General features: G+C 32.0%; 1 protein-coding gene across 1 annotated transcript; it reads left to right on the forward strand.

Moving 5' to 3' along the window:
- The first annotated feature begins 9,796 nt into the window (after positions 1-9,796).
- LOC111700427 (equilibrative nucleoside transporter 4) lies at positions 9,797-57,744 on the forward strand. Its single transcript, XM_023471324.1, has 19 exons — positions 9,797-9,888; positions 11,352-11,438; positions 18,083-18,173; positions 18,998-19,113; positions 23,486-23,523; positions 23,797-23,889; positions 25,235-25,318; positions 27,809-27,942; positions 29,913-29,978; positions 32,310-32,382; positions 36,619-36,676; positions 38,049-38,143; positions 38,757-38,858; positions 44,048-44,133; positions 45,976-46,099; positions 55,602-55,654; positions 55,870-55,960; positions 56,677-56,704; positions 57,609-57,744. The coding sequence occupies exons 1-19, from the start codon at positions 9,869-9,871 to the stop codon at positions 57,676-57,678; spliced, it is 1,509 nt and encodes a 502-aa protein (XP_023327092.1). The 5' UTR covers positions 9,797-9,868; the 3' UTR covers positions 57,679-57,744.
- Positions 57,745-72,089: the final 14,345 nt, after the last annotated feature.

Consider the following 72,089-nt stretch of genomic DNA (forward strand, 5'->3'; position numbering starts at 1 on the left):
TAAACTTAGTTTTAACAAGCACTCATCAATCCGGATATAAGAGAAATTAATATTTAGGAATTTATGGACTTGCAATTGCAGGAAATTTGGTTTTTGCTATTTTCTTTTTTTCCAGGACAGGAATTATGGCTTTTATTTAATATGGATAAACCTCTGCAGTCTGAAGTGGTCCAGGTTCCTGACCTTCTCTCCGAGTATAAAAGGATGTAAAAAAGGGAAGATAGTGGCATGGGCAAGCTACCAACAGGTTCAGCTCGATCTTATGAAAATCTTTCTTTACCCTTATATTTTTGCAGAAAGTCCCAGCTCCATGATCAGTCCTGCACCGAGGTTGTTCCATCAGCCCGCTCTTTTTCCAGTCAGTTATATTTTTGACAACAAATAAATTAAATCATTGAAGAGCTTTTTTTGAAACATCCTGTATTTAGAGAAAGATATATTTCTATCTTGTATAAATGAAATCAATGATGGGAAGACTATTTCTGGTTCATTAGCACTAGAGAATTTTGAAGCCAAATTTTAAAAGTTTCTTTAATAATTCAATGGCTTACTTTAGTTTTCTTTTAAACATTTTTTCGAATGGTTGACATTTATTACATTAAAGATCTAAAACGTTAAAACTAACATTTTAAGCAAAACTTTTGAGAAAACAATAACTCCGTAGTAATATTCTTAACTAAAGAGAATGTTGTTGACTTTTAAAGTCACTATAATAAAACAAAGAGATCTAAAATGGATATTTCTAACATTTATTTAAAAAAACAAAATTGTTTTGAAATATTTGCATAAGACAAGGTTAAAATTGGTTGGTTTAGAAATTAACAAAGGAATTAATGATGAATATTTGTGGGCACTTCATGAGAGTTTTGTAGAGCTTCATATTGGTGGAGCAGATCTACAGGAACTGGAACAACAGGTTTCCGCTCACCCCAGGCTTTGGATAAGGAGGGGGAGAGATTGCGGTTTTATCATGCTGGATTTGAGTGATTATGTTGTCTCTGGAATGCATGATAAATTTGGAACTCTTGGAACATAATTGAGCTGGATGTAAGCATCGCCTGTTGCTAGCTGAGTATCTGTATCATCATCATGAAGGAGTCAAGTAGCTCCCTGTGTCGGAGCTGCTACTAGCTCAACTCTCCTACTCTGACCGAGGGGCCGGGAGGTGTAGAGGGGTGGGGGAGGGACGAAAGAGCGAGGGTGACATGTGGGCGGAAAAGGATTCACACGTCTTAAGATCAACAACGGCATAGAGAGTCAGTAAAATCGTCTTCCTTATATTTCGAATTTGTGTTAACAAATGTGTAATGAATAATGATCAAGATTTGTAAAGAAATTAAAATGCTCAAACAATTTTCTTAACTATGTATATTCATCTTTTATGCTATGCTTATAAGTAATACTATACTACATTTTGTACTACAAAATACTGTTGCTTATTTTAGTATTTTTTAATGATATGAATATAACATTACATGTTGTGACATGTAGTGACGTAATATGTATATTGCAGTTTAAAATACTAAATTTGTAATATAAAATTTAAACGTGAGATGGTATGCAGTATTGTAAAGAAATCTTTTAGGACTCATTTGAGATCTATCAAACCTGTTGACCCTGCATATTTGTTCAGCAGGCGCCAAAATTCAATCTTTAAAATCCTCATAAATCGTCTATTTTGGAGGGATGATTTTGAGAATCACTTTTTTAAAAATCATTCAATGACGACCACAAAAATGTAACACAAATTTGACAGTAAACTAATTAGTCCTACACTAAAAGCTTGTTAGTAAAAACTAACATATGAAAAACATATATTTGAAAAGACTAAAATCAAATAATTTTGTAAAAATAGAATCTTGGAAATTCTTTTTGTCAGTGTGTCATAAATGTAAAGAATTGACATTTGTGGAAGACAGAAGAAAAATAGAATTAACTGAGGGAAAAAAAAATTAATCCAAAATCTGTTGCACTTACTCAGAACCCCTCCTACCTGTAGTGTAGTAGGTTCTGTTGCACTTACTCGGAACCCCTCCTACCTGTAGTGTAGTAGGTTCTGTTGCACTTACTCTGAACCCCTCCTACCTGTAGTAGGTTGATTATATTTGTGGCGGAACCCCTCCTACCTGTAGTAGGATGATTATATTTGTGGCGGAACCCCTCCTACCTGTAGTAGGTTGATTATATTTGAGGCGGAACCCCTCCTAACTGTAGTAGGTTGATTATAGTTGTGGCGGAACCCCTCCTTCCTGTAGTAGGTTGATTATATTTGAGGCGCAACCCCTCCTACCTGTAGTAGGTTGATTATATTTGAGGCGGAACCCCTCCTACCTGTAGTAGGTTGATTATATTTGTGGCGGAACCCCTCCTACCTGTAGTAGGTTGATTATATTTGAGGCGGAACCCCTCCTTCCTGTAGTAGGTTGATTATATTTGTGACGGAACCCCTCCTTCCTGTAGTAAGTTGATTATATTTGTGGCGGAACCCCTCCTCTAGTAGGCAGATTATATTTGTGGCAGAACCCCTCCTTCATGTAGTAGGTTGATTATATTTGTGGCGGAACCCCTCCTACCTGTAGTAGGTTGATTATATTTGTGACGGAACCCCTCCTTCCTGTAGTAGGTTGATTATATTTGTGGCGGAACCCCTCCTACCTGTAGTAGGTTGATTATATTTGTGACGGAACCCCTCCTACCTGTAGTAGGTTGATTATATTTGTGACGGAACCCCTCCTACCTGTAGTAGGTTGATTATAGTTGTGGCGGAACCCCTCCTTCCTGTAGTAGGTTGATTATATTCGTGGAATAATAAATTTTACACATAACATTGTTTACATTGTAAAATGTGTATACATGTGAACAAATTGTACTGAAGGAATTTATTGAATAAAATGTTATCAACAAAACCGAGCATTTTTGTGGATCAGCAATATGTCGTCGGTCTTGGTAAAAAGATAAAATGGTTGTAAAATGGTTTTTATTCGCAATCTTGAGCATTTTATTAATATTGCCTGCAGTATAAATTACAGTAAAACATTTTTCATTCAAAATGATTTATTTCATTGTTTGAAGGGAATACACTAGAAATTAATGTGTAGAATATAAGTATTTAAAAAAGAAATTTTAATATAATAACTAAATAAAAATAATAATTACTAGTCCATTTCTTCATTTCCTTCATTTCTCAACTTTGACGAAAATTTTCTTGAAACATTAATTCCGCGAAGTGTCTAATTCTCCGTAAGGAAACGCGGGAACCAAGTTTTCCGACTATGTGTACACTGTACAAAGTTTCCTCTCCGTTGGTTTGGTTAAAACCTCCGTTAGTTTACTCCCAACCATCAGATAGTGTGGATATATTCACATTCTTATTTACTTTTCCTTCATTAAGAACAAATTGAGAATCGACGATAATTGATCCATTTTAAAATAGTGACTTTTAACGTAGAAAAAAATTCTTTGCAACTAGAAATAAAGAAATTTAAAATAACGAAACACTAACATAACTTTGTGGCTAAAAATTAAAAAGGATTTTTAAACAATGATATAAACAGTGCAGAGCGTTTATTGAGTTAAATTGGTTGAAAAGCATTCTGGAAAAAATTTTTCTCTTATTTTTTTTCAACCGCTGATAATTTGATATTTCTTAATACCTTCTTTGCTTTTTTTAAGCGGTGGAAAAAACACATTTTAAAAACTTCTACATATATAGTAAATTTAAAAATAAACATATTTTAAGCAGCTTTGATGTTTATTAAATCACTGTTCAGTTTAAATTCATTATTTAAATCTTTCTCTCTGCTTAAAACCATTTTTACTGAATCTGTATAATTGTATATGTAGTAAGCAGGGGCGGATACAGGGGGGGGACATTCGCCACCCCCTGACAGATTCAGGGAGGGGCGTAGCCCCCCCCCTGAATTTGGAAATTTGTTGTTCCTATTTTCAGAATAGCTTCTCAATAGCATGCTTAAGGGAAAGAAACCGTAGAGTGCAAAACAGGAAAAATATCTGTCTTAATAAACTATAATGTGTGAAAAGTTAAAAATCTAGTTTTTTAGTCTTTAATCATTAATTTTGACTTTTTTTGAGTCTTTTCAGTCAAAAAAAATTTAGCTTGCAGCGCGATTTTTTGTTCCTAATTATGATTTTTTTGTTCCTAAAAAATCTTGCCCCCCCCCCTCACTTATGTATCCGCCCCTGGTGGTAAGTAATGATATGTATTTATATTTTGTTTAAAAAGGATCAACCGAACTTCAATACGGCTGAACGATCAGGCACAAATGTGTTGTGGGAACTGACATGGCCCCAAGCAAGGTTATGACCGGTCAAGATTAAAAAAATATGATTAATAAAAACTTTAAATTGCCAAGAACGTTTGTTGTGGTTTTTTTATGTAAGAAACTAAACAAACTAGCATTGAAAACCTGAAATCATTACATTAGTGAAATAAATTCAACTTCAAAATAGATATATTTTAAAACTTTTTCTGGATTCCCTGTTCAAATAAATTTTTATTTCAAATGCTGCATAGTCGGTTCTTAACTGACCCCTTTTTTTTGACCCAGTTTGTTTGTTTTTGCTCATATTGCTTTCACCAATGTAAACAAAACTAGTAAACAAACTTGTTTATAAACAAAAAAGAGCAAACAATAAAATCACAGAGTGGGTGCTGTTATTTGGTTCATATTGAAGAGATTACTGTACTGCTAAGGGACCCTCCATATATAGAGCGGCATGTACGATTCTCAACGTGCTGAATTTCGTTAATTTACTCCTTATCTCATGATAAACTTGTATATCACTCTTCACTAAAACCCGCCAGTTCTTCGGACAGAGCATTGAGAATCTCTGCAGTTCAGACGGAAAGCTTATATTTGAGGATACGTGTTGAGGTCCTGGTTACTAGTCAGTGAGAATTTAATCAATTTATAGCTGGAAAAATAAGGATATTTTGTTCATCACTTGACATATATTAAAAGAATACCGTTGTGAATCGGACATGCTATTCGTTGATTTTATAGTATTTAAAATATCGTCTGCAGTCCCTTTTTACATATTTCTAAATATTTTAATATCTCTAGTCAAAGTGGTTTCTTCAATATAACCATTTTAACAGTATATTTTTATGTTTGAACTTTTTAAAATTTTGAACTTTACTTCCGTCAATATAGAGTTTGCAGATGCCAACCTTTAAAGGTCAAATGTGCTTTCTACAAATCCAAGCCGAAATTATATTTATATTATATGGATTTAATTTAGTACAAATTTACAAATTTAGTCTTATATATCTTGGAAATAAGATTAATTATGAAATTTAATTTTATCGAAAAAATGATCTGAATGATAAAAAAACAAGAAATCTCTTTTTTTCACAATCTGAAGCTTTGGTTTTGTGGAGTTTTAGTTTTTGTCTCATTTATCAGCCTTGGGCCGCTAGAATTGGAAACTGTCAATTCTTTCTTTCCTCTTGATTGTTAAAGTCCTTTCTTCGGGGGTTTTTATATTACACGTGCTGTAGCTTGTATTCGTAGCGCTTGGCGGAACCCCGAAAAATGTCAGATGTTCAAAGGTTGCAAGCGTTTAAGCGGAGATCGTGGGAAATTTTGCCAATTATATCTTTAAAACCAAAGCAAAAACAAGTGCTTGAAAGTTTTATGTCTAAAAAAGTAAGTTAGTGAGCTAATATAAATTGCCAATGCATTGCAACAATTTAATGTCGATCCTGTCTTAAATAATGATGCAACTTTTCATAATTCTCTGGATCTAGGAACCAACTTGAACTATACGCAGGCTAGTTGAACTACTTCTCTTCAAATTGAACCGTCGTGCCATACAAGTGGTTCAGCTACCTCTATAATAGTTTTTCCCAGGCATTCACTCCTGTATGCCGAGTCCATTAGCTCCTGATCCAATCAGGGTTCAGTCATGTGTTTGATGTCTATTCTGAACCAATAGAAATATCTCATTATCCAATCGGAGTTATGAATCCAACAATCGGCGCTATCAGTTAATGGAAATATTTACTTCTACTGAAACTACGGTGCATTTTCCCAAGATCAGACTAGAGGGCCAAGCACTGTGGCTAGGGCAGACTTGGGAAGTTGCCGCCTGGGAAATTGCCCATTTGGGAAGTCGCCACTTGGGAAAATACTCATGGGAAGTTGCCAATTAGGAAAATACTCTAAGGAAGTTGTCTCTCGGGAAAATACCTTTCGGAAAGTACTTCACATCCTATTATGTAGTAAAATTACTTCTTGCTATTCATTGAATCTGGTTTTCAGGAGAAGATTTTCGTTTTTGTTTAAGCATAATAGTGAATAGGTTCAGCCATACATACATCCTTAATGATGAATATAAGCTACGCAGGAATATGTAAAAATATATTTATCTAGAACTTCTTTTCATAATTTCTTTCTTTTATTCATTTATCATTATTACTCTGTACTCTGCACATTACAAAAGCCTTACTTTCTCAAACCTGTATAGTTTATATACGAGTAATAGTAAAAATCAATACATAGCTGACTATAAAATCAACGAACCTCTTAAAGCATATTCTGGTTTTTTTTGTGGGTGGGTAGGGGACGGGGGGGGGGGGTTGTAATTGTGAGCCTTTAAAGTTTTGAGCTATTTTTTTTAAAACGTCCCACATGCTTTATACAACAGTTCAGTGCATTTCGAAATAAACTTCTATAAGTTACCTTCCTAAAAGTGTATATATATATGCGAGTTTTAAGTTGGCACTTTTAAAATAAATTTATGTTAAGTAACTGAAAAGCGGCAAGGGGGTGGTTACCAGTTCCCCCCCCCCCACCACCCCGCAGCAAATCATAAATGGATAACAAATCTAGGATTTTTCTTATCATGAAACTGTTTTTCCTTGATTTGCGAATAAAATATAAGTTAACTTTTAAAAGAAAAATTGAATTTTTTGTTTTACTTTTCTACCTCTGATAAGCTACAATTTTTCAAATTCAAGTTCGAACTAAACAAAATATGTTTTAGGTAAATTCAATAATTAAGCGTATGTACAGACAAATTTTTAAATATCAATTATACCCTCCCTCCGAGTTTTGATTTTGAAGTGTTTTTTCTAATTACTATTTCTATTGTTTTGCTTTGCTTCCATCAATATTATCTTAAATTTATCTAATTATGGAAATCCATATTTTGTTATGAATGCAATTGAAGCCATACTAGAATATTTAATCACACTTAATACAAAAAAGGAGCTATTCAAAAAATACTGATCAATTTGTGACATGGAAATTGTAGAAACTTTGAAGAAATAATACAATATCTAAAAACGTTTACCCAGATTATAACACTTCACTTTTTGAAAAATGAATTAATAATTTAAGTTAACGTTCAATTTTGTTTCGAAATTCAGGAAAAAAGAGTTGTGACCTACCACGACACACAAGAGTGGCCTGCAGAGTGAATAATTATTTTTGGCCAAAAATGTTATCTTGTAGCCATGCTTACTTGGCTAGAAGTTGCTTTAGATTGCTTGGTTGCTTTAGATTAAATTCAAATTATATATTATTGATTTTTAAAATGCAATGAAGGGAAACCTATTTCGTGCACTGTCCCTTTAGAATTAAATTTTCTGAGATCAATATGATTAAAGCTGACAAAACAGTTAACAGTGTTATCTTCTGAGAAAGGGAAATTTTTTCTTCCAGGTCCTGTTTTTCTTATCCTGTTTTTCTTGTTCTGGATTTTCTTGTCCTGTTTTTTCTTTTTTGTTGCTGTCCAGCTGTGCTTTGTAATTTTTTTTCTTGATCTGTTCTATTAATTCTTCTTTTTGTTGTCCAGTCTTGTTTTTTACTGCTTTTTCTGTTCTATCATATTTTGTCATCTCCTGTTTTTTCTTATCCTGCCCGGTTCTATTTTATCCAGACTTATCCTGCCAGGTTCTATTTTATCCAGACTTATCCTGCCAGGTTCTATTTTATCCAGACTTATCCTGCCAGGTTCTATTTTATCCAGACTTATCCTGCCCGGTTCTATTTTATCCAGACTTATCCTGCCAGGTTCTATTTTATCTAGACTTATCCTGCCAGGTTCTATGTTATCCAGACTTAGCCAGACTTATCCTGCCAGGTTCTATTTTATCCAGACTTATCCTGCCAGGTTCTATTTTATCGATCCTTTCAAATGATATAATCCTATTCTGCTGTCCTCTCTTTGAAACCGTGAAATTTGAAAATGAAATGGATGAAAAGTGAAGTTTTCTAATTTTTTAGGATATATCCAAAACATATTATATATAAATATTTTTTTCAGTATATATTCAATTAAAAAATTTATCTGAACAATATGCTGACTTAAAGGGAGGGTTTGCGAAAAATGAGAGGGGGTGTAAGTTAATATCGAATTGAATTCGATATTGATCGCTACTAACTTTATTTATATATGTTGTGTTTATAAGGAGAAAATGGTAAAAACGTCTTATACCCTGCAAGAGCGTAGCGTCGATACAAATTCACGTATTATTCCGCTCAGATCGTAAATAATTAAATTAAATTAAAAACTACTCATTCTGCATTCAAACTTATAATTTTCAAATTCAATTTGATGCATTCATATATAATTGATATTTAATAGAACTTTTTATTTATATGATCCGAGTGTTATTTTTAGAATATTCATTCCTGAAATTTCGAGGATTTTTTACAGTAAAGACGACATTTTTACATTTTTGGGAATTTTCGAAAATCCAGAGCCAGCCGAGAAAACAAGTTTTACGCGAAATATTAATTGAAAAAATAAAATAGAAAAATATTATGAAATATCAATTATAGTAAACAAATGCATCAAATTGACTTCGACATTTGTAGGTTGTAATATCTGAATGATTAGTTTTCAATTGAATTATTTACGATCTGAGTGGAAAAATGTAACTCCGTGAATTCGTATGAGTTGTTTTTAATTATTTTCTCGATCCTTAGATATGCATCATCAGATAAAAGTAAAATTAGTAGTGATCTATATCGAATTCAATTCGACGTCAGCCTATATCCTTTTTCATTTTTCGCGAACACTCAATTTTTTCATTTAAATTTGTTGAGAAAGTTTTTAGACATGACTCCGTTCTTTGACTTGATAAATTGATAAGAACATTTTATGCAACCAAACAATGTTTTTTTGTTTTGTTTTATCAATTTAAATTTGACTTCGTCCTGATGTTGGCAATGTTGCATGTCGTATTATTAAAGGGATTTAGTCTGTATATCTTAGTTAATCTAAGTTTGGAATAACAAAGGGCTTTCCCATTAGGTTGCAAAGTTATAGGGATCAGAAGATGTGAGTTTGTGCAGGCAAAGACTCAATTCCTTTTCAGTCAGATATAAATCATACATGTTGAAGAGTCCTCTTTTAAAGAGCTTGATAATGTTTTTAATATATATTGGAGTAGCCATGAAGTCACAAAGTTGTACAAGAAATATTGCACAGTACAGTAGAGTAATGGCTGACATCCATAATATGTATTTTGAATGTTTTATAATTTCAAATGGATTAGTTTGAAATAGAAATATGTTAATGAATAAATGGTTGTAAAAAAGATAATTGTGTTTACACTGATAAACAAACTACATACAAACAAATATGAAAATTTGATTTAGGTATATTAGTGAATTCAGAAAAATCCATGATATGAATACAGTTTCAGATATATCAATGATATATTTACAGATATATAAAGGATAGATTATCAGATGTATCAATGATATATTTACAGATATATAAAAAATAGATTATCAGATGTATCAATGATATATTTACAGATATATAGATGATATATTTGAATAAAATGTTAAGTCCACGTAAAGGAGACGAGAGAGATCTGTGAAGGAGAAATATGGATGAAACGATATCAAGGTCAATCTAAAGTTATGACGTAATGTTTGTGTCGCTTTTATCAGTTGCATTATTATATCCTGAAATCAGTAAAAAAAACGTTTTTTCCAAAGGTTGCTAAGTAAAAAATTTTTTATCGTTCCTTTGTTTCTGTGAGTTACAAGGTTCCTCACAAATAATGAAATCTTGGTGACAACCTTGAAATCAAATTGAAATTTACAAGTTTCGGAAACCATTGAGTGTAAGAAAAAAGACTGAATAAAGAGTAGTCTCTGAATAAATTCTGTAGAGTAGTCTCTGAATAAATTCTGGAGAGTAGTCTCTAAATAAATTCTGGAGAGTAGTCTCTGAATAAATTCTGGAGGGTAGTCTCTGAATAAATTCTGGAGGGTAGCCTCTGAATAAATTCTGTAGAGAAGTCTTAGAGTAAATTCTGGAGAGTAGTCTCTGAATAAATTCTGAAGAGTAGTCTCTGAATAAATTCTGTAGAGTAGTCTCTATATAAATTCTGTAGAGTAGTCTCTATATAAATTCTGGAGAGTAGTCTCTGAATAAATTCTGTAGAGTAGTCTCTATATAAATTCTGGAGAGTAGTCTCTGAATAAATTTGGGAGAGTAGTCTCTGAATAAATTCTGTAGAGTAGTCTTTGAATAAATTCTGGAGAGTAGTCTCTGAATAAATTCTGTAGAGTAGTCTCTAAAGTCTAATTAATTGTGGGTATACATGTACCTGGTGGTATAATAACATTATATCGTTTATCTGGCTTAATCAATTAGTCTTAATCTTACACCAGGCTTTCCTATACTTTATTGAATTTATACTAGGATTCATTACAGGTTTCATATATACATATATATATTTTTTTTTTTTCGGTAACTTCTTTATAAAGATATATGTATCTATGTACAATATGTATCTATGTACACGAAGGTTTTAATGCAAGGAAAGTTAATTGCAGTTGCGTATAGTCCGCGTACATATTGAAACCAGTTCTCTCTGGGCGGAATTTGTAAACAAGAATAGATGCATCAGTGTTCGTTTAGTATCCGAGGAGGTTAAAAGTATTAAATTTTGATAATTTTGATAATTCACATAATAGTTTCCTATGACTAGAATATTTCATTGATTTTTTATGTGAAAGATGGATTCCATGTCAGGCTGTGACATCCGTCTTTTGTTTACATTACCGCCCAGAGACAGTACACTGCAGTACAAAAGATGCGTAAACCTCTAAAATAACTTTCCATGCATTATAACCTTGATGTACACTATGTATCTATGTACACTATGTATCTATGAACACTATATCTATGTATACTATATCTGTGTACACTATATCTATGTACACTATGTATCTATGAACACTATATCTATGTATACTACATCTGTGTACACTATATCTGTGTACACTATATCTATGTACACTATATCTGTGTACACTATATCTGTGTACACTTTATCTATGTACACTATGTATGTACAGGGGTGTAGTGAGTGGAGGAAGGGTGAAGGACAGGGGGGAATCAACATTCTCGAGAGATCATACAGTTGTCCCACCTGTACCTGACAGGTAACATATTCCACAGTTTTATGGGGATAACTGTAGTTGACCAGGTATGACTAGTTTAACTCTTGCTTGTTGTCATTGGTCGAAACAAACTTCATTATTATTCCGTGTACTGTCTCTATTGGGTTTTTACATCTAGCAACATTTTGTGATTTTAAATTTTAAAGAAATAGTTTAAACTGTAGCCAACATGCACGGTAATTTCTAGAGATGGGCACGTTCAATTTTTTTATTTCGTTCATTCATGGTTCGTGAACAACCCATTTCGTTCGTTTTTTTCAATCGTTCCAAAAAATTTATTTCGTTTCTTTCTCTACAGTATCGTTAATTTTTCATCTATAATTCGGTCGTTTTCTCACTGAACGATTGATCAGTAAAATCATTTCTTTAGTAGAATCATTTGTTAAATAAAATCGTTCGTTCAAGTAAAAAAGACTGTTTTTTTTTAATTTGTTCAAAAAAAAAGTTAGTTTAGAAAAAAAAAATATCATTTTTTACCAAATCTTTTTTAGAATTATTTCGTTCAGTAAAAACAATAGCTTTTTAAAAATTCGTTTGAACGATTTTAAATCGTTAGTTTTTGTTTGTTCTTTCGCTTTTTTTAAAAAAACGATAATTCTTTCATTTCTCTGAATAATCCATTTCATTCGAATATCGTTCTTTTTTTTCTGAACGACACCGTTTTTTACATAAAAATTTTGTTCGTTAAAAAAACGATACCCATCTCTAGTTATTTCTTACATGACCTTGAACGGAATTAACGAGGATTTGGCTGGATCGGTGCGAATTTTAAAAAGCGTTATAATATCCCTCGCCTTTCTAAAATGGGAGTGCTACAGAGCGTCTCATATTATATATTGGATTATCTCCAAGCTTTAACGCCAAAATACTGAAAAATAATACTGAAAAAACCTGGCATTTTCTGTAAAAAACGTTATCTTTGCTTTATGCATGTTTTTGAGTGATTGATTTATCTTAAATTTTCTGATTAGTCCCTTAAATCTCAATTTAGAGATATAAACGAAACATGTTTGTCTGTAACATTATAATTGTCGTATGTAATGTTAGTAATAAAAATATCTTATCTGATCTAATATGATGTGGACACCCTGTACACAAATTATAATTTGGAATTTTACCATCGTCTTCTTGTTTTACCTCCCATTTCTTTTCTTTTTCTTTTTTATTTGAAAGTTTATTTAAAGTTTATGGTTCACATATTTGTCCAGTTTCATCCTGTAATTTTACTGTTTCAGACTTAAACTTTATAACTCAAGAGCTTTTCATTCTGTAACAAAGCGTGCATATTAATAATTGTAAATTATTAATTATTTGCAAATTTGTTTTTTTTTCGCCACAGGGTGTCGCAAAAAAATGAGCGACAACATCTATAGTTTGCCATTGGTAATTTAGTCTAGGTAAAATATCTACTAATGGAAGTAGTTTATGATTGGATTTATAAAATGTGGTCTGAAATTTCATACTTTGAAATTGACAGACAAAGATTAATTAAAATAACCGATAGGACACAATATGCCGTCTTCTTAAGATTGAGGGGTTTATCGTTCACAAAAGCATTGAGAAAGAGACCGAAAAGAGTTTCGCGTAGGCATTGCAAGCTCTCTCTCTCTGTTCTGTAATTCAACGCAGCCTGCGCAGAATTCCTTTGGGCTTCTGCCTCATGGGATTATTGTGGACGAAAAACCCCTAAATCTTTAAAAGACGACATCTAGTGTTCTATCTGTTATTTTGATTAATCTTTGTTTATAGGGTTGTTATTTTTTTCCCGATTTCAATTTATTTAAAAAGTCCGAATTGACTGCAGAATATTTAATATATCTGTTGTTTTTTGGATAAAAAGAAGTTAGGCTAAACCCCATTTTAGAAAGCTCAAAAGTCAATTTTAGATACACTCTTAATCAACAAAAAATTATATGGTGAGGACCAGAAGACTGTGTAACATGAAGACGACATTTATTCTCGAGTTATTTTTAAAAAGAGAACAAATAAACATGAAACACAGCAGCTGTTCAGTGAACACAGACGGTCATTTTAATCAGTAAGGGATTTTTAAGCTACTAGTAGAATTATTTACTTTGATGCAACATTAATTACACTTAAAGACTGCTTAAATATCTTCTTGATCTTTCACAGATTTTTAACTTTACCGTAGAAAAACTTTATCAATGTAGTTTTTAAATTACTTTTGTTTCTTGGTACACCCTATACAATGGTAATCCATTTTGTAAGACATATTTTAATGTTTTGTACTAAACTGTATATGCAGTACAGCTAGTGTAATGTACTGAAACTGTACAGCAGTACAGCTAGTGTAATGTACTGAAACTGTAAAGCAGTACAGCTAGTGTTATGTGCAAAAACAAAATCAAACATATAAAGAATATCTGGGAAAAGAAAAATGGTTTGGTAGATTAATCTCTCTTGAGGAACATATATTGTTGCACAATACAATACCTTAAATCTTCCTCTCCCCCCCCCCCTCCATCCTGGCCTCATTCCTTTCTTTTTTTTAACCGGTGCGTCCTGTTCTGTATATAAAGAGAAAACTGTCCTAAGCTGAAAACTTTAGAATGGGATATCCTTAATCCCGATCTGTTAATTAATCTGGAGATTAAAAACAAGAGGAGAACAGGTATTATTTAATCTGGAGCTTAATAAAAAAAGAAGATCAAGCAATGATCTTGATATCCACCATTCTAAAGTTTTCAGCTCTAGACTTTTTACCAAAAATTTCGAATTACCCTACACTTATCCCAACATTCCCACCCCTTTCCCAACCTTCCTACACTTATCCAAACCTTCACACCCCTTTCCCAACCTTCCTACACTTATCCAAACCTTCCTACTCCTTTCCCAACCTTCCTACACTTATCCAAACCTTCCTACTCCTTTCCCAACCTTCCTACACTTAGCCAAACCTTCCTACTCCTTTCCCAACCTTCCTACTCTTATCCAAACCTTCATATTACTATCTCAACCTTCCTACTCCTATCCCATCCTTCCTATTCCTATCCCTACCTTCTTACTCCAAACCCAACCTTCCTTTTCCTATCTCTACCTTCCTACTCTTATCCCAACCTTCCTACTCCTTTCCAAACCTTCCTACTCCTAACCCAACTTTCCTTCCCCTACCACAACCTTCTTATTCCTATTCCAACCTTCCTACTCCTATACAAACCTTTCTACTTCTATCCTAACATTCCTACTCCTATCCAAACCTTCCTACTCCTATCCTAACATTCCTACTCCTATCCAAACCTTCCTATTCCTATCCCAACCTTCCTACTCCTATCCTAGTATTCCTACTCCTATTTCAACCTTTCTACTACTATTCAACCTTCCTACTCCTATCCAAACCTTCCTACTCATATTTAAACCTTCCTTCTCCTATCCTAATTATATGTTTAAGTGACACTTTTATATGTCTATTTTTATTTACGCTTCTTTCCTTCAGAATACTTCTATCTCCTCTTCCCATTTCTCCTCCCCCTTTCAATCCGCTCCATCTCCCCACCCCCACTCCCCCACCCTCCATCTCTATTCATCCCTATGGTCTAAATTGTAAGAGGATATATAAACATAAAGATGTATGGAATATATAGGATTGGGTAGACCATTAGTAAGATTGCTTGTATACTATACACACTACCAGTTAAACATTCTAGTAATATAATGTTCATAATAAAACTATACATGTAGATAAATGCCGTACTCTAACATAAGCCTCTACCAATCCAAAGGCCGAGTTTAAAGAATTTGAGCCGTACGGCTTAAATTTAAGCCGCAGCTCAAATATGGTTGGTTCCACTTAAAATTGTATTCATTGCTTCAAGATTTAAGCCGGCGCTCAATTGAAACCGGTTTTTGTCGGATTTGAGACGCGGCTAAAATTCATTAAATTCGGACACAGGTATACTGTATTCTCATGTATCAATCAACCGTGATACAATCTCTATATATTCTTCTGTATGTATCCTAAAGATACAACTCGCTCTAGAACTAGAATACTTCAGTCTGTATCAACCCAGATACGACCCTATATGAATTCATTAGGTATCTATCTTTCAAGATACAAATCAAACTGACTATCAGCTATAATACTTAAGTCTGCATCAACCTGGATACGCCCTATATGTATTCCTTATTATGTATTGTGCAGATACAACTCAATCTTGAACTCAAGTATTCCTTTAGTCTGTATCTATCTTAGGAGATACTATTCGAGCTGACACTCTGCCCTTTATATGGAGACAAAGGATTTTGTTCAACTAATGTATATTTTGGGTTTTATGGTCCAGGTTATGTAATTAATTAAATTGTAGTCAAACCAATGCACTTAGTTCTCAGAAATCAACAAACATATTTAAACTGAAGATGATGCTAACACGCAGTGAATGGGTATCTCAGGTTTACAAATATAGGGTTTACTTCTAATATTTATTACAAATGAAGAGAAAAGGAAGGGGATAAAGAAATGAAGAGAAGAAAAGAAAGAAGGAAAATGAAGAGAAGAGGAAGGAAAAGAAAGAAATGAAGAAAAGAAAGGAAAGAAGGAAAATGAAGAGAAGAAGAAGGGGAAGAAAGAAATGAAGAGAAGAAAGGAAAGAAGGAAAATGAAGAGAAAAGGAAGGGGAGAAAGAAATACAGAGAAGAAAGGAAAGAAAGAAAATGAAGAGAAAAGGAAGGGGAAGAAAGAAATGAAGAGAAGAAAGGAAAGAAGGAAAATGAAGAGCAGCGGAGGGGGGAGAAAGAAATGAAGAGGAGAAAATATAGAAGGAAAATGAAGAGGAGAAAGGAAAGAAGAAAAATGAAGAAAAGAAAGGAAAGAAGGAAAATTAAGAGAAGAGGAAGGGAAGAAGGAAATGAAGAGAAGAAAGAAAAGAAGTAAAATGAAAAGCAGGGGAGGGGGGGGGAAAGAAATGAAGACAAGAATGGAAAGAAGGAAAATGAAAAGAAGAGGAAGGGAAGAAAGAAATGAAGAGAAGAAAGGAAAGAAGGAAAATGAAAAGAAGAGGAAGAGGAAGAAAGAAATGAAGATAAGAAAGGAAAGAAGGAAAATGAAGAGCAGGGGAGGGGGAGAAAGAAATGAAGAGAAGAAAGGAAAGAAGGAAAATGAAGAGAAGAGGAAGGGAAGAAAGAAATTAAGAGAAGAAAGGAAAAATGAAAAATGTGGAGTAGTGTGAATTGCAAAACTCAAACTGAAGGAAAACCTAATATAAATTCCAATCAATTCGAAATTTTATTCTCCAAATAAAACAAAATATTTATAAAATGGAAGTTTGAGATAAAACTCGAAATGTGTTTATATGGATTTCCCTCCAGCCTTCAGTATAAAAAATACAAGAATTGTATTTATTTACTTTTTCTACATACATCAACATAATTCTATTATTTATTCATTTACACACACTAAACCATAATTTCTACAGTATTATTACACAGAATATCTATTTACATACAGCTATGTATGTCACACTACTGTGCGTCCTGCAGAATATGTTTACTGCAGTGCTTCCACTTAATAGTTATTATTGGGAATTTTAAGCTAAAAGGATAATATTTTTGAGCATAGGACGACGGATACAGTTTAGCTATTCTCTTTATAATGCGTTTTTGAGGTAATAACTCACTGGCTAAAGTGCCCGGAGTCCGAATTTAATGAATTTAAGCCGCGTCTCAAATCCGCCGAAAACCGGTTTCAATTGAGTGCCGGCTTAAATCTTGAAACATTGAATACCATTTTAAGCGGAACCAACCATATTTGAGCCGCGTCTCAAATTTAAGCCGCTGCTCAAATTCTTAAAATTCGGCCTCGGGCCCGTTAAATTTAAATAAAAAATTTCATCTTGAAATTTTTTTTTGCCCATTTGGTTTAGCCGTTTGCCAATTCTGACAATTGACATATAAATATCTATATATGGGCCAAGAGCTTTATTATTTCGACAATGATAAATATTTGAATTTTACAAGAGAATGTTTCTCGTTAAATTATACTTAAAGGGAATGTTTATATAATTTGAAGTGACTCTCCAGTCTACATTCTACAAGTTGCATGCCTCATTCACAGTATTCTATCTTTATCTGAGAAGATATGACAAAGATATTTCTGTTTTTTTTTATCTGAAAATTGATAATTTTCAATTTAGGTTCTTTATGGAAGTTGCTATTTGGTTTGCCCATTTACGCAGCAGAGACAAAGAAATTAGTCCGATCTGAGATAGAATAGTTGCAGACGCGATATCTCTTTAATTAGGGGTGGGGGGGGGGAGGTTAATGGAAAGTACGTTAACGAACCCTTTAAATAAATAACAATCCTGATTTATTAAAAAATAAACCTGTGTGAAGTTTTATTCCCAATTTTCTATAAATTCACTTTTAAACAGTTCAGTTGATAATTTCCAATAAGTTTGAGCTGATATATATATATATATATTGTATGATTGTAAATAAAGCTGAAGTGAAGGTCTGATTATTATATTTATTCTTGAATCTTGTTGTTATATTATGTATTATTAGAGCAAATGTAAACAAATGTTTATTGGGGAAAACACTGTACAGTTTCAGATTAGTTTTAATCAATGTAACATAAAATTTTTTAAAAAGTGTTATAATTGTTTAATTATTAGGTATAACCTGGTATACATATCTATGGTGCTTGCTGGTACAGGGTTTCTTCTACCTTATAATAGTTTTGTATCAGCTGTAGACTTCTACAAGGTAATGGCCATACTAAAACTAGAAAACAATTAAAGGGGCTGTTCGCAAAAAAATAAGGGCTAAACTTGAATTGAATTTGGAATTAAATTGTATTTGTATCATTTCATCTGATGTTTAGAGTAATGAGAAAGTTGTAAAAACTCGGCCATTAAAAATCAGATGAAAAAAGTATTGACACCATTCGTTTAGTTCGAGTAAAGACTTTGCCATTCTAATTTTTTGCATACAGTACCTTTAAATCCTTTAAGATTTACCCAACCAATCCAATATACATTTTTCTTATTATTTAAAGCAATGCATTGATTATAAAGCCAACTAGATTATGTTATATATATTATAATAGTTATATATATTAGTTATTTTTTTTATTAAGTAAAGTTTTGAAATTGTCAATTAATTTCTTGAAAATCCGTTAAAAAAATTTAGAAAATCCATAATATTTGTCGTAAAACNAGAAGTATGAGTTCACGGACTCTATAAATCTTGGTGATTTTGCGTACATAAGCTATATCTTTGTTTATTTATTTATTTATGGTTGCCAGGCGTCACGATAAACTGTAATAGTTTATATTACAGGGTGTCCCACGAAACATGACAGTTGGTGAATAGTTTAGAATGTCTTTTACCATTATTTGATCAGTTGTTTGATACCAAAGATCAATAAAAATATTATATGGGAGTCATGTTATATTAAAATTGATTTCAAAGTAAAAGATAATGAAGCAAAAGGATGTTTTAACTAAAAATAACGATTTTTTAAATGTCATGTTTCGTGGGACACCCTGTATATTTGCAGGCATCTCGGTAATGTTTCTATAATTTAGGTTATGTTCCCAGGCAGTTCGATAATGTTTGATATTTCCTTGGTGTATATTCTAACAGCTCTACTAGCAGTTCTTCTTAACAATATATTTATTGATACATTCACCCTTAACTCTAGGCATTCACTCATTCATTCACTTATTCATATTTTTTTCATCCTTACATTCATACTGTAATAATTATTAAATGTATACAATACAAATTTTTATGAAACTTTAGTGTACTTGATCATTATTACTCACTTCATCGTGAATTTCATCATGAACTTGCTAAAAAGTAATCATCTTGCTATATTGTTAAATTAGCTGTACATTATAGCACGTGTGCTATAAAGTTTTGATTGGTTCCCAGATTTTCTCCAAAAAAATTAGAATTTTTAAAAATAATTTTTTCAATTGAAATAAAAATATAATTGAGATCAACTTTATATTTAGACTTCTGCTTTGTTTCAAAGCTATTTGAACCAGAAACAGCCAAATAAGAAAGTACACAAACGTTTTATAAAATTACCTATAACACGACGTGCTATGCAGTTTTTGGAATTGAATTTTCTTTGTAATTCGAAGGTTCTCGCCTTTTTAGCTTATATTTTGTCCCTCGCTAAAGCTCGGGACAAAATTAAATGTAAAAAGGCTTGAACCTTCTCGATAAAGAGATAATTTCTGTCCAAAAACTTTATAACACTGCGAATCTAAATAACAGTGTTATAAATAGTTTTTTTTCACCTTTCCGGTATATGATTCAATCAGGGTTCAGTAACTAGCTTGGTGACGATTCAGATCAAATAGAAATTGCAACGGCGGAAACATCTATCTATCTATCTATCTATCTATCTATCTATCTATCTATCTATCTATCTATCTATCTATCTATCTATCTATCTATCTATCTATCTATCTATCATCTATCTATCTATCTATCTATCTATCTATCTGTCTATCTATCTATCTATCTATCTATCTATCTATCTATTTCATTCATCCAATTTTTATTTTCCCTATTGAAAACTTTCTTTTCACCGTTTTTCACCAAATTTCAAAATGCAGGGTTCGATAAAGTATGTTTTTTATTTAATATATTTTCAGAATAATTGAAAAGAAATGAAAGAAGTTTTTAATCATTTTACGGGCAGCCGTAGTACATTTGAATTTCCGAGCCGGGTCAACCTTTCCCGTCCCAGTTTGTACTGTATCGCCCAGACATTGGGTAAATAAAGCAGATACTCAATAGGACTAGCCGGTGCAACAAGGTTGAGGCGGTCAGACTTTAGGTTGAATTTACTTTTACTAAAGGGTCAGAGATGCGTGTTTATACCTATTTTTTAATTCACCACGGACACTCCCTTACAATAAAAATGTCAGCCTTTGCCGGTAGGTTTTGCAGCTGGGTTTAAGCGGATAAAACTTTATCTAAGTAATATCAAAAATATATGAAAAAAGTTTTCACTGCTTTGTGTAAGAAATTAAATAGTATTTTTCTTTCTTCTCGAGTTACCATTTTCTTTCCATTTCCGACCTTTTAGCGGTGTTTCCTTTTAGTCAATTATATTTGGTTTTTACCGTCCCCGCTCCCTCCCCGGTCCTCTTTTCTATTCTTACCAGTACCACACCCCTCACACTCTATTTACGTTAATGGGTCTAGAGAAGTAATTTCAAGTAAAGAGGGGCTTGCTCAAATTATAATTGTACATGCTGCGTAGAATTACAAGACAAAAAGAGAGGCTATTCTACGCCGAATGCGCGTAACTCATTTGGGCTTCTGCCTCATGGTTATTATGAACGAAAATCTTGAAAAGACCACATCTAGTGTTCTATCTGTTATTTTAATTAATCTTCTCAACCTTAAAAAGTGCTAAATTCTCACGATTTACTTTATGTCTCTGCAGCTACTTTATGTCTCTACAGCTACTTTATGTCTCTGCAGCAGCTATATGTTTCTACAGCTACTTTACGTCTCTGCAGCTACTTTATGTTTCTGCAGCTACTTTATGTCTCTGCAGCTACTTTATGTCTCTGCAGGCACTTAATGTCTCTGCAGCTAATTGATGTCTCTGCAGCTACTTTATGTCTCTGCAGCTACTAAATGTCTATGCAGCTACTTAAGGTCTCTAAAGCTACTTTATGTCTCTGCAGCAGCTTTATGTCTCTACAGCTACTTTATGTCTCTGCAGCTACTTTATGTCTCTGCAGGTACTTTATGTCTCTGCAGCTACTTTATGTCTCTGCAGCTACTTTATGTCTCTGCAGCTACTTTATGTCTCTGCAGGTACTTTATGTCTCTGCAGGTACTTTATGTCTCTGTAGCTACTTAATGTATTTGCAGCTACTTAAAGTCTCTGCAGCAGCTTTATGTCTCTACAGCTACTTAATGTCTCTGCAGCTACATTAGGTCTCTCGCTCTACTTTATGTCTCTGCAGCTACTTAATTTCTCTGCAGCTACTTTATGTCTCTGCAGCTACTTTATAACTCTGCAGCTACTTTATGTCTCTGCAGCTGCATAATGTCTCTGCAGTTACTTTATGTCTCTGCAGCTACTTTATGTGTCTGCAGCTACTTTATGTCTCTGCAGCTGCTTTATGTCTCTGCCGCTACTTTATGTCTCTGCAGCTATTTTATGTCTCTGAAGCTACTTTATGTATCTGCAGCTACATAATGTCTCTGCAGCTACTTTATGTCTCTGCAGCTACTTTATGTCTCTGCAGCTACTTTTTGTCTCTGCAGCTACTTTATGTGTCTGCAGCTACTTTATGTCTCTGCAGCTACTTTATGTCTCTGCAGCTACTTAATGTCTCTGCAGCATTAATACCGAACTCTAAGGTCACTTTTACAGAGATGCCACAAATAAAAATAAAAATAATCATCCTTCATCTATGACAAAGGTTCAAATGGTGCTGCTGTGATTCAGACATGAAACTCTCAGGAGGCTTACTTGAAATTAAATCTACACTCCCTTGAAATCGGGTGTATTTAACTTTAAAGATGAAACTAGGATTGAAAAGCTATATTTCATAAGATAATAGCTTGGGAACCCAGCGCTGTCCGGGTAACTTAAAGTTACTCCCGCCGTTTACCCGCGCTTAAACGATTTTCGCTATTAAAGTCGAACCACGAAACTTAGAATCTCAAAACCAAGCTAAGAACATTTCCGTGACTCTCCCGAGTTCCCAATGAAAATTTGAGGCAAATCCGTCCAGGGGTTCCTGAGTATGATCTGACAAACAAACAAACTGATACCCAAACAGAGATTACAACTTTATATTATAGAAACATACTGGCAAGTTGGTACGTCAAACTGAAATAAATTGAATGTACAATTAAAATCTTATAAACTTTAAATCATAACTCTTATTGATGCGATGTTGAAAAGAGGAAAAATGTTTTAGATTTGGGATATGTTACCGGATTCATTTGCTTTTATCATAATCCTACAAAAAGCCAGAACTTGAGGAGCTACGAGGTCACAAAGTCGTAGCCGTAATGTCGCATAAATTTGAGTTTCTTCTTCTGTCTAGTTGACTGTGATGCAAAAATGTATTTTATAAACCTGAAAGAAAAGAGGTAAACACTGTGTTCTACAAGAATTGTTGTTAAAACACTTTGCATTTAAACAATACAGTTTGTTCGGGATTTTGCGTCATTTCGTAGATTTTTTTAAAGTTTAAAAATGTTAATTAATAAATAAATTGCACGTATAGAATGGAAATGCTATGGTATATTTAAGTGCAAAAAATGCATGCAAACTGCTTTGAAAGATGTACGGCAGCATGGGGGGGGGAAGCATTGTAATGATTATTGCGGACAGTGAGTTTTTAACATGCAAGCTCCTTTTATCCTAAAAACTAATTCTTTTTTTTCAAAATTTAAATTTCATCTTTAGGAAACATTCACAAATGACTTTAATACTTCTATAAACAGTTTTCTAATACCTATATCTTTGCAACTTGATCTTACAAACCTTTAATCTTATTCTGTAGATCTAAAAGAATATCTTTCCAACTCGATCTTTCAAACCTTTAATCTTATTCTGTAGATCTAAAAGAATATCTTTGCAACTTGATCCTTAAAACCTTTGATCTTGTAGAGCTAAAAGAATTTCTAGTCTGAAGTATCTAGGTCTATAAATGGATAACAAGCGTTTAAAGGGACTGTAAACGTAATTTAAAGTGACCCTTGAAATCTTACACTTTTCCACCGAAACCACAAATGAAATTAACAGTTTAAAGAAACAAAACCATTGATATCTTGTAAATCCTGATCAGACAAAGTTTTTAATGGTACCGTTGTAAATCGGGCATTGCAACTTTGCATGGAGGGTCACTGGAAATTACGCTTACAGTCCCTTTAAGCTGACTATCTTTCCAAAACAAATGTCCCCCTAATCGAAATTTTAATCCCATTATTTTATTCCAAGGCTTGAATCGATATTCATTTTTTTCATAAAATACTTTAAATGAATTTAAATTTAAAAACTGAGTTGAATCTTTTTACAGAATCAGATTCGGATATTTCCTAGCGATAGTTACTCTAGGTAAATTTTAAAAATAAACATAGAAATAATAAGAAAAATTATCATATGGAAAACAAACACATATTATCGATACTCACTTCATTAAATAGGAATTATGAACATATTATAGGCATGTGCAATAACTTAAAAACAAGTAGTTCAAAAAGTCTTCACAAAAGGCATTGCTTATGTAAAAAATACAGCCAATATTTCTGTTATGAAACAAAGAACATATTACTTTTATTAGTCGAGACATATCTCAAATTTGAAGTAATAAATATTGTCTATATCTAGGTTTAGTAGTACTCTGTAATAGTATGAGTTCCTCTATTGGTAGAAATCAACTTTATGCAACAACTCTAACAGCCGTGGCCGCTGTATCCTTAGGTAACTCACTTTAACAGCCGTAGCCGCTGTAATCTTAGGTAACTCACTCTAACTGCCGTAGCTACTGAATCCTTAGATAACTTACTTCAACAGCCGTGGCCGCTGTATCCTTAGGTAACTCAATCTAACAGTCGTGGCTGTTGTATCTCAAAACTACTTTAAACTAAAAAGTCACATATGACGGGCCCGCACAAATAATGTTTACCCACACAGCCAAAAAAGCTAATTCTACACTGAATTACCTTATTTTACTTTTGATTGGAAAAAAATATGTTTGTATTGTGCAAGGTTATTGTCTTGTGTACGTTTGTTTTGCGTATGTTTGTTTTGGGTATGTTTGTTTTGTGTATGTTTGTATTGCGTATGTTTGTTTTGTGCATGTTTGTTTTGAGTATGTTTGTATAGTGTATGTTGTATTATGTGTCTTTGTATTACATATGTTAATATTGTGTATGTTTGTATTATGTATGTTTGTTTTGTGTATGTTTGTTTTGTGTATGTTTGTTTTGCGTATGTTTGTTTTGCGTATGTTTGTTTTGTGTATGTTTGTTTAGTGTATGTTTGTATTATGTGTCTTTGTATTACATATGTTAATATTGTGTATGTTTGTATTGTGTATGTTTGTATTATGTATGTTTGTATTATGTATGTTTGTATTATGTATGTTTGTGGGGGTCTGATGCTGATGTGCCTTTTTATTTATTTATATATTTCCGTTGATCCCTGAATTCTGTCTACATCAATTTTCTCCATTTTTCTTCCAAAATCTTCAATAAATTCGAGAAATACTATTTCCATTTTCAATTCTTATTTCCATTTTCGTCCTTTCTTCTAAAGAATTTTTTGCTGTCAAATGGTAAAAAGTTATTGCTATTTTATTCTTATTTTTACTAACTCTTTTCATTCGTATTATTTTTATTTTGATGATTAACAAACAGTACAACTAAAGAATTTTCGACTTTTGAGGATTTTTCTGAATTCTTGCATTGTTAATTGCCATGCGGCAAGCTGTAGTCTATCTATCTATCTATTTAGCTTTCTATCTTTCTATCTATCTATCTATATTTCTATCTATCTATCTATCTATCTATCTATCTATCTATCTATCTATCTATCTATTTATATTATCTATCTATCTATCTATCTATCTATCTATCTATCTATCTATCTATCTATCTATCTATCTATCTATCTATCTATCTATCTATCTATCTATCTATATTATCTAACTATCTATCTATCTATCTATCTATCTATCTATCTATCAATCTATCTATCTATCTAAATATCTATCTATCTATCTATCTATCTATCTATCTATCTATCTATCTATCTATCTATCTAGGATCTACAGTACAGCAGTCCTCCTTCTATGGGTATACCAGCATGCTCCCGACTAGATACACGCAGGCTGTCATGCTGGGGGAGAGTAAGTACTTTATTTTTCTGTTCTTGTCACTCTTGTTTAGATGTAAGGAAAGAGTTCCGAGCTCGCGATTCTAAAGCTTCGGTTCAAGTCTTCCTTAGACCTAGGTTTAAGGCTCAACCTTAGACTTTTGAATCCGTTGACGACAGCTTGTGTCACGTGGAGTACAGCTGCCAGCTATTGGACTCGATAAGTTAGACCCAATGAAAATAAAACCGAAATGTACCCTACCTTAAAAGAAGACCATGTCTGATTCACAACGGCCCATTTAAAGTATAAGAAAAATTGCATTGTAAATTATAAAAATGTAAGAAGTTACTAAAATTCCATTGTAAAGTATAAAAATGTGAGAAATCGTTTAAATTGCATTGTAATTAGTATGAAAATGTAAGATATTGTTAAAATTTCATTGTAATTAGTATGAAAATGTAATATATTGTTAAAATTCCATTGTAAAGTATAAAAATGTGAGATATTGTTAACATTACATTGTAATTAGTATGAAAATGTAAGATATTGTTAAAATTACACTGTAAAGAATGAAAATTTAAGAAATTGTTTAAATTGCATTGTAATTAGTATGAAAATGTAAGATATTGTTAAAATTACACTGTAAAGAATGAAAATGTAAGAAATTGTTTAAATTGCATTGTAAAGTATGAAAATGTAAGATATTTTTTAAATTACATTGTAAAGTATGAAAATGTAAGAAATTATTTAAACTCCATTGTAAAGTATGAAAATGTAAGATATTGTTAAAATTGTATTGTAAAGAATGAAAATGTAAGATATTGTTAAAATTGTATTGTAAAGAATGAAAATGTAAGATATTGTTCAAATTGTTTAAAGTACTCTGCGTAAGATTTAAGATATTGTTAAAAGTAAAAGTGCGAAAATTTTAAAATTTGGTTTCAATCTGATTGAAATCCAACCACTCAGCAAAATATTTTCAAATTCATGGTTCATTGCTTCATAAGAAGAATATCTACCATCTCTTATCTTTAGAATAGAAGCATTTTTCAAAATTTAAATTCAAAGGATTTAGGTTTCATCATTTTATATTAAAGGAAATTTGTTCGTTTTTACTGGGTTCTGTATTCTGTGTTTTGTTTTGTTTTCTGTGTTCCGTTTTTTAAATTTTGTGTTTTTTCTACAGATTCAGATTCTTTTTTGTTCTATTCTATATTCTGTATTCTTTATTTTGTTTTCTGTATTCTGTGTTCTATATTCTGTGCACTGTATTTTGTTTTCTGTGTTGTTCTGTATTCTTTATACAGTGTTTTGTTTTGTTTTTTTCTGTCTTCTGTGTTCTAAATTCTGAGTTCTTTGTTTTGTTTTCTGAATTCTGTGTTCTATTTTCTGTGCACTGTATTTTGTTTTCTGTATTCTGTGCTCCGTGTTCTATATTCATTGTACTGTGTTTTGTTTTTTTTGTATTCTGTATTCTGTGTTTTGTGTTTTTTTTTTTTTTGTATTATGTGGTCTGTGTTCTTTGTTTTTTGTTCTGGTTCTGTGTTCTCTGTGTTCTGTGTTCTGTGTTTTTTATTCAGTGTTCTGTGTTCTATTTAAATTTATAGGTTGTGAAAAAGCAGAAATATTTGACAGTTTATATCTGGGCGGGAAATGACTTGAACAAAATCGGATTTTCACTGAATTTATTTAAATAACACTTTAAGACAGAGAAGTTTTTTTAGGCTTTCAAGCGGTAGACCAGAGTCCAAATTTAATGAATTTGAGCCGAGTCTCAAATCCACCAAAAACCGGTATCCTTTGAGCGTAGGCTTAAATCTTGAAACATTCAATACAATTTTTAGTGGAACCAACCATATTTGAGCCGCGTCTTAAATTTATGCCACGGCTCTAATTCTTTAATTTCGTCATTATGTTCTATATCTGGCTCTAGTACAAAAGGTAGAATTACAAAAGGTAGAATGACAAAAGGTAGAACGATCATAAGGTAGAACGACAAAAGGTAGAACGATCAAAAGGTAGAACAAACAAAAGGTAGAATTACAAAAGGTAGAATTAAAAAGGTAGAACGTTCTAAAGGTAGAATTTTTCAAATTAAAATTTTTTTTTTAAATGTCAAAAAAATGTTTCTTATTTATTAGGACTAATTTTTATTTTACAAATGTACATGATTTTAATCCATGCCAATAATTGTGGCAAGCTGTTTCATATAGTCTGGTGCAGGGATATTATTATACATTTCAGTCATGTTTTTAATCCTAGTACGTTTATCTCTCTGTTTTTGTTTGCGAGCGTTCTCAGTGCTGTTTGNAGGTTCTATATCTAGGTATACAAGGTTCTATATCTAGGTATACAAGGTTCTTTATCTAGGTATACCAGGTTCTATATCTAGGTATACCAGGTTCTATATCTAGGTATACAAGGTTCTATATCTAGGTATACCAGGTTCTATATCTAGGTATATCAGGTTCTATATCTAGGTATACCAGGTTCTATATCTAGGTAAACAAGGTCTTTATCTAGGTATGGCTGGAGTACTGAGCTCTATGTTCCGTATTCTCACCAAGATGTTGGTTAAAGAGGAAACATATTCCACAACAATATTTTTTCTTATCTCACTCCTCATTCTCATTCTCTGCCTAACCCTCTTCCCGAAGGTTTGTTTTAAAGTTTTAGGTATCTTTATCAAGTTTCAATTATCCTTTAATTATTTTCCCTTTATAAGTTTCAATTATCCTTTGATTTACAAGTTCAGGTATCATTTAATTATCTTCTCTTGACATGTTTGAAGTATCCTTTAATTATCTTCCCTTTACAAGTTTCAAGTATCCTTTAATTATCTTCCCTTTACAAGTTTCAAGTATACATGTTTCAATTATTCTTTGATTATCTCCCTTTATAAGTTTCAATTATCCATTAATTATCATCCTTTACAAGTTTCAATTATCCTTTAATTATCTTCTCTTTACAAGTTTTAATTATCCTTTTATTATTTTCCTTTTACAAGTTTCAATTATCCTTTTCCGTTTACAAGTTTCAATTCTCTTTTAATTATTTTCCCTTTATAAGTTTCAATTATCCTTGGATTATTTTCCCTTTACAAGTTTCAATTATCCTTTAATTATCTTCTCTTTACAAGTTTCAGTTATCCTTTAATTATCTTCACTTTACAAGTTTTAATTGTCCTTTTATTATTTTCCTTTTACAAGTTTCAATTCTTCTTTAATTATTTTTCTTTTACAAGTTTTTATTATCCTTTTCTTATTTTCCCTTTACAAGTTTCAATTCTCCTTTAATTGTCTTCCCTTTATAAGTTTCAAGTATCCTTTAATTAACTTCCCTTTACAAGTTTCAAGTATCCTTTTATATTTTCCCTTTATAAGTTTCAAGTATCCCATAATTAACTTCCCTTTACAAGTTTCAAGTATCCTTTTATATTTTCCCTTTACAAGTTTCAAGTATCCTTTTATATTTTCCCTTTACAAGTTTCAAGTTTCCTTTAATTAACTTCCCTTTATAAGTTTCAACGATCCTTCGAAGTCTTGAAGAAACCTTTAATTATTTTCCCTTTTTATCTTTTAATTAAAATTACTTTGGAAGCCATCGCAGTTCTTTTTGGAATCCTGTTAACAAAAAAGCATATTTTTTTTTGACATTTTGTTGTTTTAATCTTTAAAAATTTGCGCTTATTCCTAACTCATGTAGCATACAATCCTTGTTTTAATGATTATTTTAGTCTTTTCTACGGATTCCGAATTAACACCTCTGGGGATATAAATATTTAATTTTTATTTCACAAGTTTCACATTCAGTCACAGCACTGCAAAAGTTACAACTTTTTTGGTTCAAATTTTACTAAAGTACTGCAGGTGTTGAAAGAAACACTATTCATGTTGTCGATATCTACAGTAATTTCTCGTATGAGGTTTATTCATAGCAAATCTAATTCAAAATTATTTTTTTGATTGAATCAGCCCAACATAAACTTAGTGTTGAAATAACTGTGAATAAGACAAATTCAGGCCTACGCGCACAGTTTTGCGCTCAGAACTAGAAAAAAACGACAACAAAATGTGTATATTCTTTTAAAGGTTTGAAATTAGTATTTTGTAAATTATTGAACATATAGGGATTTGAAAGAAAATTTTTTGATGACCTCAGACATCGTTTTCATGTCCAATCTAACCTTTTAAGAGTCATAGATACTAGATCAAAAAATAAGTTGGTGCATCCAAATAGATTGTCAAGTACAATAGATGGCAACGTAGAATTTGTACAGTCTCAGTACAGCTGTATTCTTACGCCACAAGTGTCAACTCAGTTTTTGTCTCCGACAAAACCATCAATAATAATGATAATTTAAAAATAAAGTGCTTTTCTTACAGTGAAATAAGTGCAATTATATGTGTTCTTCATTTTCTGTTTTAACACTTTTTTATTGAATCTTGGAAAACATTTCAACTATTGTGAGAAAATTTTATTTTCCTTGTTATATTTGACACTTGTGACGTCGTGTATAATTGGTCCATTTCTCTGTTGCCACCTATATTGTACTTGATAATATATTTGTGTGCATCTATTTATTTTATTTATTATGTCTAACTTATCTTTCTAATGAAATTTTTAGGTTCAGCGTTCTGAGTTTGTTTCTTTCTACATATCAATGGCACTCAAATCCCAGGAAAAAACTGAGGTTAGATAGATAGATAGATAGATAGATAGATAATACATATATATATATATATATAATATTTAATGAAATTAGATCATTTATATTTGATGATATTCTACTAATAATTTATTCTAAAACTTGAAATATTATTGTTTTGACAGTTGTGAGTGTCCAGGGGTTAAACAAAAAGATGAAAATGGATGAAATATATTCATAACTTAGATAATTAATCACACTTTTTATCCACCAGTCAACCAGCACTCTAGGGGTACTGTATAATCACCCCTCCCCCCCAGTTCCATTCTAAAGTACTACGGTATATAGTACATCAAGATTTAGCTTTGAAAGAAAAAGAAAGGCAATAAATTTGAAAAGAATTTTAAAATCCCTCAAAACCATAAAGAAGGCCAAACGCCAAGTTTGATCTTCGATCGTTTTGTAAGTCGTCCTTTAATCTAGTAATAGTACAATAGATGGCAACTTAGAATTTGTACACTCTCAGTACAGCTGTATTCTGACGTCACAAATGTCAATTCAGTTTTTGTGTCCGACAAAAATATTAATGATAGTGATAATTTTAGAATAGTGCTTATCTTACAGTAAAATAAGTGCAATTTTATGTGTTCTTTATTTTCTGTTTTTACATTTTCTTATTTAATCTTATAAAACATGTCAACTAATGTGAGAAAATTCTTTTTCCTTGTTATATTTGACACTTGTGACGTCGTGTATAATTGGTCCATTTCTCTTTTGCCACCTATTGTACTTGATAATCTATTAACCCTGTACGTATGTTTATGTATGCAATATTGTACATACAGTGATAACCAGAAAACACTGGAAGTGGAAGAATACTGTAAGACTCAAGTTATGACTTTAAATAGTCCAATAAATATAAGGCACAGCAATTGTGAAGTCAGGCACCTCTCACCCTGCAGTAAAGGTAAATTCAACCTAAAGTCTGCTTGCGTCAACCTTGTTGCACAGGCTAGTCCTATTGAGTGTCTGCTTTATTTACCCAATGTCCGGGCGATACAGTACAAATTGGGGCCGGAAAGGTTGACCCGGCTCGGAAATTCAAATGTACTATACGGCTGCCCGTGAGGTGAAAACAGTCCCATTTTCGTTGATAGGTGATTTAATAACTTTAGAAACAACATCAAATGCACTTCAGGTTTACTTTAATGTCGTATTCCATATATTCTACAGTTTTCTGGTTATAAATCTTATCACTGTACATATCTAGATACTTAAAACAAATTTCAAAGGTTCTTAAAATGAGGTATCGGCTACGTCTAATTCTTTTATTTAAAGGGAGTGTTTGCGAAAAATGAAAGGGGGTATAGGCTTAATGCGATAAAAAAGCGCTTTTGATCGCTACTAATCTTACTTCTATCTGTTGCGTCTATAAGGAGAAAATTGTTAAAAACGACTCAAACATTCCTGGAAAATATGAAAATGTCGTCTTCATTATCAAAAATCCTCGAAACAGGAAAAAATGTAACTCTCAGATCATGAAAAATACAAAATATTATGAAATATCAACTATTTACGAATGCGTCGAAAAATAATCGATGACTATTGTTTGTAATATCTGAATGATTTGTTGGGAATCAAATAGATATTTTTACGATCCGAGTTTAATGTTGCATCTTTCTGAATTTGTATGAACACTACGTTCTTCGGTGTGAGTCGTTTTTAACAATTTTCTCCTTATAGACGCAACAGATAGAAGTAAGATTAGTAGCGATCAAAAGCGCTTTTTTATCGCATTAAGCCCATACCCCCTTTCATTTTTCGCGAACACTCCCTTTAATTATCATGAATCTGTTTCTAAACTGCATGAAGAACCTAACAAATGTTATCTATAAAATGTGCTAACTTTGAAAATCTAAAATTACTGTTATCAATACAATAATTATCTGTTAAATGTCTTTTTATTAAACTTTTCAACAAGATGCAAAATCCATCGCTTTATTTTGCATCAGATTGATTTTTGCGGACAAATCCCTTTAGATTTTTATGATAATCATTAATTAAAATTGAGGTTGCGAGGCGGGGTGTGAGTTTTCTAAAAGATAAACATTGTGTAAAAGTTTGGTTTTGTATTCTGTATAAACTTTGTTGTTCAGTATTTAGGAATTCAAGGTTTTACAGTTTATTTGCCAGTTTCTAATCTAGCTTCTGTATAATATTTCAATAATACAGGAGTAAAGGAGTACTGGAGTACAGGAGTACAGGAGTACAAGAGTACATGAGTGCATGAGTACAGAAGTAAAGGAGTATAGGAGAGCAGGAGTACAGACGTACAGGAGTACAGGAGTATAGCATAAATGTAAATATTATATTTAGGAGAGAAGACTGGGGTCTGATGAATCAATGTACGGTAAACCATTTCTTCCAATCACAGAATCTTTAATTCCAGGTAAACCTTCCTTAATCCTTATATACCTTCCTTAATCCTCTTATATACCTTCCCTAATCCTCTTATATACTTTTCTTAATCCTCTTATATACCTTCCCTAATCCTCTTATATACCTTCCTTAATCCTCTTATATACCTTCCTTAATCCTCTTATATATACCTTCCTTAATCCTGATATACCTTCCTTAATCCTCTTTTATACCTTCCTTAATCCTCTTATATACCTTCCCTAATCCTCTTATATACCTTCCTTAATCCTCTTATATACCTTCCTTTATCCTTATATACCTTCCTTAATCCTTATATACCTTCCCTAGTCCTCTTATATACCTTCCTTAATCCTCTTTTATACCTTCCTTAATCCTCTTATATATACCTTCCTTAATCCTTATATACCTTCCTTAATCCTGATATACCTTCCTTAATCCTCTTATATACCTTCCCTAATCCTATTATATACCTTCCTTAATCCTCTTATATACCTTCCTTAATCCTTATATACCTTCCTTAATCGTTATAAACCTTCCTTAATCCTCTTATATACCTTCCTTAGTCCTTATATACCTTCCTTAATCCTCTTATATACCTTCTTTAATCCTTTTATATATCTCCTTTATCCTCTTATATGCCTCCTTAATCCTCTAATATACCTTCCTTTATCATCTTATATACCTTCCATAATCCTTATAAACCTTCCTTAATCCTCTTATATACTTTCCTTAATCCTTTTATATATCTCCTTTATCCTCTTATATGCCTCCTTAATCCTCTCATATGGCTTCCTTAATCCTTTTATATATCTCCTTAATCCTCTTATATACCTCCTTAATCCTCTTATATACCTTCCTTAATCCTCTTATATATACCTTTCTTAATCCTTATATACCTTCCTTGATCCTCTTATATACCTCCTTAATCCTCTTATATACCTTCCTTAATCCTCTTATATATACCTTCCTTAACCCTTATATACATTCCATAATCCTCTTATATACCTTCCATAATCCTCTAGTAAAACTCCTTAATCCTCTTAATTATACCTTCTTTAATCATCTTTTATACTTTCCTTGATCCTCTCCTTAATCCTCTTCTATACCTCCTTAATCCTCTTATTACCTAATCCTTTTATATATCTCCATAATCCTCTTAAACGCCTCCTTATTCCTTATATATTTCTCTTTAATCATAGTAAAAAAGCAAAAAGCAGATTCTCTAATTTACTTTTTGAAAAATTAAGTTTTTAAATTAAGTTTTATAATTTTAAATTTTTAGCAAATATATTTTACATAGATATTTAATATTTAATGTATTCTATAAAGCTTGAAGTTGAGAGCGTATACATAAATCATTTATAATATGCATAACCTCTAACTACATTATATGCTTTGCTAGTTGTGGTAGGGGGGGGGGGGGGAGGATTTAACGTCAAAACAAGAGATACAAACTTTAATTAACAGTTTAGAATCAAGAACAAGTGTGATTATATTCACATAACTAAAAGCAGACTTAAGAAGAGGGTCAAATTTACTCGCAGACAAATTAAGAGGGTCACTTGTATGACGTTGTGAACTCGTAGCTCCTTACTAGCAAAGATGTTTGCTTTGTAACAACATCTAATCGACTTCAGTATTGCTTCAATGTCTTTTTCTACAATTTTCTAATTATCACTGCATGTGAATATATTATATATATAAATATTAAAGAAAATAGTTTATAGTTTATTGGAACACACACTAGGAAAAGTTAATCTTATCAGCAGAAACTTTTCAACTTACAAAAATTCTTAAAGTTTTAAACTTTAAGATAATCTTGTTAAATCTGATTTATTTAACTTTGTATTTATATATTCCACTTGAATTCCAGAGCCCGCGATTAAAAAAAATTGGGAAAATACGACTCAGGTCTAAGCTGTCGATTGGGCTTATTTACGGCTTGGGCTTTTGAATTTTAGTTGCATCTAATTTTCCACCGAGTTGAGTTCATAAAACCGGTTTATTAATGTATTTGGCGGATTTTCATTGTTGGAATTATAGATGAGAACAAAACTCAACATAAAAAGATAGATAGCTAGATATGGATGATGATTTGAATACAGAAATAAATCATATTTCAAGTTGAAAGCGAAATATATAAACGATCATGAATATTCAATTCAACGTTCAACGGAAACTTGAGTCAACTCTACAAAACAATTCACAGCAGATAATCTTAAACCAAAAACATACTCATATTTTAAATTTTTAAAAACATGCTTTCCAAACTGGACTAACCTGGGCTAGTTGTGCTCAGTTTCCAAACTGGACTAACCTGGTCTAGATGTGCTCAGTTTCCAAACTGGATTAACCTGGTCAAGATGTGCTCAGTTTCCAAACTAGACTAACCTGGGCTAGATGTGCTCAGTTTCTTTTTTTAAATTTAACCGCTATTTGGTCGATAATTTAACAATCTTCAACCTTGCGGAGTTGTCTTTTTTTACTTGTTCTTTTAAAACGCAACCACCATGTTGCTAATCAAAAAGTATATAAAATTTAAAAAAATAATTTATGTTTAACAGGTATAATTTTCTAAAGCGGCAACTCCCCATTGATATTTTCCCAAGTGGCAAATTTTCAAATGTGCATTAATTTCCCAAGCTGCAACTTCCCAATTATATCCTAGCCACAGTGCTCGTCACCTAGTCTGTTCTAGCAGCAGCGCTTGCCCCCCCCCCTCGACCCCGCCCTTCAGCCTGCAGCGCCTCAGAAGGCCGAACCTAACCTTTGGGAAGTTGCAAATTTGGAAGTTGCCTTTTGGGAAATTGTCACTTAGGAAGTCGCCCTTGGGAAATTACCTAACACCTTCGAGAAAATGTGCCATTGGGTTATCATAAATCCATTGGTAAATGTCTAGGAGTATGGTAAATGTACAAATGAATAAACATTCCATGATGCAAATATATCATATAAATAAACCTAAAGAAAAGGTCACATTTGATCCATCAATCATGATTCGTCAACAACGCATGATTTACCCTCAGAAAGATTGACAAAGTTGAGAAAAAAAATTAAAGGGAGTGTTTGAAAAAATGAAAAAAGGGTGCAGGCTGAAACAGAATCAAATTACATGGACTCTCATCTGTTAGCATTAAACTTGTTCTAGCATTGCCTGTAGACGATATAGATAGAAGCGATTTAGATAGACGTAAAATGAGTAGGAATCGAATACAAATTTGATTAGGATTCTGCCTTTAACTTTTAGCATACACTCCCTTTAAGTATTGGAAATATCACGTTCTTGAGCCGGGAAATCTGGATAAATCTTTTCTTCAAAACTTTCAATATAGAGAAGATTTTACTTGATTGAGCAGAGTGGTTTTATGTTTATTTTACTAAAAGGATAAAATAAGATTGTTTTTGTTTAGATTTTACTTTTCTTTTATTAATTTTCATCTGTATACTTTCTTTTTTCATCTTTTGCTGTCCTTTTGAAATAAATTCTAACGATTTTTCAATTCATATTGGCAAACATTAGCATAGTTTATTTTTCAATTGATATTGACAAACTTTCTCATTTCTTATTTTTCAATTAATATTGGCAAACTTTTTCATAGTTTATTTTTCAATTGATATTGACAAACTTTTTCATATCTTATTTTTCAATTAATATTTGCAAACTTTTTCATAGTTTATTTTTTAATTAATATTGACAAACTTTTTCAAAGATGATAGTTCATAATTGATTTTTTAATGTAATTGGAAAATAACAATTTGGGGTATGAATGCTGTTTAAACAAAAACACAAGTGAAAACTTATTTCATCAGATTATGTAAAATCAGAAAAATCATCTAAAAATCTAAAATCCATGAACCTTAAAAATCTAAAATGCATTCAAAACTCTTTTTTTAAAAGAAAATTGACCAAAAAACAAGATTATTTCAAAATTTAAATTCAAAATCAGGATAAATTTATGTTCTCATACTTGTTGTACGTAAAATCAAATCTGGAAGAGATATGAGGTCACAAAGCCGAACCAGTAATGTTGCATAAATTTGACTGTATCTTTCTATCTATAATTCAATTCCAAATATACTGTGTCTGTGTACTTATATAGAAGAAATGCTTGATAATATTTTGCAAAACTGTTATTATATAACAACTTAAATATTTGTTACTTCATACATTAAAATGTTAAAATGTAAAGACGACTTCTTTATTTATGAAAACGAAAAGTGAAATTATCTCCATTTTTTGTTGTAGATGATGATGAAAGCTTTCAAATCCCAGAATTTGGTCCAAACTGTCGTTCGCAGTACAGGTATACTTACCAGTAGTGTACAGTACAGTACAGTAAAATACAGGACAGGAAAGTACAGTACAGTACAGTACAGTACAGTACAGTACAGTAAAATTTAGCACAATACAGCAAATTGGAGTACAGTAATGTAAATATCGTACTGTAAAATTTTGTAAAGGATATCTCTATGTTAAGGATATCTCTGTGTATAAGGAGTATCTCTGTGTATAAGGAATATCTCTTTGCAAGAAATATTTCTGTTTTGGGAATATCTCTATGTGAGGAATGTAAGGAACTAAATGTGATGGATATCTTTATGTAAGGAATATCTCCATAAAAAGACTATCTCTATGTAAAGATTATCTCTGTGTAAGGAATATCTTTTTGTAAGTAAGGAATATCTCCATGTAAAGAATATCTCTATGTAAAGGATATCTCTATGTAAGGAATATCTCTATGTAAGGAATATCTCTGTGTATAAGGAATATCTCTATGTAAAGGATATCTCTATGTAAAGGATATCTCTATACAAGGAATATCTCTCTGTATAAGGAATATCTCCATGTAAAGAATATCTCTGTGTAAAGGATATCTCTATGTAAGGAATATATCTGTGTATAAGGAATATCTCTGTAAGGAATATCTCCATAAAAAGACTATCTCTATGTAAAGATTATCTCTATGTAAAGAATATCTCTGTGTAAAGGATATCTCTATGTAAGGAATATATCTGTGTATAAGGAATATCTCTATGTAAAGGATATCTCTATGTAAGGAATATCTCCCTCCTGGCAGCTCACATCACTAAACTATCGAATCCCTTTAAACATTCATCTATTGTATCTATTGTATGTATAATCTACTCTTTATAGAAATTATAAACGTTTAGTCGGAGTTGGTTTAGAAATATAAACATACTATGAACTGAAAAAATGGCATCATTCTTTATTTTTTCAATTTTACTGTAACACACTCGAAACCTACGAAAACGTGCTTAGTATAAAACAGTCACTTTTTCAGGGGAATATTGTTTACACAAAAAAAAACAGATTAATCAGATTGTTATTTACACAGAAATCGTATTTGGGTTCTTTTATAAACAGAATGATTGTTAAAGATTTGTGTAAATCAAATTTCCCCTGTAATAGCATGTCTCTGCAGTGAATGTGTTTACTAAAGAACTTCACACTTAGATTTTTATCTAAAAAGCTCCTAGCTTTTATCTCACTTAATGACGTCAAATTAAATTCGATGCACTCGTATATAGTTGATTTAAATCGAATTTTATTCGATTTAATCTATACTAACTTTCATTTTTCGCGAACACTTCCTTTAAAGGGTGCAATTTGATTTTATATTTAAAAATAAAATATATTGATATTGATAAACCTAGGATGAGGGAGAGGTTGGAGGATGGTTTGGTGGAGGTCGAGGTGGAGGGAAAGAAAATCGGAGGAAATATTTTCAAATGTTTCAGAGGACTTCATGGTAACAAAAACAAATTTGTCGAATCTAATTTTTTTTTTAAACCGATGTTAAAATATAAAAAATGACACATTATGTTTCTGAAAACTATTTACTAAATACTAAATACTTTAGAATTTGTTTTTCAATGTATAATTTAAAACTTTAACGTACAAATTGGACATGACATTTTGAAAATAATTGAACTCATTTTAGAATTAGAAAACTGCAGCTATCTATTTCAATTTCGAATTTTTTAAGGCTGTTAAATAAAGCTTATAATGAATTAGGTGAATAAAGGATATCATTTGATTTATAGTTATAACGGAAAATCATCGTTTGTAAAGTGACAGGCTATAGAGTCTATGTGAAATGATCATTGGTCAATTATGAAACCAGCCTATTTCATAATTTGGTTTTATTTTAATATTAATTTTAGATTTTCTATAAAATGATGTTCCAGGGTCCAAAAGGTTATGTAGCATAAATATGTGAAGTACACCTGCAGTATGGAAATGGTACAACAAAATGGCCGTTTTACACTTTTTTCTAGTAAATTCCCCTCTAATATATATTCTATTCTCTTTGGTGTCAAACCATTTTCCTTGCACCTTGTGTACAATAATATTTGTACTAGGTGGGTTAAAAGTACGCCTGGCTGTGTGCAGTAAGATTGTACCGCACATGTTAGGAATTGGACTGACGTACGCAGTAACCTTGTCTTTGTTCCCAGGAATAGGTAAATATAAATTTTCTAAATAGTTCGGAATCTAAGCGCGAAACACCTGAACTCAATTATTAATGAAAACTTTTTGTTTGACGAGATTAAATACTTTATTTCCAATAACTAGTTTTTTTAAGAGAACTTTGATATATTTTTTCAAAGAGTACCATAGTGAATCAGACATTGATATATTACTTCAAAGTGTACCGTAGTGAATCAGACATTGATATATTGCTTCAAAGTGTACCATAGTGAATCAGACATTGATATATTGCTTCAAAGAGTACTATAGTGAATCAGACATTGATATATTGCGTCAAAGTGTACTATAGTGAATCAAACATTGATATATTGTTTCAAAGTGTACCAAAGTGAATCAGACATTGATATAATGTTTCAAAGTGTACTATAGTGAATCAGACATTGATATATTGTTTTAAAGTGTACCATAGTGAATCAGACATTGATATATTGTTTTAAAGTGTACCATAATAAATTATACATTGATATATTGTTTCAAAGTGTACTATAGTGAATCAAACAAGCCGTTTTTTGTTTTTGTTTTTAACAGAAGGTCAGTGAAATTACCATATCTCGATAATCAATCAATCAAATGTAATAAGTTTATGGCATTCTTTGTAAGGAGGGCTATACCTAAAATTGCGGTGTAAATACTTTTTTAATTTTTCCCCTGCACCAACCGGCTGTTAAATATAGTTTTATCCAAAACAGTTGGAATAAAGTGTGAAAAAAATTGTTTTCAAAAGTTTAATTTATAGAAATCTTTTCAAAGAAAGTTTTAATCATATTTAACAGAAAGGAACTGAGAACTTGAAATGCAAAAAGAACTAGCACATCTCTTCTCTGTCCGGTTCTCTCTCTTCATTTTGCCCCATCAATCATCATCCTCTTTTTTTCTGGAAAATAAGAATAAATAAATCAATTTAAACGTTATATAAAGTGACTCTCCATTCCATTTAAAGATTGGCATTTCCAAATCGATACCCTTTAAACTTTTTGAAATATTTTTCTTGCAAACTTACATTAAGATGTAAGACAAAACAAAACTGTTGAAGAGATTTTTTATAAATTAATTTAGAGCAAGGGTTGATTTAGTTAAGAGCAAACTAGGTAGTAGGTATACACTCTATAAACTATAAGTAACTTCACAGTGCACTTTATACCATGCACTAGACAAGTAGCGCAACTATCCATACCTGATTCAACTACTTCTTGCTTTTCAAAATACTCGAACTAAAATATAGAATATAAATAATTAAGAGGATTCCTTTAACACCAGATCAGAAAGAAAATGTTTCTCAGAAAAAGTTTAATTAAACCTTTATGAAACCTTTGAGACACAAATATATATATTTATACCAAAGGAAACCATTAATACTCCAATGGTTCTAAACACAATTGATGCTAAACTGCCTCTTAAAGTAAACTATCTACTATCCACATTGTCTTCATATTGGTTCTATACAATAAATGTCAAAACGACTGAACCGATCGGGCCCAAATTTCTAGTCTTTTAGTTGATCCCAGGGAAAGTATTTCGATTACAAATATTAGATTATAACGGAAAGTTTCAATGTAAAATAACTATTTAAAAGCTAGAATTATTACCAGAAAAAAAAAATGAAAAAAGTACGTGTTTAAAAATGTTAGCATCTAAATAATTAACATTTTAGATATTTATGAGACCAAAAATGAAAGATTTGAAAATTGTAAAAAAATATCTTTTTAGTGAATTTTTTAATAAATGTTTTTGTAGAAAACTAAGAACTGAAGCACTAAAAAATTAAAACTTGTTGTCTGGAGCTTTTTTATTAAAAAAAGAAGTAATCTCTATTTTTTTTAGAAATTATCATTATTTTCGGACACACCCTGTATATTAAATTTGTCTATTTAGAAAGTTCCATTATTTCCGGGACACCCTGTATATTGAATCTGCCTATTTAGGATGTTCCGTTATTTCTAGGACACCCTGTATATTAAATCTGTCTCCTTAGGAAGTTCCATTATTTCAGGGACACCCTGTATATTGAATTTGCCTATTTAGGAAGTTCCATTATTTCCGGGACACCCTGTATATTGAATCTGCTTATTTAGGAAGTTCCATTATTTCCGGGACACCCTGTATGTTAAATCTTCTTGTATGTTAAATCTTCTCAAACAATTTCAAACTTTAGCAATTGAAGGATTTAGTCTTTTAATATTAGAAAGTTGTATAGAGGACTTCAAAATATTAAAGAAAGGGGTCACTACACCCTTCAATGGGTGTATAGAAAGCAGGAACAAGTGCAAACTGGATCCAAATTTATTTTAATATTTCCAAATCTTAAAGAACCGGGTTTCATGTCCGATTTTCAACGGAAGCTGTTTATGAAGGAATGTAAGAAAAATGTTTTTAACTTTGAAAAATGTTTTTAACCTTGAAAAATGTTTTTAACTTCAAACAATGTTTTTAACTTTAAAAAAATGTTTTTAACTTTGAAAAGTGTTTTTAACTTTGAAAAATGTTTTTAACTTTGAAAAATGTTTTTAATCTTGAAAAATGTTTTAACTTCAAACAATGTTTTTAACTTTAAAAAAATGTTTTTAACTTTAAAAACTGTTTTTAACTTTGAAAAATTTTTTTAACTTTGAAAAAAATTTTAACTTTGAGAAAAATTTTAACTATGAAAATGTTTTTTTTTATATTGATTTCTCCAAAGTGATCTTGGGATTTTTGTTACAGGATAAATGTATGAAATTGTCAGAATTAAACACCTTTAAGCAACAACGACGATATCTTCAACATTATTTATCAGAAAACTGTATCAAGGGCACTGTCATCTTTATGTGGCTGGTCACTGGAATCATGTTCACAGACCCTTATTTCTTGGTCCAGGAATTAAGATAAAAATATTATGAAAATATTGAGCTCAGTGGTATGTGAGATTAAAGTATATTATAAGACTGAGAAAGTACTGCTGAATTCTCATAACCCTTCAAGGAAAATAGCGGAGTATCAGGGGGGGTTCAGCAATATGGAGTTTACACCATAAACCTCGTATTCAAGGCAAATAAGGCTCGGCCGCTTATACATTTTTGAGAGATGTGTCTAATACGTTTAGTAATGTTTCATTTCAGTGAAAACCCTTAAACGAGGTTCCGAGACAAAACAAATATATATAAAATGATAATTAGGCATTAGAATCTTTATATATATCTACATTTCTTATCTTAAGTCCGTTTTACAATCTTTGTAAGTGAACAGATTTAAATTGCTCTTCTCCTCATGAAACACAAAGCATATGCATTTTAAAAGGAAGATTATGGCAAAAACCAATCACCCCCCCCCCTGACCTCCTAAAATACCCCGCTGGGGGGGGGGGGGGGGGGTGCAGGGTTATATCTTTGCTACTTTAAATTGTCAAAAAAGGAATTTCACTATTTTTAAGATTAAGTTTTATTATCGCTGGTTTAAGAACTGCTCTTTTATTCTGTAAAAGCTAAAACTAGATCAAAAATTCTTTCTCATGTTTTGTTAAGAAAAGAGAAAAATAATTGAATAAAAACATTAAACAACCTGACTCAAGAAAGGTTTTCCCTTTCCATCCATAGACATAAAATTCTAAAATAATGATTAAAAATGTAATGTAGGAATATGAATTTTCTTGAGTTTATCAATTCAATTCTTTAATAATATTATTTCTATTAAATAATAACAAAACAACCTGAAAAATTTCAATGTGCAACATTATGTCACCTAGAGAAGTACACTCATTAAATGAGTATTTGGTTGGATGATATATTCTCAAAATTCTCCAAGGATTGATTGGATGGTATATTCTCCAAGGTTTGGTTGGATGATAAATTCTCCAAGGTTTGGTTGGATTGTATATTCTCAAAGGTTTGGTTGGATGGTATATTCTCCAAAGATTGGTTGGATGATATATTCTCCAAGGATTGATGATATATTCTCCAAGGTTCGGTTGGATGATATATTCTCCAAGGATTGTTTGGATGGTATATTTTCAAAGGTTTGATTGGATGGTATATTCACCAAGGATTGGTTGGATGATATATTCTCCAAGGATTGATTGAATGATATATTCTCCAAGGATTGGTTGGATGATATATTCTCCAAGGATTGGTTGGATGATATATTCTCCAAGGTTTGGTTGGATGATATATTCTCCAAGGTTTGGTTGGATGATATATTCTCCAAGGTTTGGTTGGATGGTATATTATCCAAGGATTGGTTGGATGGTATATTCTTTAAGGATTGATTGGATGGTATATTATCCAAGGTTTGATTGGAAGGTATATTCTCCAAGGATTGATTGAATGGTATATTCTCCAAGGATTGATTGAATGGTATATTCTCCAAGGATTGATTGAATGATATATTCTCCAAGGATTGATTGGTAGGTATATTCTCCAAGGTTTGGTTGGATGGTATATTCTCCAAGGATTGGTTGGATGATATATTCTCAAAGGATTGGTTGGATGATATATTCTCCAAGGATTGATTGGTAGGTATATTCTCCAAGGTTTGGTTGGATGGTATATTCTCCAAGGATTGGTTGGATGATATATTCTCAAAGGATTGGTTGGATGGTATATTCTCAAAGGATTGGTTGGATGATATATTCTCCAAAGATTGGTTGGATGATATATTCTCCAAGGTTGGTTAAATGATATATTCTCCAAGGTTCGGTTGGATGATATATTCTCCAAGGATTGTTTGGATGGTATATTTTCAAAGGTTTGATTGGATGGTATATTCACCAAGGATTGGTTGGATGATATATTCTCCAAGGATTGATTGAATGATATATTCTCCAAAGATTGGTTGGATGATATATTCTCCAAAGATTGGTTGGATGATATATTTTCAAAGGTTTGGTTGGATGATTTATTCTCCAAGGATTGGTTGAATGGTATATTCTCCAAGGTTTGGTTGGATGGTATATTCTCCAAGGATTGATTGAATGGTATATTCTCCAAGGTTCGGTTGGATGGTATATTCTCCAAGGATTGGTTGGATGATATATTCTCAAAGGATTGGTTGGATGGTATATTCTCCAAGGATTGATTGGATGGTATATTATCCAAGGTTTGGTTGGATGGTATATTCTCCAAGGATTGATTGGATGGTATTTTCTCCAAGGTTCAGCTGGATTAAATTACAAACCTGGTTTTCTATTTAGAATCTGAGATAAGCTCCTGCAGGTTTGGAGACTGGATGCCTGTCTTCCTTATAGCAGCCTTCAATATATCAGATCTACTAGGAAAGGTGGGTAAGATCTACTGGGTATGGTGGGTAAGATCTACTGGGTATGGTGGGTAAGTTCTACTAGGAAAGTTGGGTAAGATCTACTAGGCAAGGTTTGTAAGATCTACTAGGTATGGTGGGTAAGATTTACTGGGTATGGGGGGTAAGTTCTACTAGGCAAGGTGGGTAAGATCTATTAGGCAAGGTGGGTAAGATCTACAAGGCATGGTGGGTAAGATCTATAAGGCAAGGTGGGTAAAATCTACTAGGTATGGTGGGTAAGATATACTAGGTAAGGTGAGTAAGATCTACTAGGTATGGTGAGTAAAATCTACTAGGTATGGTGGGTACAAGGCATGGTGGGTAAGATCTATAAGGCAAGGTGGGTAAAATCTACTAGGTATGGTGGGTAAGATATACTAGGTAAGGTGAGTAAGATCTACTAGGTATGGTGAGTAAAATCTACTAGGTATGGTGGGTAAGATATACTAGGTATGGTGGGTAAGATATACTAGGTAAGGTGAGTAAGATCTACTAGGTAAGGTGAGTAAGATCTACTAGGTATGGTGGGTAAAATCTACTAGGTATAGTGGGTAAGATCATCTAGGCAAAGTGGGTAAAATCTATTAGCTAGGGGGTAAAAACTATTAGGCAATGTGGTTAAGATCTATTAGGCAAGGTGGGTAAGATCTACTAGGCAAAGTTTGTAATTGATCTATTAGGAAAGGGGGTGAGATTTACTAGGCAAGGTGAGTAAGATCTACTAGGCAAGGTGGGTAAAATCTGCTATTTATGGGGGTAATATCTAATGGGCAAGGCAGGTAAGATCTACTAGGCAAATGAGTAAGATCTACTAGGTAAGATGGGTATGATTTACTAGGCAAGGTGAGTAAGATCTTCTAGGCATGGTGTATAAGATCTACTATGTATGGTGGGTAAGATCTATAAATAGGCAAAGTGGGTAAGATCTACTAGGTATGGTGGGTAAGATCAACTTTGCAAGGTGGGTAAGACCTATTAGCAAGGTGGGTAAGATCTACTAGTCAAAGTTTGTAAGATCTACTAGGAAAGGGGGTAAGATCTACTAGGAAAGGGGGTAAGATTTACTAGGCAAGGTGCGTAAGAAGAACTGCTGGGTAAGGTGGGTAAGATCTACATGGATGGGGGTAAAATCTACTAGGCAAAGTGGGTAAGAAATGCTGGTAAGGTGGGTAAGATATTCTAGGGAAGGGGGTATGATCTTCTAGGCAAGGTGGGTAAGATATACTAGGCAAGTCAGGTCTTTGAAGTCCTGTTATAGAAAAAACAAAATTCTTCCCCTGGGATTTTTCTGTATTCTTTTTTATCGACACTCTTTACAACATAGCATTAATAACTACTATATCAGATTTAATGCGAAGTGTTTGCTTTGATATTCAAATAACCGAGAGAGAAAATATTATTAATGCCGCCATAATTTTAAGCTTTTATTGAAACACTTTCTGTCTACAGTTACATCCAAACAATTGTGAAGAAGGAAGACGATTGTTATGATTTTAAACGATTTGCTTAGCAACATTATCAAATAAATTAATTAAATGTCTCCCTTTTCATTCTCGACTCTAGATTTGAAAAATTTTCTGTAAAATATTTATGCAAAGTATCCATTGTCAACTAAGAAAAACGAAAAAAGACTAAAACAGTTGAACAGTTAAGATAAATAAATTTGTTACTTAGGCCTAAACATGATACTCATTGTCAGGGTTGGGCAAAATCACGGTTTATAACATTTTTCCCTGAATTGTTAGAAAAGTTTTGTCTTTGGTTTTATTCAATACTGAGAGTTGGATCTTTGTTGGATCTTTTTATTTTCACGATCTCTAGGTGCTGGCTGGACTACATGAGAACTGGTCTAGAGCAGAGATGGTACTGTGGCCCTTCTCCAGGATCCTTCTCATCCCACTCCTGGTCATCTGTGCAACACCTAGGCATAAACCTATTATATCAGGTTAATAACACCTGGACATAAACCTATTATATCAGGTCAATAACACCTAGACATAAACCTATTTTATCAGGTTAATAACACCGAGGCATAAACCTATTATATCAGGTCAATAACACCTAGGCATAAACCTATTATATCAGGTTAATAACACCTAGACATAAACCTATTATATCAGGTCAATAACACCTTGGCATAAACCTATTATATCAGGTAAATAACACCTAGACATAAACCTATTATATCAGGTCAATAACACCTAGACATAAAACTTTTATATCAGGTTAATAACACCTAGGAATAAACCTATTATATCAGGTTAATAACGCCTAGGCATAAACCTATTATATCAGGTTAATAACACTTAGACATAAACCTATTATCTCAGGTTAATAACACTTAGACTTAAACCTTTTATATCAGGTTAATAACACCTAGGCATAAACCTATTATATCTGGTTAATAACACGGTAATAACACTTAGACATAAACCTTTTATATCAGGTTAATAACACCTAGGCATAAACCTATTATATCAGGTCAATAACATTTAGGCATAAAACTTTTATATCAGGTTAATAACAACTAGGCATAAACCTATTATATCAGGTTAATACACCCAGGCATAAACCTATAATATCAGGTTAATAACACCTAGGCATAAACCTATTATATCAAGTTAATAACACCTAGGCATAAACCTATTATATCAGGTTAATAACACTTAGACAAAAACCTATTATATCAGGTTAATAACACTTATACATAAACCTAATATATCAGGGTAATAACACTTAAACAAAAACCTATTATATCAGGTTAATAACACCTTGGCATAAACCTATTATATCAGGTCAATAACACCTAGACTTAAACCTATTATATCAGGTCAATACACCTAGGCATAAACCTAATATATCAGGTCAATAACACCTAGGTACAAACCTATTATACCAGGTTAATAGCACCTAGGCATAAACCTATTATATCAGATTAATAACACAATAATAATAATAATAATAATAATAATAATAATAATAATAATAATAATAATAATAATAATAATAATAATAATAATAATAATAATATTAATAATAATGATAATAAGATAATATTGATAATAATAATGATAATAATAATCATAACCAATGACCATATGTGTATTATATTCGTACCTATACATAAATTAAAATTACAGAAAGATACATATGTCACCATCAACAAAGGTTTCGGTGTACGTGTATTGTGCAGTGATTAGCAGTACTCTGACCGAAGAAATATTCGGGTGTTGTGGAACGTGATATAAATCTTTTTAAAAACACGAAACAAACTTACAGCATAAAATTGGAAAAAATCTGTGTCTTCCTTATCTGATATATTTGGATGAATAAAATTATAAAAAGTAATAAAAAAGTATAATAAATCAAAAATGTCTGATATTTCCAAATATTGAATAGCTTTGCCTGGCAAAGTCGACCAATTCTCAATTTAAATGTTTTAAACCAAGCTAAGAACATTCCCGTGGTTCTACCAAGTTCCCTAGTTAAAATTTGAGGCAAATCGGTCCAGGGTTTCATGAGTTATGATGAGGCATACAAGCAAACAAATGGAGATTACTACTTTATTATATGTAGAAGATACATGTATGTATTTATTTATTTTATTAAAGTGTGAAAAGCCGTGTAAAAAGTTTAAAGTCTGGAGTTTTCTGTAGGTTTTCATCTCATTACGTTTTATAGGAAACTTTTATACGGGTATAAAGATACGACAATCCTCATTAAGTATTCAAGAATGTTCAAAACCCACGTGGATTTAAAGGTTCTGTCAATATTCCAGAAAGATGTGACTTTCGATCACAATTTGACCCATTAAACATAATTTGTTAACCTTTTTTCTTTCATACTTTTTTGTTAGCATATGCATTTTGAATAAAAATGTATAAAATAAACAAATCCGTAAAGTAAATGATTATTGAATTAAAGACCAAAACACGTTTGATTTCAAATAGAAGAAACCGAATGCTGTTCACTCTGGTTAGTCCGGTGTGAACCACGCATACCACTGAAAATGCTGGTTCATTTGAAGAACATGACTGACTTTTAAGCAGAGATAGGAAACTGCAGTTTACACTATGCATTGACTACACAACTGGAAAAGAATTGAGTCTTTGCCACAAACTCTGATTTTATAATTCTTATATTTTTGCAACACATTGTCGTAGACCTTAAAGGGAGTGACCGGCTATGTAAGGTAGTTGAACTGAGTATGCAGTGTTGTGGAAAACTTCTTTCGTAAACCTTAAATATGTCAAATTATGAATTCTGTTCGATAAAATTATCTATGTTTCAAATATAAAATGTTTATATTACAAGGTTGCAAAAACGGCGATTAAAAAATAACTAGTTTCCTTTTGTGATAAATACATTTGTGTATATTTTTATAAAGAAAAAAAAAATAAAAAGAGAATATAAAGCTAACCATGATAATAATATTTCTACTAAATCTAAATCTAAATCTAAATAAATTTCAATAATAGTAACATCATATATTCAGACTGAGAAACTTTGACCCAGGTAATATTGGACTTGCTTGATAGAAAAGGTTCAAGATTCTTTGGTATGAGAAATATTGATTTCAAAGAGCTCTAGTTCCTCCCTACTTATATATCCAATATATCCTGAGGCGTTTGAATTTTATATATTTCTAAAATATTGAATTTTATTTAATACTTCCCTACATCCAATATCGGATTTAAGATAGGGGTAGAATATATACAAGGCTCTTGCGCCAAACTTTAACAGGAAGAAGGAAGTATCGGTGTTTGTTGCCAAAAAAAGTGGAAATATGCTTCTTGTAACACTTGAATTCATTTTCAGGATCGATTAAAACACGGTCATATGTTGCAAATTTTGAAGAGAATAAAATGTGGAAAAATTGTTATGGCTGAAAAAGACAGTAGCCGTAATTTCAACCATGACCCTACCTCCATGATGTTTTCACAACGATACCTCTGAACATAGATAGCAGTCAACTCCGTAATTTTCTTGCTAAAAAGTTCACGCAAACTAAGTTTGTAAACTGGAGTGTTAGCTAGAAACCCCATGCAAACGACTGATAAAAATTCGAATAAAAATTTGTAAATAATAATTAAAAATATTTTTATGAATAACATAAGGATAGCTCCGTCATCCTTNAAATTTTTAAATAATAATTAAAAACATTTTTATGGAAAACATAGGGATAGCTCCGTCATCCTTAATTAGTTAAAAGTTTAATATGTACTGTTATTTATTACATTTATTTTTATTGCAACCCCCCCGCCGGGTATAAAGATGAGCTGATGGATTTTTCTAAAATATTTTCTTTTGTCATGATCATCATGTTGTCAGCAGAAGACCACCTTCAACCAATATATCAAAGACAAATAACAATTTAACACTAAAGACGATAGACAGATATTTCTGTATTTGTTAAGCGAATAAACTGAGATAGGACCATAATTATAAGCCTGAATCTCCATTCCCGACTCCGGCAACTCAAATAAAAAATAGAAACTAATAACTAAAATGTATTTTCATCTGAAAAAAAATGTATGAATTTATAGATGTATAGGTGTATAGGTGGGTGTATAGGTGTATAGATGTATAGATGTATAGATGTATAGCTAGGTATGTAAGTAAGATAATTAACTAGAATGGTTTAGTGGTGTATGGCCCAGTACTGCAGTGTAATATATTAGATATATATTGAGTAACATAAAGGGACTGTTGGTAGCATGTTACTTCAAGTGACCCTCCATTAAAATAGTTACACGTTCACATTAACCAATGTTACCTTAAACCTTTACATTACATCTATCTATCTATCTATCTATTTATTTATCTTTCTATTTATCTATCTATCTATCTATCTATCTATCTATCTATCTATCTATCTATCTATCTATCTATCTATTTATCAAGTGTGTAAGCCTATGCTAAAGTTGTAGATGAATACTCTCAATATATATATTTACCATGATTGAAATCTAAAATTTCTTATCAATTGATTTAATCATTTTACACATTCTTCGGAACTTAAGAAAGTGAACAAATTTTTTAATCTCTATATTTTTTTTTAATATCAATGGTCTTGAGACATCAGAGGCCGAATTTATAAAATTTGAGCCGCTGCTCAAATATGGTTGGTTCCATTTAAAATTGTATTCAATTTTTCAAGATTTAAGCCGGCGCTTAGTTGAAATCGGTTTTGGGCGGATTTGAGACGCGGCTTAAATTCATTCAATTCGGACTCTGGTAGCAAAAATATCGGGATTAAAAAATAGAGTTTTAGGTGAGTAATCAGTTCCTTTGCCCTTTTTGTATCAATTCTGTGTTATACAGTTTATTAAAAACAAACAATTCACAATACATACATACAACACAAAATACTACATTAAGTTTTAAAAGAAAGAAAAACATCACTTTTAGAAAAGTGATTTTAAAAAAATCATAATTTTTTATTCAAAAAAAAATTTGTAACGCAGAAAATATTCAAGAGAAATTATTATGTTTGTCAGTTTTTATAAGTTACATGCTTTTATGAAGTTCAAACTTCAATCCCCCACGTTAAAATAAAGTAAATTTTATAAGATAAATGCTATAATGAAGTTCAAACTTTAATTCCCCACGTTAAAATAAAGTACATTTTATAAGATAAATGCTATAATGAAGTTCAAACTTTAATCCCCCACACTAAACTAAAGAGAATTGTATAAGATAAATGCTATAATGAAGTTTAAACTTTAATCCCCACGTTAAAATAAAGTAAATTTTATAAGATAAATGCTATAATGAAGTTCAAACCTTAATCCCCCACGGTAAAATAAAGTAAATTTTATAAGATAAATGCTATAATGAAGTTCAAACTTTAATTCCACATTAAACTAAAGTAAATTGTATAAGATAAATGCTATAATGAAGTTCAAACTTTAATTCCCCACATTAAACTAAAGTAAATTTTATAAGATAAATGCTATAATGAAGTTCAAACTTTAATTCCACATTAAACTAAAGTGAATTTCAAGTAAAATTGAAATCTGATATATTTTCAATTAAAAAACTCCTCTTTTTGTAGAGCTTTATGTAATTAACCAAATAAACTTGCTTTTCTCATCCTTGTGCGTAGATTAAAACTGGAATAGCTACGAGGTCACAAAGTCGTACCAAGAAAGTCGCATAAATTTGACCTTCTCCTTCTCCTTTGCGGTGTCACCCAAATCTGTATTTTTTATGGCAAGATATTAAAAATTATCTATTTTTGGCAAGATGTTCAAAATTATCTATTTTTGGCAAGATGTTCAAAATTATTTGTTTTTTTTTAAAGGTTAAAAAGTATCTAAGCTGTTTAGTCTCCTCTGGGTTGTCGTCATTTTCAAATTTGTTGCGTATTTTCTAAATGTGATCTGTTTAGAACTTTGAAATATATATTAATCTCATATATAAGTTTTGGTAGAACGTTGACACATTTAAAAGCAAAACTTATTCTTAGAGTAATTGAGGCAAATTCATGTTTAAAACCTTGTTGAGGTCTACTAGGGTTTCCTTTGCAGTATAATCTAGTTCAGTACTCTGTATATTACAAGTATACAATATACATGCAATACATGGATTAATGTAGTTTAGTACAACTTATACTTTACTTTATATAATTTACAATTATGATTTAGCCATGTTCGTAAACATTTAACATGAAACTATATCATGCAGATATATAGGGTGTCCCAAAAAACATGGGAATTCAGTGACAAATTCGATGTCGTCTTTGTTATGAATTAGCATTGTAATACCTAATTTCAAAGCCATACTATTATTATGGCTGCTAGAGTTTATTTTATAAAAACGGTAAATGGCTGTAAAGATGTGTCTATAATGTCTCCGCAAGATGAACAGTGAAGACGGACAAGTTTACTGTTTGTATACTGCAATTTTCTTATTTTACTAAGTACAACCGTATGCTGTCAAAACATAAACAAACAAAATGTGAAATAGCAGACGAAACTCTTACAGATTACAGCTTTCTCAGTAGGTATCACATACTAAATCAAAGAATTATTTAAAAAGACGATATCGAATTCGTCACTAAATTCCCATGTTTATTGGGACACCCTGTGCTAGGTAGATATACAATTGCCTCATTAACTCACAAAACCCTCAACTGAATCGACTCAAATTTTGATTGGAAAACTTTGGAGAACCACGAAAATGTTTTTAGCTTGGTTTTAAAATTCAGACAAAGCTAGGTTCCCAAGTTAGTATAGAATAAAGTACTATATTGTTAACCCTAAAAAGGCTTGGGCTTCTAAAAGTATACATGTTTATAGAAAGTACCCTACTCCATAAACTGCTCTCAAACCCGTATCTATCCAGGTACAATTTGGTTTCACTTAGCTATCAATGTTAAACCCAGACACAATCTCATCAGCTAACAATGACAACCAGGACACAAGCTCGTAATCGTCAGCTATCAATTTCTCTCCATGGACACAAGCACTTAATCGATCAATGCCAAACCAACAGGCACCTGCATCAGCTATCAATGTCTACATAGAAACCAGCATGCAACTATCAATGCCAAACCAATGGGCACGATCTTCAACTCATTCGTTTAGAACAAGGACATGATACTCTATTGCAGTAATTGAAGCAGAGTCTCTATATCAACTTATGTATATGAGTTTTCTATGTTATAAGTTAAAGTTAATAGACGTAATTAAAATTTCTACGTAGTTATCTATATCACATGATTAAGCTAATCATACCACGTATTTACAGCATAGTTAAAAATAGAAGAAATTAAGATGTATGTCATCTTATACCACATGATTAAGCTTATCATATTACGTATTTATTTTTTGACGCGCAGTTAAAATGAATAATGGGTTTTACATAGCTAGGTTTTATAAATGTAGATGACTAATAATGTACAACATAGTTTAGGTCTGCACATATTGTGTTGCCCGATATTTATTACATGTATTGGACCAAATTTTCAAGAACATTTATTTCATTCAGCCGCCTTATTTTATTGCTAGAAATATTTTTAAAATGCAAAAAGTACTTCTGATAAATGTAATTTGAATTTTACCATGCGACATATGTTTTCACTTCAATTCATTAATATCACATATATGTAGCTCAAATGATAAAAAAGTTATGAGCTATTTTAGATTTTTGTTTCTAAAAAAAACCTTGAAGAAACCTCTTTATTAATTTAGCTTAAATTCAAAAAGCTGTAAGGTAATAAAGAATAAAGTAAAAATTAAATTGCGTGAGGAAATATAAGAGTGGGGCAAACAGCCCTTCTCCCCACGTGGATTTAACGGTTCTGTCAATATTCCAGAAAGCTGTGACTTTCGATTACAATTTGACAAATTAGAAATAATTTTGTAGCCTTTTTTTTAAATACTTTTTTGTAGGCATATACATTTTGAATGAAAAAGTATAAAATAAACAAATCCGTAAGGTAAAAGATTGTTGAATTATTAAACAAAACAGGTTTGATTTCAAATTGAAGAAACCGAATGCTGCTCACTCTGGTTAGTCCTGTGTGTCTCGTTTCCAAGCTTATCTGTAGTTAGTGTTTTTAGCTATTAAATTGTGTTTGAGTGTGGTCACGTGGTGTACGGAAATATAGCAGAAGAAAAATAATCTAATACTAAAATCACGGAATTTAAATAAAAAATAATTTTGTGTTATACTTTTTTATTGTTTGTGTAATGTCTGTTTTGTACCCCCCCTCTCTACCATCTTATATTGAATGTTTATTGTTTATCTTGTATATTGGTATTCTTCAAGATGTTTTCCATTAGGCTTAAACAGGGTGTTAATGTGAACATCGGATTATATCACCACAAGCCCAGATAGTCTTCATGTTCAATGTTGTTTAACCCTGAAAAGGCGGGGGAGGGGGGATGGTTGGAGGATTTTTTTATTTTCCTTCCAGATGCTATCCTAAATTGCACTTGGTGTTGACATATATGAACTGAGGATTTTAGAAGAAGCAGTTGGGAGTTTTTGTCAAATAAGATGTGCAATGACGGTGGCCGGGGGATTCGACGAATTTTAGACTAATTGACCTAAGGTTCTATAAAAACTACATTTTAAAAATGTCACTTGTCGGGGGGGGGGGGGTTGAGGTCTGACAAACTCTGATTTTCTAATCCCTTTATCTATGCAACCCGATGCTGTAGATCAAATAGTCTATAAGTTTGCATGTAATATCAAAGGTCTAAACCCTCAGGTTGAAAAGATATAGGGATGAGAAAATTTGAGTTTGTTGCCAAAACTTGATTTCTTTTGTGACTTTTCCTTAAAACTAATAGTTGCTCACTTTAACTGCCTACTTTATTCTCTGCCAAACTACATCTCTTAGTAGACCAACCTCCAGTTGATGGATTTCTACAAAACCAGACAAGCAAGAACATTGCTGCAATTGAGTCAATGAAAATGAGGCATAAGCATTGCAAGAGCTGGATAAATAGATGGTATTGACTATTGAGTATATTTATTCCTAAGTTTGGTATACAGAAGAAGATCATTCAATCTCAGGCCTTCCCAATTCATGTTCACTCCATTCTTATACAGTATACAGCTCAATCGGTGCTAGGTATTTTCTCAAAGGCATTTTCCCATGGGCAACTTTCCAACCGACAATTTCCAAAATGAATATTTCCCAAGTGGAAATTTCCCAAATCTGAAATTTCCCAAAGTTTAGGTTATGCCTTCTGCAATCTGCAACGGGGACCGAGCGCTGCGGCCAGAACAGGCTAGAGGGCCGAGCAATGCCGCTAGGACGGACATGAGAAGTTGCCGCTGATGAAATTGCACATTTGGGAAATTACCACTTGGGATAATTCCCTTACGAAGTTGTCGCTTGGGATAATACCCTTAAGAGAAGCTGCCGCTTGGAAAATACCTTTGAGAAGCTGCTGCTTGGAAAATACCTTTAAAAAGCTGCTGTTTGGAAAATACCTTTGAGAAGCTGCTGCTTGGAAAATACATTTGAGATGCTGCTGCTTGAAAAATACCTTTGAGAAGCTGCCACTTGGAAAATACCTTTGAGAAGCTGATGCTTGGAAAATACCTTTGAGAAGCTGCTGCTTGGGAAATACCTTTGAGAAGCTGCCGCTTGGAAAATACCTTTGAGAAGCTGCTGCTTGGAAAATACCTTTGAGAAGCTGCNATATATATATAAATTTAGAGGGAACACAGTGGTAATCTGATGAGTATATATATATGTATATATATATTTCAGTTTTTAACTTCACATTTTTTATTTAAAAAAATATATATATATAATTAGAGGAAGCACAGTGGTAAAATCTGATGACGTTATATAAATTATGTATATATATATATTCAGAGGAACACAGTGATATTTCATAATTATATGTGGTAATTTGATGACTATATATATATATTTAGAGGGAGCACATTGGTAATCTAATGACTATATATATATTTAGAGGGAGAAGAGTGGTATTTCATGACTATATGTACATTTATAGGGAGCATAGTGGTAATCTGATGACTATATATATATATATTTAGAGGGAGCAAAGTGATAATTTAATGAATATAGATATATATATATTTAGAGGGAGCACAGTAATATTTCATGACTATATGTATATTTAGAGGGAGCATAGTGGTAAAATCTGATGACTATATATAAATATTTATTTAGAGGGAGCACAGTGGTAATATGATGACAATATATAAATATATATTTAGAGGGAGCACAGTGGTAATCTGATGACTATATCCTACAGTGTAGGACTGACTATAGGTTCCCTGTTTGCCTACTGGTTGGATTATATCATAGGAACAATATAATAATACAAATAATACAAATAATTTGTGCCCAAAGGAAATGAGTTATTGCCACAAACTCTTTTCTCTAATCCTTATATCTTTACAACCCAATGTCGTAGACCTTAGATATTCCAAACTATGAAGTCTTTGAGATCAGATAATCTGAGTTTGAAATATTAAATATTTGAACCATCTGAGATGGAATTTAAAGAATTTGAGCCGCGGTTTAAATCCGCAAAAACCCGGCTTAAATCTTGAAACATTTGATACAATTTTGAGTGGAACCAACCATATTTAAACGCGGCTTAAATTTAAACCGCCACTCAAATTATTTAAATTCGGCCACAGGTTGCAATGATATAAAGATTAAAATATGCGCTAGTGGCAAAAACTCAGTAAATTGGTTATTTACAGCGGCGTTGTTGAGTGTAGAAATTAGGTCCCTGGGCGGAATTTAATGAATTGAAGAGGTCGCTGAACTACCTCTACTGCCGGTTTAAATCCTAAATCACCGATTCATATCTTGAACTTTGAATTGGTGACTCAGGATTTGAACCGGCGGCGTGGCGGTAGTTTCGCGATCTGACCAAAATTCGTTAATTCGGTCTCGGATTCTTATCCTTTCAATAAAGAATCATTTCATATTACAAATGCGGACTTTTGTAAACTTTAAGATTAAAAGAATCAAAAGTTAAACTCAAACAATTATTATACTTTTTTCAACAGGAGTAGGCCAAGGCCCAGTTTGCCCAAGGTAAAAAATATTTTTCATTACCCCCCGGCCATGGAAATATCTCAAAAATATAAGACAGCTGTTTTTAGCAGATTAACTATCAAAATCGCTTCAAATTAAACATTTCCGCTTTTGATGTCAAGTCCCGACCGGTCCATTAGACATTGAACAGCTTATTCCAGAGCCCAAAACTAATGAATGAGCAGTTTCAGCTCAAATGTTAAGTTTAATCCAAAATATCTTCTGCTTGAAAGCTTAAAAATTTAATTTACCGAAATTGACGAGTTAAATGTTTAAATCCACGCAGCTCATTTTCTCTCAGTCAATAAAGATTCTACGGAAAATGTGGCATTGATTTTTCAAGTGGGGGTTGCGTAGACATATATCCCATAGTTTGGGATTAAATTTAAACCTTAAACTCATAATTTTCAACAACTTTTAAGCTTTAACTTAAAGGGCCTGTAAGAGCAATTTAAGAGACATTCTTGGTCGTTTTAGTCGTTTTCCACGCTTATCTGGCTCGAAATCTTGCTCAAAAGTGTTAATTTCTGTAGATTTCTCCAAGTTTCTAATAAACAAAAAATGCGAAAGTCACTTATTCAAAGAAACCACAAATCAAAATAATCAATTTAAATAAACAAAAACATGCAAATCTAAATCATACTTGTTCATGCGGTACCGTTGTAAATTGAACATTGGCATCTTTGCCATGGGTGGTCACTCGAAACTGCACTTACAGTCCTTGAAAATTCGCGTATTCTTTAGTTTTGGACTAGCTCTGAGCAAATAATTTAATCTAAATCAGAACTCCGGAAATTGAATAAAACTTTGTAATTAAACCTTAACTTATTTTACACCAAGATTCATAAACCCATTATTTAGACTTTAAAAAAACAAAACAAAAAATTAAATCTTAATAATTTAGGACATTGCCCAGCTCTGGACACTTTTTCAATTCAACAGCTGCAACAACAGTATCTGGATTCAAAATATAGATTTTTCAAGAATGGAAAAAAGTATAATTTCAAGTTTTAATTTGAAAATCATAACATATAAATAGATTTTTGAAAAATTCATTTGTAAAAATTGTATTTTATTCTTTTAAAAAGGACTGTCAACGTAATTTATTTGTACAAATTGTATTTCATTCTTTTAAAAGGACTGTCAACGTAATTCATTTGTACAAATTGTATTTCATTCTTTTAAAAGGACTGTCAACGTAATTCATTTGTACAAATTGTATTTCATTCTTTTAAAAGGACTGTCAACGTAATTTCATGCAACCCTTATTTTACATAATCTCACTAACAATAAGTCACTTTTATACCACAATGGCGAATAATCAATCTTGAGATAGAAAACTAAAGATAATTCCACATTGAAAATCGGTCTGCATATCATTCTATAAATGGAGGGTTACTTGTAATTACAGTACCTTTCAAAAGTCATGCCAACTTTTGCTAATATTTAATTTGTATTAAAAATCTAAAATTTATAAAGAAAAATAATTCAGCATAAAAAAAATTAATATTCTAACTGTAATATTTTTTTTGTCTTGATGTGTGGGATTTTTTTGAAAGAAATGTTATTCTTATTATTTTTAATAAATGTATGGAGAAACTAGAATAATTTTTTTATTCATGTTCCATTACAACATCAAAATTAAAATATCCCTTTCAAATTAAATTTTATTAATTTTTTTCTTAATTACAAGGAAGCAAAAGATCCAATATTAGGAAGGGAATATGATATCTCTGAGGGTTCAGAGAATCTTATATTGGGTCCTCAAGCATCCCTTGTAACATTGCAATTCTCGTTTCAGGGTTGCAAATTTCAATGCAAATTTCAGGTATTAAAAAATATTTTGTTAAAAAAAATGATGGTAATTTATAAGAGAGATATTTTGCTTACTTCAAGTCCCCTGTCTGGATACTGAAATACATTACTGTAAGTTTAGATGGTCGAAATTAATTTAAAGTTATTAATTGTTTGAAGCCCCATTAGTTTCACTTTCTATCCCTGGCATAGTATAAACCAGAGGACACATCATACAACTAATTAGGGAAATGTCATTCCTAAACTTAAAGAGGAACTCTTTAAATTCCCAAACTTTAAAGGGCACTCTTTATATTCCCAAACTTAAAGGGGAACTCTTTATATTCCCAAACTTTAAAGGGAACTCTTTAAATTCCCAAACTTTAAGAGGAATTCTTTAAATGACCAAACTTGAAGGGGAAATCTTTAAATTCCCAAACTTTAAAGAGAACTCTTTAAATTCCCAAACTTAAAGAGAAACTCTTTAAATTCCCAAACTTAAAGGGGAACTCTTTAAATTCCCAAACTTATAAAGGAATTCTTTAAATTCCCAAACTTAAAGAGAAAATCTTTGAATTCCCAAACTTAAAGGGGAACTCTTTAAATTCCCAAATTAAAATGTAGTCAAAATTCCGTCGAGCGTGTGCAATTGCGTGCAATTATCAATGTTTTTTGCGCGATTTTGGACCTTTCCCCACTCCCCAACCCCATCTTCATCAAAAATGCACATGAAATGATGAACATGTGGCCGCAGCGCCCGGCCCCCTAGCCTGTTCTAGCCACGGCGGTTGGCCCCCTAGACTGTCCAAGCCGCAGCGCTCGGCCCAGAAATTGTCTTAACCTAACCCTAAAATAATAGGAAGTTCATGTACGTATTTTTATGAAATGGGGGGGGCAAAAGATTTTTCTCCAGGAATATGTCGTGTGTGGTTTGGGGAAAAAAATTTTTGTAACATAATATATATGAAGAAATTTTTTATTTAAATTGCAAACATAAACAAGAGAAAATAGATAATTAAAAAAATTGTAATAAAAACTTTTCCCATTTTCTTACTCTAAAACTTTGTCCAAAACGAATTCTTTTCTTGATAATTTTTGGACGTATAGTAAACGAAAAGTTTAAAACGATTTTTGAACAAAAAATACACTTATTATTATCACGATAAATGTTACACCAAGTGAAGACATAAATGAGAAAACTTGAAGAGTAACAAATCTAACTTTCTGACAAGCCTTCACAGTTACACAGTGTACAAGTTTAAATGAGATATTACATCTTGTGCCAAATCTTTAAAACTTTATGATTTTAAAATTTGTCTATTTTAATCATTTTTTTCTATTTTAAAGGGACTGTTGACGTAATTTTAAGAGACCTTCCTTGCTAAGAGGGACATTTTCGATTCACAACGGTACCCTTTTAACCTTTGTTTAAGCTAAGTTTATCAAAATATCCTTGTCCACCTTTTAACCTTTGTTTAAGCTAAGTTTATCAAACTATCCTTGTCCACCTTTTTACCTTTGTTTAAGTTAAGTTTATCAAACTATCCTTGTCCACCTTTTAACCTTTGTTTAAGTTAAGTTTATCAAACTATCCTTGTCCACCTTTTAACCTTTGTTTAAGCTCAGTTTATCAAGATATCTTTGTCCACCTTTTAACCTTTGTTTAAGCTATGGTTATCAAGATATCCTTGTCCTCCTTTTAACCTTTGTTTAGGCTAAGTTTATCAAGACATCTTTGTCCTCCTTTTAACCTTTGTTTAAGCTAAGTTTATCAAGATATCCATTTCCTCCTTTTAACCTTTGTTTAAGCTAAGTTTATCAAGATATCCTTGTCCTACTTTTAACCTTTGTTTAAGCTAAGTTTATCAAGATATCTTTGTCCTCCTTTTAACCTTTGTTTAAGCTAAGTTTATCAAGATATCCATGTTCTCCTTTTAACCTTTGTTTAAACTAAGTTTATCAAGATATCCATGTTCTCCTTTTAGCCTTTGTTTAAGCTAAGTTTATCAAGATATCCATGTTCTCCTTTTAACCTTTGTTTCAGCTAAGTTTATCAATATATCCTTGTTCTCCTTTTAACCTTTGTTTAAGCTAAGTTTATCGAGATATCTTTGTCCTCTATAAAAGTGGGAATTTAACACGTTTCTAGATAGAAATGACAATTTCCTTTCTCGAAGAAAAGGGTTTAAAGAGAACCATGGTGAAGCAGGTAAGTAACTATTTAAAATAGCGTCAACAGTCTCATTAAGCCCTAACAATTCTTTACTTTCTTATCTAAACTCCAGTTTAAACCCAAAACGAAGATTGTTTGTTGAAAGTTGATTAGAAACTTTAAAAATATTTCTTCTTTTATTGCTTTTCTGCATTTTGGGGCAAGGTTTTAGATGCTTGATTTATAAAAAGACTGATTGATTGTTTTTTTAACGTTTAATTCTCTTCGCTAAAATAACTTTTTGATATTTGTTTTTTCAATAAAGAACAAAAAAGCATGTTTCACATATATAATGTAATTTCGATCATAAATGAAGTGTAAAGCAGTACAATTCCCCTAAAAAAAAACAATTAATAAAAGTATTCTTCAAACCTGTATCGATCAAATATGTTAAAACAAATTTTGAAAATTTCACAAAAAGAAAAATCAAATATGTTTGCTGCTAAGTAAGTAGAAATATAAGAATACACATGTCAATGGAGATCATCTAAAGACTGATTCTACGGATTATTTTATGCATGCTTTCTTACTTTTTTATTCAAGATATATAGCTTTACCCATTTGCTTGAATTTTGAGGATTTTGTCTTTGAAAGCTTGTATCATTGTAGAGAATACGTGTATATATTGTACACACATTTACAGGGTTTATTCGAATATTTAAATTTGAATATTTACATAATGTCATATATTCCTAGATGTTTATGTAAACAACATCGTTCATGAGATATGTAGAGACGCAAAACAATTGTGAAATTACAGTAGGAGACATTAGTTCAAAACTAATACTTGGCCCATTTCTAACACTAAGTGTCAGAAACATGGGCACAAATTGAAATACTGGATTTTTGGGCCCTGGCCCAGATCCAGGGTATAAATCGATAAACTATTAAACATGACGAGGACAACAATTCCCAATTTTAAACTATTTTCTGAAAACACTATACCTATACACTAAAACCTACTCCTGGAGTAAAGTTCTGGTCTGAACCTACTTCTGGAGTAATGTTCTGGTCTGAAACTACTCCTGGAGTAAAAGTTCTGGTCTGATCCTACTCCCGGAGTAAAGTTCTTGTCTGATCCTACTCCTGGAGTAAAGTTCTGGTCTGAACCTACTCCTGGTGTAAAGTTCTGGTCTGAACCTACTCCTAGAGTAACGTTCTGGTCTGATCCTACTCCTGGAGTAAAGTTCTTGTCTGATCTTACTCTTGGAGTAAAGTTCTGGTCTGAACCTACTCCTGGAGTAAAGTTCTGGTCTGATCCTACTTCCGGAGTAAAGTTCTGGTCTGAACCTACTCCCGGAGTAAAGTTCTGGTAATCCTAATCTCGAAGTGAAGTTCTGGTCTGATCCTACTCCTGGAGTAAAGTTCTGGTCTGATCCTACTCTAGGAGTAAAGTTCTGATCTGATCCTACTCTTAGAGTAAAGTTCTGGTCTGATCCTACTCCTAAAGTAAATTTATGGTCTGATCCTACTCCCGGAGTAAAGTTCTGGTCTGATCCTACTCCTGGAGTAAAGTTCTGGTCTGATTCTACTCCTAGAGTAAAGTTTCGGTCTAATCCTACTCCTGGAGTAAAGTTCTAGTGTGATCCTACTCCTGGAGTAAAGTTCAGGTCTGATCCTACTCCCGGAGTAAAGTTCTGGTCTGATCCTACTCCCGGAGTAAAGTTCTGGTCTGATCCTACTCCCAGAGTAAAGTTCTGATCTGATCCTACTCCTAGAGTAAAGTTCTGATCTGATCCTACCCCCGGAGTAAAGTTCTGGTCTGAACCTACTCCCGGAGTAAAGTTCTGGTTTGATCCTACTCCTGGACTAAAGTTCAGTTCTGATCCTACTCCTGGAGTAAAGTTCTGGTCTGATCCTTCTCCTGGAGTAAAGTTCTGTTCTGATCCTACTCCCGGAGAAAAGTTCTGATATGATCCTACTCCTAGAGTAAAGTTCTGGTTTGATCTTACTCCTAGAGTAAAGTTATGGTATGATCCTACTCCCGGAGTAAAGTTCTGGTCTGATCCTACTCACGGAGTAAAGTTCTGGTCTGATCCTACTCCTAGAGTAAAGTTATGGTCTGATCCTACTCCTGGAGTAAAGTTCTGGTCTGATCCTACTCCCGGAGTAAAGTTCTGGTCTGATCCTACTCCTGGAGTAAAGTTCTGGTCTGATCCTACTCCTGGAGTAAAGTTCTGGTCTGAACCTACTCCTGGAGTAAAGTTCTGGTCTAAACCTACTCCTAGAGTAAAGTTCTGGTCTGATCCTACTCCCGGAGCAGAGAAGGTTCAGTGTTCATTTAAAATGAGATGTAACAAAAAAGATGGCGCATTGCATTAATATGTAAAAGTAAAATACTGACACCCCTTTCATTGTTGAAAATCAATGAATACACGTGTCATTTAATCCCATCTTCTCTTTCAAGCAAAATTATTTATTTTATTAAATTCCTTTGCAATATTAACTCTTATCACAACATGCTAGAAATAAAGCCCCCCCCTCCCCTTGAAAAAAAACCAATACAACAAAATTCTGTGGGATAAAAACTCTAGTTGTGTTAATTAAAGAAAATTAGCTCACTACGCTATGCCATCTAGACAAGGAGTTAAACTCTTAATATTTGCAACCTGATGGTTTAAACCTTTATTTTATACATATCACATAATTCATAGTTTCAAATATATAAAGTCTACGTCATTTGGTTGTTAGGAACTAGGTATTAGAAAATCAGAGTTTAGTAAAATCGTTCGGTCAATAAGATCGTTCTTTCAGTAAAAAAACTATAGTTTTGTAAAAAAAACTATCGTTTTTAAAAAGTTTGCTCCAAAAAATCGTTTGTTCAGCAAAATACTTCTTTCTCAAGTTCGTTTGAACGATTTTAAATCGTCGTTTTTGTTTTTTAAAAATGATAATTTTGTCATTACTCTGAACGATCCCTTTCGTTCGTCTATCGTTCATTCTAAAAATATTCGTTCGTTCAAAAAACCGATGCCCAGCTTTAGTTTTAGATTCTCTGCAGAGAAGAATAAATTACAAGCATTACAATGGAGCATGGTTTTAATTACAGATCTATTTAGTGCAGTAATTATACCTTATTACCAGGAAAGGGGTCAATTAGCACTAATTACACTAAATTAAGATAATTTCTTCCTTTCTTATTTTCTCTTCTCCTAAGACTAAAACTGTCGCAAAAATCAAAAATAAAGCAAGACCACGAATTAAAATCCACTTTAAATCTTTAAATCTTTAATAACATTTTTTTCGAAACTTTGTCTTGGTTGAAGGTTTGGGTGGGGTGGGGGGAGGATTGGTGTGGGATTAGAATCTATAAAAACTTTTATTGAATTGGTTAAACTTGTTCTATTTTCTTCAATAAAAGTGACAACATGAAGATTCAGTACTAATTCTGTTTCCCATAATATTCTTTTTACAAAGATAGTAAACAATAGTTGAAGGGATCACCAAAACCATACTGCAGTCCTTCAATTATCATACAGGGAAATTTTCATCTTTCTAAACATCCCAACGAATGATTTTACAGGTTCTTTAATGCAAATCGAATTTTGTTGGACCTTCGCTGGGGACATGTGAGCTACCACACAAAATTCGGGCCTTGTCAGTTCAGCCGTTTTGACGTTTATTGAATACAAACGAACAGACGAACACCCAAGCAAAGTATATATATATAGATAATATGTACTTTTTAAAGAATGAATAACCTTAGCACCAGGAGAAGGACGAAAATAGCGCCTTTAAAGCTGTAATTGTTCAAGCCAAATAACACCAATAAAACAATAATGCCAAGTTTTTATATTTTTATGAAACTATATTTTCTGTTTATTGCTAAGCCAGAAGCTATAAATAATGAAATATGGATGAATTATATGAAAAATGAAAAATGTTAAGAACAAAACTCTTTAAGGGACTGTAATTGTAATTTCAACTTCAAAGAGGCCAATGCACGATTAACAATGGTACCCTTAAAAAGCTTTGTCTGATTTAAATTAGATATCAATGTTTTTGTTTTTAAACTGTTTGGTTTTTTTATTTGCGGTTCCTCTGCAAAAGTGAATTGAGCATTTTCTTGCTTATAAGAATTAATTGAGAAATTATCAAAATTAAACACTTTTTGAGTCAATAAAAACGACGGTATCTTGCAGTCTACATTCGTTATCATTTTAGGGCTCCGTTGGTACCCTTGTAAGTCGGGCATTGCCATTTTGGCATGAAGGGGAACTTGAAATTAAGCTTACAGTCCAAATAAATGAACATGCTACTCCCAAATCATGACATTCAACGCTTTGACGTACTGAAAGTACAGTGATAAGCAAAGTATCAGTGGTCCCCAAAGTACAGTGTTCACCAAAGTACAGTGTACTGAAAGTACAGTGATAACCAAAGTACAGTGTACTGAAAGTACAGTGGTCACCAAAGTACAGTGTTCACCAAAGTACATTGTACTGAAAGTACAGTGGTCACCAAAGTACAGTGTACTGAAAGTACAGTGCTCACCAAAGTACAGTGTACTGAAAGTACAGTGGTCACCAAAGTACAGTGTACTGAAAGTAAAGAGGTCACGAAAGTACAGTGTACTGAGAGTAAAGAGGTCACCAAAGTACAGTGTACTGAGAGTAAAGAGGTCACGAAAGTACAGTGTACTGAAAGTACAGTGGTCACCAAAGTACAGTGTACTGAAAGTAAAGAGGTCACCAAAATAAAGATAATTTAAAATTTAGAAGTTAATAAAGGATAAGACTTTAATGACGACCTTTGGAAAGCGATTGTTTCGTTTTAAAAACGACGAAGAAAAAACAAAAACCAACGATCGTTTTAAAAACTTTTGTTTATGAAAAATATCGTTTTATTGGAAACGGTCGTTTTTTGAAAAAGACCATTCGTTAAGGACCATTTAAAAAGAAAATGCATTTTTTTGGTCGGAAAATCTGAGGTCAGAAAACATTCAGGTTATTTGTCCCGATTTTAAAAAAACATTTAAGACAACCTTATCTTCCATTAAAAAAGTTTAAATTAATTATCATTAATCTTAGATTAATGTTTTTAAAAGTTCAAAAAGTTTTCTGAGAACGAAACGATCGTTTTTAGAAAACAGAAAAACGAAAAACTATTGTTTTTTCGATCGTTTGTAAAAACAATTAACAAGTAACTCTTTAAAGTAAAACAATCTGAAGTTTAAATTTGGTCAATTCTTCCCTGACTTGTATATTAATTTGTTACGGCAAGAAAGTTACCAAAGCTGTTTAATTCTTCTCATCTATTTTGGGTAACCCTGTATTTACTTGTTAAAGCTTTAGTTTTTACTAGCTGATANTACATTCTTTCATCCTCTATACATTCTTTCATCCTCTATACATTCTTTCATCCTCTATACATTCTTTCATCCTCTATACATTCTTTCATCCTCTATACATTCTTTCATCCTCTATACATTCTTTCATCCTCTATACATTCTTTCATCCTCTATACATTCTTTCATCCTCTATACATTCTTTCATCCTCTATACATTCTTTCATCCTCTATACATTCTTTCATCCTCTATACATTCTTTCATCCTCTATACATTCTTTCATCCTCTATACATTCTTTCATCCTCTATACATTCTTTCATCCTCTATACATTCTTTCATCCTCTATACATTCTTTCATCCTCTATACATTCTTTCATCCTCTATACATTCTTTCATCCTCTATACATTCTTTCATCCTCTATACATTCTTTCATCCTCTATACATTCTTTCATCCTCTATACATTCTTTCATCCTCTATACATTCTTTCATCCTCTATACATTCTTTCATCCTCTATACATTCTTTCATCCTCTATACATTCTTTCATCCTCTATACATTCTTTCATCCTCTATACATTCTTTCATCCTCTATACATTCTTTCATCCTCTATACATTCTTTCATCCTCTATACATTCTTTCATCCTCTATACATTCTTTCATCCTCTATACATTCTCTCATCCTCTATACATTCTTTCATTCTCTATACATCCATCCTTCCATCCATGCAAGGTTACAATGGAAGGAAAGTTAATTGCAGTTGCGTATACTCTGCGTATACATATTGAAACCAGTTCGATCTCTCTGGGCGGAATTTGTAAACAAGAATAGATGCATCAGTGTTCGTTTAGTATCTGAGGAGGTTAAAAGCATTAAATTTAGATAATTCACATAATAGTTTCCTATGACCAGAATATTTCATTGATTTTTTTATGTGAAACATGGATCCCATGTCAGGCTTCGACATCCTCTTGTGTTTACATTACCGCCCAGAGACAGTACACTGCAGTACAAAAGATGCGTATACACCTCTCAAATAACTTTTCTTGCATTATAACCTTGCATCCATGATAGTATTTATTCAATATAAACACTGCTACTAAGGTTTGTAGTGTAGGGGTCAACAAAATACACCAAGAAATACAAAAAAATTCAGACTGGGAATAAAAGTAAAACAGTTTATTCTTTTTGACTCATTGATTAATGACAACTGTTTTTTCCTGATTAAAACTATAGTGTTGATCTACATGACCAGGTTTATGTTGAAACTTTTCTTCATTTGTCTTTAACTTTTTACATTTATCTTGCTGGACTTTAGACTTTAGAGGAATACAAACAAGTTCTGTATACGACTTAAAATAAAAACTTACATGAAATGTTTAATCTTAATTTATCGATAATTATTATTAACCCTAATTCTACTCAGACTTTATGCTAAAAACAGGATTTAACAAAAAAATGGATTTTTACAAAAAGTAATAAATACAGAGGCCCCATAGTAGTCTACAGATATCTTACGTTATGCATTGTTCGCAGATCTAAATGCACTTATTAGTAAATACACAAATCAGGTATTGCGATTAACCTAACCTAGATACCTATTTATATAACTCCATTGAACCCATATTGTGATTAGTTTAACTATGTTATATATTACGAGCACGACGCATAACTTGTATAATTACGTCTATTAAACTTAATCTTTAATCTAGAACCTAAATATACTCTGTTGGTAAAGAAAAGCTGTGGAGTGGTTGAATTGTAGAAAATAAGGGATAGATAGCCCTATTTTTCAACATTTCTTCCCCCCCCCCATTTGTAATAAATACAGAGGCCCCAAAGAAATCTAGATATATTACGTTATACATTGTTTTAAGATCTAAATAGTAAATATGCTTATTAGTAAATACGCTAATCATGTATTGCAATTAACCTAATCTACATATGTATATATATTTAACTCCACCAACCCCATATTGTGAATAGCTAAATTACTTTGTATATTACGACGCATAACTTGTAATTACGTCTATTAAACTTAATCTTTAATGTAGAACCTATATACTCAGTTGGTAATGGTACAGATTCCCCTTAAATTACAGTGAGAGAGTAATCGTTCCTTGTTTTAACGAANTAACAAATTTGCATGTTTGATAATAGTAAACTTCTACAGAAGACAATTTCAAATCGTTGAACCCGTAAATCTTTATAAGTCCAAATGTATTAAAAGTTTTTGTAAAACGAATCTAGCAATTGCCCATCGCTATATTTAAACCTACAGGAATAACCACAAAGATCGAATGTTGCCAAGAGAGAGCCTTCACGTGGTGCAACCGACAGTGCTGCGAAGCACTGCAAAGCCTCTCATCAAACTCTTCAGTTTCTGACAAGGAACCAAGAGATCTTTCTTTCAGGAGTTAAAAACTCGCATTCTTTGGGGTAACTTGTAACTTAATTAATCACCCTAAACCTTTTGAAGTTAATATCTCAATCTTAAACAATATGTAAAATTGTAATAAGAAATTATGTAATGCCAATGGAAATGGAAATATATTTTTTAAAGAGTAATATATCTGAGTGAAAAAATTGTAAGTGCAGCTCTACGGTAGAAATATTTTTACATACTATAAGAGTAATTTTCAGTTTTGAGCACTTAAAATACTCACTTTTTATGGTTATTTCTTTAAAAAAATTGCATGGGGCTACGCCCCCTGCACCCCCTCGCTCACTACGTTTTGCTCGGTACTATATCCAATATTATTCAGAATTTGACCCCCCCCTTTTTAAAAAGCTGGATCCGCCCCTGTAACAATAGAGAATTATTAGGGAATTATCCCGAAGACGAAAATCTAGTTTCTAAAAATACGGTAAAACTCAAAATAAAATTTACGTTTTTATTAACAATTTATTTATATCTTCGTAAATTTTAAACTACAATAACACCTTTTACGAAATTTTCCCATAAGTCCAAAAATTAAAAGAATTTTTCAGGGTGTACCAAATGTTGGCCCTACCGTTTTGCAGTTTATGTGGGATACAAACAAAAAAACTTTACCAAAACAAGCAAATAAAAGTTGGAACGGGACGGGATAGAAATAGAAAAAAATCGTAAAATGCTCTTATAGATATCAATACATCATTTGAAAACTACTCATTTCCATAGGAAGACGACATTAAAGCAATACTTAAGTGCATATACAGGGTGTCCCACGAAACATGACATTTAAAAAATCGTTATTTTTAGTTAAAACATCCTGTTGCTTCATTATCTTTTACTTTGAAATCAATTTTAAGCAACAGCTATAATAAAAATATCAAAAATTTTCTTTATTCACGAAAACAAAATTTCGGATAAAGTGTTTTAAAAAAAAGGTGAATGTTCTTTTTTCAATTTGATGAAAGCTTTGTTTAATAACTTTGATAACAATTCTGATGGATTAAGAAGGAATCATTTGTTAGATTTTTATTAAATTTGAAACTTTGGTTCCCGCATTCTCCATAGGTTTCAATATTAGATAAGTTTTACACAAAATGTGAAAGGTAAATCTCTGACGAGAGAAAACTGTAAAATAGGATTAAATTTAGCAAGTCACAATAAACATGGGGTTTAGAAGTGACGCTATATTTCCATATTGCAATCTTCACTTATAAGATAAAACAAATATTAGACCATTTTCTCATGACATTAACTAACATCATTTGATTCTCCAAAAAAAACTGTTGAAATAAAAAAAATGAGAATTCTATTTAATTTTTTAAAAATAAAATGTGAATACAATGATAATATTTCCTTTTAACTATAAATTTTTGTGCTTCATACTTTTAAAAATTGAACCACTGTGATTGCTACAAATTACAATGTCTTTTTTTGCAGTGCAAAAAAAGATGTTTGTTTGATTACGTATTTTAAACCTTTAGTCTTGTTTATTTTTGGTTTATTAACAGACTAGAGGAATTGTCCAATGGAGGAAATTCACCTGGGTGCGTTTAAAAAAATTTTATTAAAAAACTTATTCCTTTCTTAATAAATTAGGCTTTTAGGGACCTTTGCGCCCATCTTCTATTTCACGAGCAGCCGTAGTACATTTGAATTTACGAGCCGGGTCAAGCTTTCCGGTCCCAGTTTGTACTGTATCGCCCGGACATTGGTTTAATAGAGCAGACACTCAATAGGATTAGCCGGTGCAACAAGGTTGACGCGGTCAGACTTTAGGTTGAATTTACTTTTACTTAAGGGTCAGAGGTGCGTGATTTCAATTTCTTTGTATATCTACTTTGTAAAACAAAAACAACAAAGTTTTGCGGATTTTATTTACAAATTTCGTGGATTTTCAAAAAGTTAATGCGTTTAAAAAATTTCTCTTAAAAAACTTATTCCTTTTTTTTGTAAATTAGACTTTTAGGGACATTTGCGCCCATCTTCTATTTCAATTGTAGACATTTTCTCTTTGTATATCTACTTTGTAAGAAACATTTTTTTGCAGATTTTATTTAAAATTTCATGGATTTCCAAAATTTAATGCAAATCGAATTTTGTTGGACCTTCGCTGGGGACATGTGAGCTACCACACAAAATTCGGGCCTTGTCAGTTCAGCCGTTTTTACGTTTATTGAATACAAACGAACAGACGAACACCCAAGCAAAGTATATATATTTAGATAATATGTATACTTCTTAAAGAATGAATAATCTTAGCACCAGAAGGACGAAAATAGCGCCTTTAAAGCTGTAATTGTTCAAGTCAAATAACACCAATAAAAACAATAAGGCCAAGTTTTTATATTTTTATGAAACATGAAAAATATCGTTTTATTGGAAACGGTCGTTTTTTGAAAAAGACCATTCGTTAAGGACCATTTAAAAAGAAAATGCATTTTTTTGGTCGGAAAATCTGAGGTCAGAAAACATTCAGTCTATTTGTCCCGATTTAAAAAAAAAACATTTAAGACAACCTTATCTTCCATTAAAAAAGTTGAAATTAATTATCATTAATCTTAGATTAATGTTTTTAAAAGTTCAAAACGGGTGGTTCATTTTCAAAAACGATAGTCTTTTTCTGAGAACGAAACGATCGTTTTTAGAAAACAGAAAAAAGAAAAACTATTGTTTTTTCGATCGTTTTTAAAAACAATTAACAAGTAACTCTTTAAAGTAAAACAATCTGAAGTTTAAATTTGGTCAATTCTTCCCTGACTTGTATATTAATTTGTTACGGCAAGAAAGTTACCAAAGCTGTTTAATTCTTCTCATCTATTTTGGGTAACCCTGTATTTACTTGTTAAAGCTTTAGTTTTTACTTGTTGATATGATAATGAACATCTTTTTTTGTAGATAGATTTTTTAAACTCTTTTTTGGGGTCTAAAAGTCGTCGTTATATTCCACAGTTTTATAGGACTACTGTATCTGTATCTATGTTGCATTTCTGATCATAACTCAGGAACCCGTTTAACGGAAATTTTCTTGGCAATTGGGTAAAAAAAATTCTAGATTAAGTTTGGAGAATTTTATTGAGAAAGTTTAGTTTCCAGGCGAAGGTGGGTTCCCAAGCTAGTACAACAGACATTTGTTGAAATAATTCTATTTCTAAGACCATAAAACTGACAATGCGAAGATTTAATGCAAATTCTTTCCTGAAAATGTTCTTTTCGAAGTTTTGTGTTTAACAAGAAAATAATTATAAAACATGATTTTCCGACTTGTTAAACATTTTAATATACTATTGATGTAATTTCAAGTGACCCTTCTTATTTTCAAGTGGCATGACTGATTCACAAGGGAACCCTCTCTGTATAAGGATGTAGAGAGAAGGTGAGAGTATAAGGATAAAGAGAGAAGGTGAGAGTATAAGGGTAACAAATGCCTTACTCCAATAGTGCTTTAAGTCTGTATCAATCCAGGTGCAACTTGCTCAAAACTCTTTCTTTCTAAAACTTCTGAAGTTCTGACCGTAATAAAACAGAGTTCGTATTCAACTAAACTATATTTTGGAAAAAAATTTCAGGGTGTACCAAATGTTGGCCCTACCGTTTTGCAGTTTATGTGGGATACAAACAAAAAAAACTTTACCAAAACAAGCATATAAAAGTTG

This window comes from Eurytemora carolleeae, unplaced genomic scaffold (genome assembly GCF_000591075.1).
Source record: "Eurytemora carolleeae unplaced genomic scaffold, Eaff_2.0 scaffold382, whole genome shotgun sequence".
NCBI classification, from domain to species: domain Eukaryota; kingdom Metazoa; phylum Arthropoda; class Copepoda; order Calanoida; family Temoridae; genus Eurytemora; species Eurytemora carolleeae.

Excerpts from the sequence above, each read along its gene's own strand:
- LOC111700427 (XM_023471324.1), top strand. The coding sequence starts at position 9,869 with ATGGATGAAACGATATCAAG. Across the intron at positions 44,134-45,975 it reads TATCAGATCTACTAGGAAAG|GTGCTGGCTGGACTACATGA; the intron begins GTGGGTAAGATC and ends CACGATCTCTAG. Across the intron at positions 55,961-56,676 it reads CTGGTTGGATTATATCATAG|GAGTAGGCCAAGGCCCAGTT; the intron begins GAACAATATAAT and ends TTTTTTCAACAG.